Here is a 72,089-nt window from a genome sequence, read left to right on the forward strand (position 1 = left end):
TAGGGTTTATCGGATTTTAACTTGTAAAATCCGATTTGGGGGTTTTAATCATGTAGGAACATGATTTAGGGTTTATCGGATTATTAGAATCCGATTTGGGATTTTAAGGTTTTAGGGTGTAGATGTTTACCTTATCCTCCAAACGGGTTGAACGGACCACTGAGAATATAGAAGAACTTTGCGAGCTGGTACGTGCTGGATCGGATCGTCGGGTCGCGAAGAGCAGTCAGATCGTCTATCGGATGCGCTATCGGGATCTCCTGGTCGTCGGTACGTCAGGATGCGAACATATCATCTAGTCGGGTACTTATCGGATCGTCGGATCAACTGAGCTTCTATCGGGTCGTCAGATTGACTGGTCGTATCGGATGGCTTTATCGGATGAGAGGGTAACCACCGAGAGAGAAAGAAAAATTAGGGTTTATGATGATAAAGGTTTCTAAACGAGAAAGAAAAGGAAAATAGGGTTTCTGGTCGATTTTAGAACTCATGGATTTAGGGAGTTTCGTGCTGATAACGTGTTGTAAATTAATGGGAGAAAGAGATTGTCAATTTCTCATAATTATGGAGCCCTTTATATATATAGGGAATTACAATAGACCGTCATAGAAAACTGAAAAGTATACAAATCCTAAAGTGATTAGGAAAAGGAAATCCTAAGCATACAAGGAAAAGAAAACTGTCTAAGTAGAAAGGAAATATGTCTATTTGGTTATGGCATTCACAAATCGGTTCATAACAAAAAATAGTTTTTTGTTAAATGCTAAAATTCTAAAATAATACATAATTAAATATTTATATATATTTTTAATATATATATATGATTTTTAAAATTAAATATAAATATTATAAAACTAATTTTATGTATAAATAGTAATATATAAACTATAATTATCAATAAAATTTTAAATTCAATATTTTTACAAAATCTGGATCCGGTTCGAGATATCTAAACTTAAAATAAGTTATATGGATCTAGAATCAACAGATCGAACATTTTACTGTTCGGCTCCTGAGATTTATTTTTGGAGTGGATATGAACTGTATCTCGAATTTGTTCCGAATATCGGATAAGAAATCCCAACCTTTCTTTTGTCAACTTTATTATACAACAATAATAAAATTGAAGAGTTTTTTTTTACTTTTTATAAGAAATAAAAACAGACGTAAAAACAAGATATCCGGATCTGGATTCGACGGATCCAACAGTTTACTATCTAGATTTGTATCCGCCTGATAATCTATTTTTGGAACGGTTCAGAAGTGTATCTCGAATTGCTACTGAATTCCGGATAATAAGTCCCAACCTTTTTTTGTCAACTTTATATTATACAAAAGGGTGAATTGGTAGAATGTCCATATTGAGAAAAAATATTAAGTGAATAATCATGTGATAAATTCGAGTTTTCGATGTGACAATTTGACACAAATATGGACCACTTTATCATTTTCCGTGCGTGAACGATCGAAAAATGCATTATATTAAATATACTATACTATATTTATTAGACATGTAGTATGGAACAAAATATTCGTGCATTTTCAGTATTATTTTGTCTCTTTCGTTTCGTCGTTTTAAAAAATTTTCCCTAATCACTAGAACCAATTTTACACGCCGTGAGAAAAAAAAACAGTTACAAAGAGTTTTAGAGTTAGCACTGAGAAACACATGCACGAGAAGCGGTAGAGTTGGGTCCGAAGAAAGAAAAGAAAGAGAAAGAAGAGGAACATGAAGAGGCAGAAGAAGATGAAGAGAAAGAGGGAATGGATGAGTTAGTGAAGTTGTTACCAAAATCTTACAATACTAAAAGGGGGATATGAGCTCCTCTTAGACTATCCACGTCGGCTACTTAATTCCAACCAATTAAAGAGTGACATGTCAGCTTCATGTAACCCTCATATCACCTAGATTAATCGTTGATCAATTCTGAGGCTTCCTTCGCTTCACATTTAACCCATTTGCTATTTTTTTATAATTATGCTTTCAAATGGCCCGTGAATAGACCCAAATTATTTGACAAGCAGAGCGAAACCCACACAGACTCATCCACTTTGTCTTCCTCCTCCTCCTCCTCCTCTGAAAATCCCTTTCGTTATCTCAACCTCCAAAATTCCTTTGAAACGTTCTCACGCTATCTACTGTTTCAATTCTCCGCCTCCACACAATATATATGTCTCCACGCTTTGGCTTTTCACCTTCACAAAAGTCATCGGACCCTACTAGTCGAAGGAACCAATGGCGCTATCAAAATGGTGAAATCTAATGGCAAGGAACCCACAACTCTGATCTTCAACGACTTCATTCTTGGTTTGGGAGAGGCGGAGCTCTGTTTCCGGTTAGTACACTTCTGGGAAGCACGAAACTCATCCAGAGGGGGTATGCTTATTAGTGTTGAACTGCTTATGACCAATGAACAGGTATGAAATCATTGTCCTCTTCCGATTATGTTCCGTCTGAGTTTCCAAATCCAGTGACTAACTTCTTTCATTTACCAAAGGGTGTTATTGTACCATTTGTTTGACGGTCACAGTCTCCCCATTAGTTTCACACAAAATTCCGCTTCAAGACAACCAGGTGGTGATTGACTCAGATAGATTCAGTTTCAATTCATTAAAAGATTTTGAGGCGCCTAAGAGGTGACTCTACAGTAAGATTTATTTTTTGTCACCTCCTATAATTATTTACTTAAATTTTGTACATTTTCTAAGGCTCCCCTCGAGGACTAATTTCTTCAATGATTGTGGCTGACGTAGTTGGCCACATGAAGCTCGTCAATGAGCAGCCTCTCGACCAACGGCCGGTTCTTGACAGAATGGACAGAGAAAGTTGGCGAGTCTTGGTGCATCTACAGTCTAAAGAGTAGCAGATGCAGTTTCATAGTAAAATTTGTCCTATGATGTTAACTCAGAGCTTGATTTTAGATCAACATGCAAGATTATTATGTTAATGTTTTACTTTAACTGATTTTGTGTCTCATTTTATTGAAGCACCTGAAAGAAGAGATGGGGTTGGGCTATCTGGCTCAGAAGATTATTTCAGTTGACCCCCTATCTCCAGCATCCCGGAATAGTTCTTAGAATGTTCATTAACTCTTCAATCTTAATCGCAAGAAACCAACATGATTAACCGCATACGTCTGAGTACAGACTTTGACACCCACAGCTTTTAACCACCAAGCAAGCTTTTAGCACTAACTTATTCCTAAACCTGAAACTGCAGAGATTTTCTTTTGCCTTGGACTTCTTTTTGCTGTAATGACTGTCTTAGTTCCTTCAGTTCAACCTCTTTTCTCCCACGGATTTTACAGTTTTGAGTATCGTGCGGTAATGAATTAGACTCTCTTCTTCTTTTCCGTTGGATTCTCTTTCATTTTTTCGTATGGCTCATTGCTGTTCTTAGGTTACAGTGTTCCAATGACCCCACTTTCTGAACATAGATTCATGAAAATCTGGGGAACCGGGTTTCTTTTTCAGCTCATAAAGATGAATTCATGACATTGTCAGCTGTTCTACAGATATTTAGCTATCGTCTGCAGCTGTGTAAACCAACCTTTAGTCTTTTGTAGTTCCTGCATTTGATCGTAGTTACGTCAGCGTTGACCTTTTTTTTTGTTGTGCAGGTAGGATGAGAGGCTTCATAGATTGGGTTTTCCATCTACCCAACTTGATGGCATCATCATCTATACTGCTTTTGGGGAGTGACCCTTTCTCCCGAGACAATGAAGAGCAGAATAACCAGTGTATGATATTCTCTCTTTCTTTCCTCATACCCTTTGTTCGTCTACTGAACGATTGATGCAGGACTTTTCAAGGGTCCAGGATCAAATCAATGTAGTATAAAATATTGTCGAACCCACAGAGAACTAGAGACTTATACACCAAGAATACACAAGCTTTCTTAATCTAAGCAAACAAGAAGATGGATGATTTGTAACAAGCTAAGATCCTACAAATATAAACAAGGTGATCTCAAATTCAATCAAGAAACAAGTACAAGAACTCAATCAAATGCTAAGGATGGATTCATGGGTAAGGATAATTGATATAAGGTGATCAAGGTTCAATCTAAAGGTGGCAACTTTCAATCAATCTATCAACCTTATGCCTAGACACAACACTAAGCAAACTCTTTCTCAAGATGGAAGCTCATTTGCTAAAATAACTCAAGCATCAAATCTCTTTGGTTGAATATTACTAGATCAATCATGGAGAACAAGTCTAATAGCAATCCTAGCACCTTTGACATCAAATCTCTTTGGCAAAGAAAGCTAAAAGCCTTGAAGAGTTGGTTCAGCCATTTCATCGAACACATCTCGGGCGTGAAATGCCTAGAGATCTATCTTAGAGAGGTCAACTCTAAAATAGCATTGAGATCACTCAACAAGTGATATACCTTGGATTTGACCCGTTTTCATCCATGGTATATAAGTGTTTTACTATATATATATATATATATATATATCTATGTTTTCTACTCTTCTAGGTATGTTTTTAGGTTCAGGTGCATTTCGGAGTAAAGCTATGTCTTTGGAGCATTTTGCAGCTTAAAGGACATTTCACCCGAGCTGACCATGTAGAGGTCGACGACAGAAAGAACAATCGATCGATGCGCATCAGTGCTGTCGATCGACACCAAGAGATACCTCGACTGATGAAGATTAATATCGATCGATGTACACAAGCACCATCGATCGATGTCGAGACATTAGACACACGACATTTTGGATCCAGTGGACTTTAAAACTCAAGGCCAAGCCAAATTACGAAAATGCCCTGACGAGTTTTTAACCCAGTAGATTATATACTGCCTAAGTGTTTTGACGGCAAGAGGAGAGCTTTTTGTTACAGTTTCACTTTGAGAGAGAAGAAAGAGTTTGGGAGAGAAGATCACTTGTGATTGGAACTCCTTGTTTTCATTTCTTTTCATCTATACTATGAATTTCTATTTGTTCTTTGTTATGAATTGCTTTGCTATGTCTGAGTAGTTCACTTATTAGATCCAGGGTTCAGATAGGTTTGTGGGATTAGTCCCAAACTATAGATCTGCCTTGTTGTGATATTCATGATAGATTTGTATTCATTGCTTGTTTTAGCCTTGCTAACTAGAACTTGATCATAGGATTGCATACTCAAGCACCATTGTTATCCCATTCTGACATCTATCTATCATATTAGGACTGCTAGAGAGGGCTAACCGCCAATTTAGTATCTTAATAGGGCATATCATACTCGCGCATAGGCCTGGCTAGAACCCGTCGATCGATGTTCTCAACTGACTATCGGTCGACGTAGGCAAAGGTGTATCGGTCGACGTCCCAATAGGACCATCGATCGACACTCTCTCATTGTCAACATACTTACCGTTGAGACACGAGATCTAGCTTGTTAATCAGTGAAACATGCGACAGCTGATCACTGAGTTAAGCGATTGAGTCCTAACATATCATGCATGCAACAATTAGGCATCTATAGATATTATAATCTCCAACACCTGAATAGTGGCCCTGCATCTAATATCATTTCCAACCAAGTTACATTTATTATTTACTTCGCTTGTTACTATTGCTATTCCATTTAAACATTTACAACTCTTAGAATTAATAAACACTAGATTTAATTATTCCCTAGCTCCTTGTGGATTCGATCCCTAAGTACTATATCTAAACCTCTTTTGATGAGAGTAACACTCCTTAGGGTAATTTGAGTGGTATCAACAAGCAAGGAATAAGAAGGATCTACAATAAAACACCATAGATCTACACTTAATCACCCTAATCTACCTTAACCTATGAATCCAAAATGTGTCTACTCACTAATCTTCATGGAAAATTTTAAATCTATGGGAGATTCAACGCTAATCATGTTTATGAGAAGGAGAAACAAGATATAAGATGAAGAATTTCCTTAGATTAATGAAAAGTTTCAAGCTTTATAAATTAAGGCAAAGTGTGTTCTGGAGAGAAAATGAGATAAGGTCCTAATTTTAGGATTACAAGAGTATTTATATGTCTTTGGTAAACCTTATGGTTTCCATTAAAAAATCTAAAAAACCCTTAAAAATGTTTAAATTCTACTAAGGATAAGTCTTGACTCGGGTAGAAATAATCGGGAACTACCCGCGTCACTCAACCCGCATCGGATCGTCGTCGAGGCTTCTCCGTCATGCGAGCGGGTAGGCGATCCCGCGTTGCTCCACCCCGTATGACCCCATCGTTTGCTTCTCTTCGTGTGCGGGTAAGGGAACACGCGTGATCCAACCCGCATCAAGACTTCGAGAAGCTCCATTCTCATGCGTGCGGGTGCGGCTTCCCGCGTGATCCAAGCCGCGTTGGAGCTCTCCGTTGCTTCATCTTGATGAGTCGACGCGGGTAGGTTAGTGAACCCGCGTGGTTCAACCCGCGTTGCACTCATCCAAACTTGACCAAACTTCATTCTTCATCTCTTTTTGAACCATAATGCTTCTAAATACTTCCAATCACTCTATGGGACACTCCATTACCTGATGCAGACATATGAATGCATTATGGATCCTAAAAGTGCTTAATTCCTAATCTATATGATCAATGTGTACAATATGGATGGTTAAAAGAATGCAAATATGCAAGATATCAACGATGATTTATGGGTTTGTATTTTACAATACGTTGACGTTATTGGATGCGTTTGGATTTATTACCTCTTAACCTCTTCTTCTGCTAGATGACCATATCCTCTGTGTGTCGCTCACTGTTTTTCTTCTAATGTAAGAAAAGGCAATTCATGTGCTATGCTTTAATTGGGTTTGAATTGCTTCACAAGAATTCACTGCTTTTTAGAATTTTAATGTTGCTGATACTTTGGGCAATTGCCTCGACTATCCATGATGCTGAATTATTTCCTCACCAGAGGTTTCTCTTATTGGTTCTTTTTATATTTTCTTCAACTAATAGTTTCTTTTTTTTTTTAATTGAAAAGCAGGTGTGCTGTTGGGAATTGCTACAGTTTGTGTTAAGATCACGAAGCTGCTCTTAAGATGTTTCAGATAGCTATCCAACTGAATTAAAGATTCACATATGCACATACCCTTTGTGGTCATGCGTACAATTTTTTCGGTTTGTCCGCTTTGTTCATACTCTTATTACATTAAAAAATCAAAAGCAAGGCTGCCCTTCTCATGTATTTCTAAGTTCATGTGAACCGTTTTGTAGAGGCCAGTGTATCCATCTTCTAAGCCGGTAAAAAGACTGGGACAAGCTTGAAGCTAAAGTGAAGACCAGGTTCCTCTTTTAGCTCCACAGAGGCGCTCAAGTGGATACGCAGGAATGGTGACAGAGAGATAAAATTGTAGCAGAGAGAAGCTCCAGAGAAAGCAGAGACAGAGCCATTGGCTGGCCGAGTTATCTTGAGAGGAAAAGAAGAAAGGCTCAATGATACGAGTTAATTATCAACAAAATCTAGAGGAGCAGAGCTGAATTCTGGGGAGATTCTCTTGCGTCTTGCAAGGATAACATAAGGAAATTGAATAGGACCTGACTTTGGCTATGTGCTTAGTTTTGGTTTACTGATTTTAATCGCTTATGATCCTAAGTTGCGGAACTAGAAGCTACTCACGACTATACTCTATAGAATTGCAGCGGTGGTGCCATTATAATCTACATGAACATGCATGTAACAAAAATAAAGTGGCTCAAATAAGAGAGTCAAAGCAAGAACCGTGGATTGAAAGAGAGAGTGATGGAATTTATGAGGAAACAAAGTAACACGTCACATCACTCAAATGATTGTTTTGACCCAAGAAACTGATGTGTTGTGAATATTTAGTTAATGAAGATCAATTATTTATAAGTTCCAAAAGAAGATCAATTATCACTTTTTTTACAATCATATATTCATGTTTTAAGTATTTTTTAGAACTCATACCCTAACCCTAAATGGAAGAAGTTAAAAGCGTATAAAACAATCTCTTTTAGTTGAAATTCAATGATTTTAAAGCAAAAACAAAGTTTAAATCAATTGAAAACTTATACAGTTATTTTGTATAAAAGCATAAATAACCTAAACAAAAGAGTAAATAGATTATAACTAAAGTTTAAGTAACTTTTATTCATCATTCCATATAAAATTTCATTTACAATTATAAAAAATTGTGAGTTCTTCTTATGACATCTATTTTATTTAGATAAAACATAAAATTACAACAGAAGTTTATAAAATAATAAAGATACAACCAGTTGTGCTAGAAAAAACATTAATAAAAAATTTGTTTACCAATTTAGATTTCAAAAATCGTTCTGATATATATATATATATATATATATATATGTATATATCATGTATATTCAAATATAAATATAGAAAGTCTAAATTTAATTAAAATCTAAATATAACATATATATTCAAATATATTTATCTTCGAACTATTTTCTTACTCACTAGATGATGAAAGTTAAGAGTTACATGTACATGTTTAGAGCATCTTCAGCTCCATCTTTTTACTCTAAAATAGAGTTTGAAGTAAAAAATATTCAATCCTACTCTATTTTATACTCCATTATAGAGTAAAAATAAAAAACATTACATTTTTTGTTCATTTTTTCACTTTAAAATGAAGTGGGATTGTAGGAAACTCAACTCCACTCCATTTTGAAGTAATGTAGGGTATTAATTCATTTTTCATTTTTCTTCATGTTCAAACTATATATTTTAGACATGTATTCTCGAAATTTGAAATTGTAATGTTTGCTTACTTCCCAGGCTCAGATCCCTTAACCTCTTATTAAAGGAGAAGCTGTCAAATGTGTTTCCAATACCTAATATTAAAAACACACCAGGTTTATTTTTTCTTTTTGATCAAACACCATGTTTACCCTTATTGAGTTATTGTCCAGTTCATGTACTCTAATAGTAACTGAAGGTATTGCTGTATATATATGGTCATTCTTTCAAAGGTGATAGAGATGGTGTCACAAAACTATGAACGAATCTTTCACAATACACTCTTATAAATTTATGAATATGATTTGAGTAAGAAAAAAATTATTCACGTGGGATGAAAACGGTCAAGAATTAATGAAAAAAAAACAAAATTTATGGGGAAAATTTATTGTCTATATACAAAAAAAAAGTTACAAGAGAATGAAGAACTAAGACGGACAGAAATAACTAAAATTATTTTATGTTTTTAATAAATAAATTATTTTTAAATATATGAAGATGAAAATATGTTGAAATAGAATGGTAATTGTTTTGAGGGGAAATTGCCAAAAATATAATTTTCAAATTACCACTTTTCATGTTTACACTAACCACTTTTACCTTCATCTTTAATGAAGGGTAAAAGACATTTATAACTTTTTGATTAACTTTGACAAAAAAACATATGGTTAGCTAATCTAAACTTAAAACATCAACTCTAAACCCTAAACCAACAAACATTAACTCTAAACCCTAAATCCCAAGACATCAACTTTAAACCCTAAACTTTTAAATCTAAACACTAAACCATCAAGTCTAAACCCTAAACCCTAAATCTAAACTTAAAACATCAACTCTAAACCCTAAATCATCACTCTAAACCCTAAACCATGAAACATCAACTCTTAACCCCGAAACATCAACTATAAAGCCTAAACCCTAAACTTTCAAATCTAAACCCTAAAACATCAACTCTAAACCCTAAACGTAAGCCCTGCACCCTAAATCCTATATTTTCTGAAATTCGAACCCTAAACCCTAAAACCCTAAACCTTCAAATCTAAACCCTAAAACATCAACTCTAAACCTTAAACGTAAACCCTAAACCCTAAAACCAACCCCAAACCTTCAAATCTAAACCCTAAAACATCAACTCTAGGGTTTTAGGGTTTAGGTGGAATTAGGATTTCGGGGTAGGGTTTAGAGTTGAAAGTTTAGGGGTTAGGGTTTAGAGTTGATGTTTTAGGGTTTAGGGTTAATTTTTTAGGGTTTAGAGTTTACTTTTTAGGGTGTAGGATTTAGTGTTGATAGTTTAGGGTTTAGTGTTTAGGGTTTAGAGTTGAAATTTAGGGTTTAGGGTTTAGAGTTGAAGGTTTTGGGTTTTGGGTTTTAGGGTTTAGAGTTGATGTTTTGGATTTAGGGTTTAGAGTTGATGTTTCGGGATTTAGGGTTCGTATTTCAAAAACAAATAGCGTTTAGGATTGATGGTTTAAGGTTTATGGTTCGTATTTAAAAAAAATGGGTTTAGCATTGATGGTTTAGGGTTTAGAGTTGTGTTTTAGGGTTAGGGTTTGAATTTCGAAATAGTATAAGTCAAAAAAAAATTTAAAAAATTAATTTTTATTTTTTTATATTTTTATTTATTTAAATATTTATTTATTATATATATAAAGAGCAACGGCATAAGAGTTTTTTGCCACTTAATGAAGAAGATATTTTTGAAAATGTCCTTTTAGTGGTGGTAAAAATGAAAAGTGGTAGCATGAAAGTGCTAAACATATAATTTTCCTTTGTTTTGATTTATTTGATAGTGGTTAGCAACAGTAGTGTATTATTTTCTTTTGAACTTTCTTTGGTCCAAGAAGAATAACATAACTGGTTTTAATTTTTTGTATTTTGTTTTATATTATTAAATTTCATTATATTAAAATATCGCTATTTAATTTTGGTTAGATTTAAAATGTATTATATATATTATTTAAATATATTTAATCAGATATTATGAAAACAAAAATTTAGAAATTTCTATAATATTTTAAAATGTGCTGCTTGGTGCTCTCTCTTTATTCAGGTGCTGAAGTGGTGCATTGTGAAGAAATTATTAGATTTGATTAGTATAAACATTTATCCTCTCTCTAAATAAAATCAATTAGTATTTTAAATTAACCAACCTCTATTTATATAATGAAAGAATATTTTCTCATTAATTATATTTTAATTAAATAGGCAACCAAAATTTATAAACTTTAAAACGAAATTTTAATAAATGTTAATTGTTAAATACAAATGAAAATAAAGTTTTGTTGTTTTAAATAAGTTATGGTTGAACATTCCAATTTCCAAAATAGTTGTATATTTGTTTTTTTTTCTTGTGACACTGATGGTTGTATATTGGTTACATAAATATTTTTGCAACAGTCACTGGGACAACCATTCAAGTTTGTTACTCCCTCTGTTCTCGAAAGTGAGATTTTTTAGATTTTTTTCTTGTTCCACAAAAAAAGATTTTCTATATTGTTAAGGTATTTTTTTTTATACTTTTGAAGGAAAAGAAAGAGAAGAAATATTTCTATTCTATGTTTTTCAAATTAAATATAATACATCAAATATTTCATTTTAATGTGAATTTTTCATCTTTTTAAGAAGTGAATGATAAGAATTATGAGGAGGAGAAAGGGGATATGATTGGTTAGAAGAGTTGGTGGAATTGTCAGCGAAATTAATAAAGAAGAAACAAGAGGAGAAACATTTATATTTAATATTTCCAAATAGAAAAAAATACAACAAAATAATGTAGTTTAACGTGAACTGTTCATATTTTCCAAAACTGCAAAATAAAAATAAGAAACAAAGAAAAAATATATGACTTGCGGACGAATTGAAATAATTGTAATTAAAATTGATGGACAAGAAAGAAAAAGAGGAGCTGAGATGTAATAAGGAAGAGGAGGATTGAGAAGTGAAGGATGAGACGTGAGGAGTGAAAAGGAAAGTGGAGAGTGAAGAGTAAAGGAGAGGAAGAGTGAAGAGGGAGAGGAGAGTGAGAACCGAGCATGTGTTAAGCACAATTTACATATTATAATATGTTATATTTATTAAAACTATATAGTATAAAACAATAGATTTATAGTGAACCTGAAAAGTGAAAATAAGAAATGAAAAATTAGAACTGATGAGTGAGGAAGAGAACAAGGAGATGGAAGAAAGTGAGGAGTGAAGAAGGGAATGACAATGACATATTATAATATGACAATAACATAGAGTAGTATGTTAGTGTATTTTAATTTATACATGGTTGCAGACTGATTGTTTTGGTGTAGAATAAAAAGAAACTATGAAAACTAACTGTGGTTGTACAAGAAGTCAGATTTTATGTTTAAATAACTCTAAACAAGGTGATTCATATCAAAAATATTTAATTGTTTATAACTTTATATTACACAAAAAACTGATTTCTATTTTATTTGTTTAAGTAAAAAAAAATAGAATAGACTATTTAATATATGTAGAACTGTTCATCATCTTCTATAGTTTGATGTCTGATTTTTCTATTTTTCTCTTTCCAACTTTTGCTAATTAAGAACAGTTAACAACAATTTGAATCTACTAAATTTGTGTCATAATTTTTGTTTTTGTCAAATATTGATCATTAACACCTTTTTTAGTTAATGTTATTTCATGGTTGGTCAAAATAAGTTTGGAATAGAAAACAGATACTTAATTATGGATTAGAAGAAAATCATATAAGCTGCAAAAGAAAAAAACATGAATATGTGCGTGTGAGTTTTTAGGAGGATTAATGGAATAAATACATATTATATATGGTATATTTTAACCATTAGGCTCGTCGTGTGATTAGACCATGATTAACGCGGTTGCTTAGTTGGGTTTTTTTTAATGTAATTAGAATTAGAAAAAATAAATAAAATTAGCTTTTAATAGAAGAAACGTTTCTTAGTAAAGTGCTACAAAACACGGCTCTTATGAGACATGTGTCCCCCATTGAAAGAGTTGCGTTCATCTCTATCTCTCTCTCGACGGAATCATTCCGTGTCTCTCTCGCTCTCCTCGACGATGAATCACTATGCGTCTCTCTCGGTGTCTCTCTCTTGATGGAAACCCTCCGCGTCTCTCTCCCTCTCCTCGACGACTGCCTCTCTTTCTTAATCTCTCCTAGACGATGAATTTCATCACTCCGCATATCTCTCGGTGTCTCTCTCTCGACGGAATCACTTTGCGTCTCTCTCGCTCTCCTCGACAACATCAAATCGGCGACTATTGATGTTGATGCTCAGTCGAATCGATAAGTAAAGCTATTTTTTTTTCTTTTTATGTCTGAATCCTGTCTTAGATTGTACTTCTTCTATGTTATTTTGATTTGTTTGTTGTGTTGGTTTATGTCTCTTGATTTGTTTGTTGTGTTGGTTTATGTCTCTTGATTCTGTCTATTGTGTTTGTTTATGTCTCGTGATTAATGTATCGCTCACCTCTGATTCGTTTTGATTTGTTTATGTCTTTGTGTGTTAAGATGGATGGATCAAGAGACATGAAGGTCATCAAAGAAGAGGACTACAATTGCAATACAGGTAAAATAATTTTCTTTGATCTGTTAAATTGAATAAAAGTCTAAGAAAAAGCATTGTTTATATTCTTAGGTCGTTAATAAATGTTTTGGTTAGTGTTAGATTATGGTTATGTTACGTAATAATTAGATGTAATGGTTAGATAGAAATCAATGTTAAAGTTTGATGAATGTGTTAGATATATGTGCAATCGATTTGGTTGGGTGTGATGAATGTGTTCATCTATTAAACCAAATGTTATTTTCTTTCTTTCTTCTATAAAACACAATCCTTCTTCTCTTCCATCTATCAAAAATATTGTTCTTTTCTTTCTCTTTTTTTTGACATATTCAGATATGGATTCCAATCCATATACGCAGAAGTCAAAAGTTTGTTGAACTTCGTAACAGGCAACAAGAAACTGTCTTTTTTTTAGTTTAAGATAGTGTTGAACTATCTTCATCACAAGTCCATGTTTTTGGCACTCAAGGTACTGAAGCTTCAAACTTTGGTGAAGACACTCATGCAGAGCGTAGAGAACGGAGGAAATGGACGCCAATAGATGATGTTGTGCTCATCAGCTCGTGGTTATACACACGCAAAGATCATGTTGTAGGGAATGAACAAAGATCTGGTACTTTTTGGAAAAGGATTGCAGCCTACTTTGCGGCAAGTCTGAAGGTTGCAGGCTGTGAACACAGAGAGCCAAGTCACTGTAAGCAACGTTGGCACAAGATAAATGAACTAGTCAGCCAGTTTTGTGGGTCGTATGAAGCTGAAACTAGAGAAAAAAAATAGCGGTAAAAAATGGGAATGATATTCTCAAACTATCTCATGAAATCTTCTTCAACAACCATAAAAAGAAATTCAGTCTTGAACATGCTTGGAAGGAGCTGCGCAATGACCCGAAATGGTGTGACCTTTCTACTTCTAAAACTGATGGAAACGCTAAAAGGAGGAAGTGTGATGACGGTGCACAATCATCAAGCTCTCACGCAAATGAAACCAACACTGCTGAAGATGACCAAGGAACCAATCTTCCACCAGGTGTTAAGGCAGCAAAAGGGCATGGTAAGAAGACGATGGCAGAGGGGAAGGCATTTTCTGAGTTTCAGAGTATGTGGTCCATTAAACAGAAGAATTTGGCAATGAAAGAAAGACTGTCAAAGATGAATCTGCCTGACAGTATAATTGCAAAAAAAAAAAAAAAACCGCTAGCTGAGTATGAAGAAGCTCTAAAGAAAAAGCTCATTAGTGACTTGTTGTCTATTTAGTTTAAGTTGAAGTTTAAGTCTAAGAAGAAGTTTGTTTGTCGTAGGTGTTGAGGTCGCGTAATTTAACTTTCTGTTTGTTGTTTGTTGAAGTTTAAGTCTAATGACTTGTTTGTTATTTGTTGTATTTTAACTATCTGTCTTTTTTTTCTTGTAATGTCATGAAGTTATTGTATTTTAACTATGGCTACTCTTTATTTTATGTAAACGCTTTCTTGTTCTGATGCCTTGTCGTGTGTCATTACTTTCAGGTCTTGAAAGAGTGAAAGAGTGGAGCATTGGGAGTGGAAGAATCACGGACTGAATTGAAGTCTTGTATTCTTGTGTAAACTATGTATTTATTCCAACGACGATTTAGAATGAACAAGCCATTGTTCATGCATATTGTTGATCGACTCTCCAATGAAGTTCAATTCTTTCGACAAAAGAAAGATGGTCTTGGGGCTTGGTCTCTATACACTTCAAAAGTATACAATAGCTATTCGTGTCTTGGCATATGGTATTGCGGCTGATACGGTTGACGAATACCTCCGGCTCGATACAACTACTACTCGGTCATGTTTGGAAAAGTTTGTAGAAGGAATAATATAGTTATTCGGTGATGAGTACCTAAGAAGATCAACACCGGCTGATCTTCAACGTCTACTTGATATTGGAGAGCATCGTGGATTTCCCGGGATGATAGGAAGCATCGATTGTATGCATTGGGAGTGGAAGAATTGTCCCACCGCTTGGAAATGTCAATATTCACGTGTTTCAGGAAAACTCACAATCATTTTAGAGGCGGTTGCTTCATCTGATCTATGGATATGTCATGTGTTTTTGAACCTCCAGGTACCTTAAATGATATCAATATTCTTGATCGCTCCTCTATTTTTGATGACATAATAAAAGGTCAAGCTCAGCAAGTGACTTTCTCTGTCAATGGAAGAGATTATCATTTCGCTTACTATCTCACCCGATGGTCTTTATCCGAAATAGGAAACTTTTATCCAATCTATTTCAATTCCCCAAGGGCTGAAAGCAGTTTTATTTGTTCAACATCAAGAAGCTGCCCAAAAAGATGTCGAGCGTGCTTTTGGAGTCTTGCAACCTCGATTTGCCATTGTTAAAAATCCAACAATTTTTTAGGATAATGTCAAAATTGGAAGACGAACAGATGGATACACTCAATTTGATGTTTCAGAGTTCCAACAAAGAGAAGAAAACAGAAGTTCACATGTGGATCTCACGTATTCTACAAATATCCCTACAAATATCGCCAATATGATGGGTGTTCGAACTAGAATTCGTGATAGACAAGTTCATCAACAACTGAAAACTGATTTGGTTGAACATATATGGCGTAAATTTGGACGTGATCAACATAACAACTGAGCTTGGATGTTTCTTTGAAATTATTATATTTTATTTTACTAATCTATGTTTTAATGTTTTTATTTTAAAATCTATATTTTAAATATTATCTTTGACTATGTTTTATTTAATAAATAAATTTTATCTTTAATAAAACAATATTTTATAATTTTTTTAAGAACCCTAAATTATGTTCTAGTTCTACCATTGGAGCACTCAGACTAATTGTTTTTTTAACAAAACTTCTTAACTTAAGTTTATTAGTTAAATATTTATTAAGAATCCCATTAGGGTTTCCCGTATTAATCATGTTTTTACTTTCTAAATTAATTTTATGGTTATTGCTTCTAATTTTCCTATACAAAAATAACAAAAGTGAAGAGCCTTTTAACTTTTATAAGAAAGAAGAATAAGTAGGGACATGAATCGACCACAGTGCCTTTTATATTATACAAGAATAATAAAAGTGAAAATATTTTATTATAAGAAATAAGAATAAGTGGGGACAGGAATCGACCACAATATGCCTTTTATATTGTCTATCTATTATTATAAAGAGGAGTGTCTCTCTCCTCCTAGGCGGCCATATCACTAAATAGAGAGAAAAAATGCCGACACCTGTCCCCTGAAACAAAACTCACCATTTCATTAATGTCTTATTGTGTATTGGTCACTTTGTTTTGATTCTTTATGGTTTTGATTATTTATGGGCTTATTGGAATCATCTTTTCTTATTTAGTTTTGTAACCCAAACTGATTGGGAGAGACGATCTTCTTTGCGATCTCACCAATCGTCTTCTTCAATCTGTGTTTTGTGATGATCTAAACCAAAGCCGGAGTCTTTGAATGTCGATTGAGACGAAACGTTTATCGTTTTTCGTTCTTACCCTCGAAGACGTTATGATGTCTTGATTCATCGGCTTTAAGAAACCTCTTAACTCCATCAACGCAAATCAAGCAGATGTCTCTGTAATGACCCAAATTCGGGCCCAAAAAATACAGGTCGAGGCCCAAATCCATTTCCAGAAGCCCATGGTATTTTTCTATAAAAAATCACCTCTATCCACTTTGTTTTTTCCAAAACATCAAAAATTTGGAAAAGAGAAGAGAGAGTTAAGAGAAATGGGAATATTGAATTGTAGAGAGTTCTGAGATCTTCGCCGGAGCCACCACACACCATGACGGCGCTGAACTCGTCCCCACCGTTCGCAACCCTAGGTAACCACCACAAACCGCCATGCATTTAGTTCAGTTTCGGCTGTTTTAGTAAATCAACCATAACTTCCTAACCGTTGAAAATTTCGTGCATTCAAGACAACCATCGTGTTCCTATCGTCGAGACGAAGCCATAGACACCAATCGCGCTGCAATCGGAGTCCGGACGAGCCCTCACGCGCATTACCACCGCCGCCACATCGCCGTCACCGGTGACTCTTCCGGTAAGCCACCGCCCTTTGATAGACTATGGATTTGACCCGTTTTTATTCATAGTTTATAGGTGTTTTACTAATATTTATATTATTATAGAGTCTATTTATTATATTTATAAGATCAAGAATGTTTTGTAAATAAGTGATGATTTTGGAGCATTTTGGAGATATTTGGAGGAAGCACCCGAGATGACCATCAAGATCGACAATCAGTCGATATTGGAGAGCTAGAATCGATTGATACACAAGTAATGGTGTCGATCGATAGCAAAGCGCGCAGAAGCCTGTTTGGTCACAGCCGACTTGAAGCCCAAGATTTCACTATTTTACAAGATTGCCCCTGACATGTTTTACCCTAATTATATAAGATTTGCCGCCATGTTAGAGGCAAAGTGTGCTTTCTTTGTGTTTCATTGTTTTATTGATAGATAGGAGAGATGATCCAAAATTATAATTTGTGATTGGAACTCCATTGATATTTATCTTAATTATTCTATGAAATTTTTATACTTAACTTTTGTTATGAATTGATTAGCCATATCTGAGTAGTTCTCTTGCTAGATTTTAAGGTTTAAATAGGTTAGGAGGGATTAGCCCCAACTATAGAATGATGAGTTGTGATAATCATCTTTAGAATTGTTCATTAATGCCTGTGTCTAAATTAGCTACCTAGTACTTGCCCTAGAATTGATTGATAAAAGCCATAGCTAATTCTCATCCTGAAAACATTCTAATTGAACTGTTTTTCTTGCTATGAGCAAGGCGGGAGCTGATCTAGTGAGTTTAGTAAGCATTCATTCAACCTGCGCAGAAAGCTTGACTAAAGTGCGTCGATCGATATCATACTTGAATAATCGATCGACGGTGCAATAGGTGTATCGATAGATACGCCCATTGGAATATCGATCGACCCTTTCTATAGATCAATATAACGAGAGTTGAGATTATAGATCTAGTTAATAGTCAACAAGTCAATGCTCGCAAAGGCCGAAAAACTTGTTGATCAAATAGTTGAGCTTTACATTATCATGCATGCAACTCATTAGGCATCTACATGATTATAATTCCAACTTTCCTGAATAAAAACCCTAAGTCTAGCTATTTCATTTTTAAACACCAAACCCCCAAAACTTGCTATTGAACAAATACTTGTTCAATATAAAACTGCAATTTACTTTCAAAACTCTTAAAAACATCTTTCTTAACAAATCATATTAGAATCTCTAGGTTCCCTACCTCCCTGTGAATTCGATCCCTAAGTAGTACAACTCGACCTCTTATTTGAGAGAGTATAAATCACTCCTTAGGGTAATTTGAGTGGTATCACCCTTCGCAGTCGCCGCCGATGACCAGCGCCGGTGACTCGCAGGCGACTCGCCAACCCGGCCGAGTCGACCCGGTGAGTCAACTCGGTCAACCGGTTGGTTTGACCGGTTTAAATTGATTTTGGTTTGGTTATGGTAAACAGGTCGGTTAGGACAAATTGATTTCTGGTCAAGGGTTGACCGAATTGATCTTGACCAGCGACCCTTGACCAGCGAGTTGAATTTTCCATAAACCTTGACCAGCCCCGTTTTAAACCGTTCGAAAGGCGTTCTGACTCGAGTTTTTGCCCTTATTTCAGATTTGGAGTCTATTTGAGCATCAGGGGTTCATAGATACCACTTCTTCTCCGTTTAAATCCTGAACAATTTAGTACTACCGTTATGGAAAGTTTAGTTTCGAAACATGACCCGTCTCTGTGAATCGAGTCTGTTTGAGAGTCTTGTTTCTTATTATTATTATTGACTGTTAAACCGAAAATAAGATAATAGAGGATTCAACAATTGTGTGAAATGATTGATGTTAAGAACAGTTACATATATGTATATATATGCGAGTCCATGTGTGGTGGATTGCGGGGTACAGAGACGTCTGTACTGGCTGCCTATGCTTGTGGATTTCGGGGGCACATGACGTCTATGCTAGCTATGCCTTGTTTGTGGAGATTGCGGGGTACAAAGATGTTTGTACTAACGACGCCTTTTGGATTGTAGGGGTACAGAGTGGACTACTAAGTTATATACGTATATCCTTATGAGGAAAATGCGGAGTGCAAAGAATAGCTATGTACTATCATTGCATTGTTTGTCGTTGTATGGTGCAATACGCATATGATTGTTCTGTGTGGTGTGTTAGACACCGTGTTTGTTTCATGCTAGAGCTAGACCTACATAGTTGTAGTGCTATTAACTGAGTCAGTGGTTTGCGGGGCAACCCATACCTCGTTGGGCAACTCCCTTGTTGCTCACCCCTCCTTTCGTTTCTCCTTTCAGGTGAGACCGACGAGCAGGAGTGATTATCGGACCGGTGCTATTGGAATTTTGGGCTACTATCGCTTCTATCTCTTTTATCGTTATTGGGCTTTTAGGCCTTTAGACTTTATCGTTATGTTATTTCCTATTTCAGACTTTCGGATTTATGTTGTCTTTATATTTCGGACTTATGTCGTTATTTATATTTTGGATGTTATTTTATATTATGGATTTCCAGCATGGATGTTGACTTTTAAGTATTTATAAATAGAAATTTCAGATATTATTATTTATCGTATTATTATTATTATTATTATGCAAATCGGGGTGTCACAGTGTCATTCAATGCTCTACTTATCCCTCTTTTATCAGTGTTTCTCCACCTATAAAAAAGTAAGCTTTCATCTCTTGAACATCATCCCCACAGTGTGATAATAAAAACGTTTTTGCAGTATAATGGCTGGCTAACTCATCTGTTCTTCAGATGGCGGATGTTCTTCCACCATTGAGGTGCGACTAAACTTCTCCTTGATGCAAAGGTTTTCCAGTTCTTAAATCTCATGGTTATTGTATTTTTTTAAATATTGGGGCATTCACATTCATAAGTATAGAACTTTTATATTTAGATCTTTATTGAACCTCTTTTGAATGAGTTTTTTTGAAACGGTTTGTTGATTATGCTTTTTTCACATTTGTGTCAGTCGACTCTCATGCCAGCCACTGTGAATGGTCAACGTCTCACCACTTTCCGACACCGTCTCAAGGCTGGTTCAGTGTTCACACACAGCTGATTCGATGTGACTCGGTGCAATTAGAACTACACGCTCTGTCTGACTCTTCTTATTTTCTATTTTTCCTTATTAATAAACTTATTAGTACGATTAATTTATAATATAAGCAAATATAACAAAAAAATATAACACAAAAGAAACAAATAAATGCCAAAAAAACAATAACAATTGTTAATATTATCAATTACTAACATTCTACAAAACAATTATAATAACTTTGAAAAATAGTTCCTCTAAATGAGAACTTCATTCTTCAATAATTTATAAACACTCACAAAAGGATACAATGGTATTAGAAATCTCGATCTCATTCTCTTTTGATCGAATCCGATTGATTTATGTATTTTATAGTGTTTTAAAACTTAAAACACTATAAAAACTTACAATTCAGGATTAAAACATCAAAAACACTAAAAATTCGATCATTTTAGTTATATAATTGAAATTTGGTGTATAAAACACCATATCATACTCATACTCAAATTAACATAAAAGAAAACTTATACAAAATTATATTTTATGTAAAAACAGACTCATCAAATTCCGTGCATATCGCGGCCCTCCTCCAGTAGAATAATAATAAAAGTGAAGAGATTTTTAATTTTTATAAGAAAGAAGAATAAGTGGGGATAGGAGACGACCACATGGTAGGTCTGAGACTTATTATCCGAGATCCGGATTCGATCATAGATCCTCTTTGAATCCGCTCTGAAAATAAGATATATGGGATGCATGGACCCGAATCAAGATAGTAAAATCTTGTATCCGTACAAACCGAATCCGAATATCTTAATTTTTAGATCTGGATATCCAAATCCGGATCCGTATTTTTAAAACACATTAAATTTTTAAATTTTATTAATATTTATATTTGATATATTAATATTTATACATGAATTAATCTTATAATATTATAGATATATATAAATATATTTATAAATATTTAATTTATGTATTATATTAAAAAAATTAGTATTGTTTTTTACATATTATTTTTAATTATTTTTACGGATTCATATCTGAATATCTGCGGTTAATAGAATATCAAAACCGATATCGAAATCTGGATATCCGAAAACCACGAATCCCGATTCGGACATCAATTTCACGGTTCTGGGTACGCTGAATTTTATCCGGATTTGTCCCAGGCCTATAGCTCTACCATTTGCGCAACATCCCCATCTTTGCCTGAACGACAAACCAATATGAGCTTCACCTCTCATCTCCAAGCGACCAACCTCATGGTGGTCGGAGCAAAATCGCCGGTGGATCGTCGCCGGAAAGCACTTGAGAGAGTGAATAAAGAGCTCTCAAGAGGCAAGTACGAAACTGCACTCTCTCTCGTCAAGCAACTCAAGGGAAAACATGGCTGCCTCTCTGCCTTCGCCTCTGCCAAATTGGTCTCTCTTCTCTCCTATCTCCTCTCTTTCATTCTTGCTTCTTCTTTTAATAACTCCCTTCTTCGATTTTTTTTTTAGCTTCCCAAGAAATCACCAGTACTGGATACATTGGGTGGGTTGATCGATTCAGTCTCCAGAAGCTTTGAATCTGTTTCTGCTGAAGCGGTAATCTTACTATTAGCTATCCAATTTTCAGTGTTTCTTGATTGCCTTGTCTTAAGCAAAACTGGTTTTTAATTTGCAGAATTCAGTAAAAAAATTTCAAGAGCACAAAGCTATAACTTCTCCTTCTGAAGAAGATTGGTTCGCTGTTGTTCAGGTGAAAATCTTGTAGCAAAATAAGTTTTTTTTTTCTTTTGTGATTTAACTGTCTATGTCCAGTTTCTTTCTACTTAACATGTTCATATTTCGTCATAGGATCCTTGTGTAATGTATCTATCTTATGGATGTGTATGTAGCATGAATCAGGCCATTTTCTGGTTGGTTATTTGCTTGGAGTTCTTCCAAGACGCTATGAAATACCAAATTTGGAAGCTATGAGGGATAATGTAACTGGGAGAGTAGAATTTGTGGGCTTCGAGTTCCTCAAACAAGTGAGTTGTTTTGGTGCATAGGGAAAATGTTAAATGAATGCTCAAGCCTGTTATTACTGCAGGTTGGTGCTGCAAACCAATTTATGAAAGATGATGTGGATCTTTCGGTATGTAACTAAACACTCAAGCTGCAATAGACAGTTTCGGTTACTGGTTATTGGTCATTAATGTGTCTTTCCGTTGTTTATTTGGGATGAGTTTTTTTAAGAAGACTGGATTTGTGACCATGTTGCGGGTTTACCGATCTTTTATGTATCTTCTTGACTAACATGTTTTGACTTATACCATGAAGGTCTCTCAAGGCTATATATCGTCCAAGGTAATATTTATCTCAAACTTACCTGTGATTGATATATAGATTTACATAGCTAGAGCTGTTTCTGTAGTGAGTGGTTGGAACTGTAAGTGCAGACACTGAACAACTTCTCTTGTGTGATACTTGGAGGAATGGTAACAGAACATATGCTTTTCGGATACTCGGAAGGTTTCTACTCCGATGTTGTCAAGGTTATGTCGTCTCAAATGTCTTACTCATATGCAGAGAGATTAATTTCTTATGTTTTATAAAAAAATTCTGGTTTTGCAGTTGAACAATGTTCTCCAATGGCGAGGGTTCACAGAAATGGAAAAGGCGGCTCATATCAGATGGGCTGCTTCCAACACTGTATCTTTGTTACATTCATACAATGAAGCAAGAGTTTCACTAGCAAAAGCAATGGCCAAAGCCAAACCGATTGGTGCTTGTATTGAAGCCATTGAATCTGCAATTTCTAGACATTATATGTAAACTAATTTTGTATTCTTCCTAATAACTTCAGCTTCCTTTTAAGAGACACTGTATACATTACCGGATATGCAAACACCCAATTTAAACCACATAAGATCTCAAAAATCTTATGAAAGAGAGACCAGACTATTTTACAGGCTTAGACTCAACGAGGGCATGGAAATGAAGTAGAAAAAATCAAAACGTTATATTTTTTAAAAAATTACTTGAAATATAAGTTGGCTATCACTTTTGAAAATATAATCAATTAAAAATATCTAAATATATAAATTATTATTGAAATTTTTATAAATTATTTTTTATTATAAATGATTTTAGAGATTTAATTTAGGTTTTTTTTTTGAAATATGACTCAAAACAAAAAGTCAAACACAAAACTAACCCATGATTTTGGAACTTTCATTTGCCATATTCACTTCAGAAGTTCGGATTATTTACGAAAATGTCATTAACTACATCTCTTTCATTTTCTCTCTATGTTCATAAAAAAAAAATCCAAGATTTTGATTTTCAACTTTGTAAGGTTCAAACTCATGATTCTTGGTCATTAACAAGTGGGTCGGTTTCGAGGTGAAGTTCTGTGTGATAGGAGAAGCTAATCAACTTATCTCACTGGTTAAAAATATGAAAATAATTTTTTTTCCAGATCTATTCGTCAAAAGACTTATACGGAAGCCTTTTTGTCAATGTAGAGGTTAGTTTTGCAATTTACTTAATGTGTGATTTTAGAGAATATTTCTCTCGAAGTCTTTTAACTTTTCTTTGTTACAAAAAAATCTTAAAAATATCAGAGAAGACTTCTTGGTAAGTCATCTAAGATAAACAAGTTAGTTTTGCAATTGACCGGATTGTGTCAGAAATTTGACTTTTTCTAGATGACTTATACGGAATTCTTCCGCCCTGTAAGTCTTCCGAATTCTCATTGTAAGTCTTCTCATTGTCGGTGTAAGTCGTCTCGGGTTACTTTTGCAATTAAAAAATAAAACTTAAATATTTAATTTTAGTTTGATGACTTCATGTAAGTCTTCCGAAAGATAACTTACAAGGAAGTCTTCCAGAATTTTATTCTGAGATTCTGGTCAAACTTTGGTTATCACATAAGACTTTCGTGTAAGTTTTATGTCGGAAAACTTACATGGAAATCGTCTAATTAAATGAAATATTTAATTTTTATTTTTCTGGTGGAAGATTTACATGTAAGTCTTGTAGAGAAAGTCAAATTTCTGACACAATTCGTTCAATTGTAAAAGTAACATGTTTATCATAGAAAACTTCCCGGTAAGTCTTCTCTGGTATTTTTGAGATTTTTCCAAAGACAAAGTAAGCCGATAATTACAAAGGAAGACTTCCAAAAAAGTCTCCAACTAACATGTTTATCATAGAAGACTTCCCGATAAGTTTTCTCTGGTATTTTTGAAATTTCGCTGCTTAAGTGCGGCCCATTGTTGTCTGTTACGAGCTCCGAGTTCTCGCTGGTATCTTTGCTCACTACAGGTGATAGGGCTTTGTTGTGAGATCATTTTTTGGAGGCAAGTGTCTAGACAAGCCAATACTATCGACTCGTGACTCATGTTATAACTGATGCCTTACTATGGAGTTTCGGATCTTGCATGATGCATACTCTTGGCGACTTTCTCAAGTTTCTCTCGAGTGCTCTCTCCTACGTCTTCCTGTCCTTCAATCGTGTTTTTCATTACTGTCTTCTTTTTTTTTTTCTCTTTTTTCCAATGAATGTATAAAGGTACACGTGAATTACAAAGAAACCAAGAAAACAGTCCATGCAAATAGAGAGACCGTTGATAATGAATAATCCATTTACAAGCATTTACAGAAGCAGATGATAAAAGGGAATTGATTTTGAACGTTTTCATTAGGGTATTAAGATCCATCTGTGAGTAATTTGCAGCGAAAGGGATTAGTAAGCGAACTTCCGATCTCCATAAAAGATTGGCCATAGTTGAACTAAAAACTCAACCTGCAAATAGAATATCCATCAAAAACTGATGATTCAATTCACTAGAAAATAGAACAGATCAGATAAATAAGCCCTTCTCACCTTCTTCGGAGAAAGCAAAAACACCACCAAGCATGTCGTCATCGTCGTCATCATCATCATCTAGTTTTCTTTGATCAGATGGAGCATTCTTGTTCTCTGCTTCTTTAGCAGTTTCCTTAAAAAACTGCTCAAAGTTTGGGTAGCCATCATCAACAGGTCCCTCCTCACTTTCGTCCGCAGCATTCATGCTGAGATCAGAAGGGTTAGAACTTACATTTGAAGCTCCGCTTGTCCCGCTGTTGTTTACAATTGTTGTTTCAGCGGGCAGGGAGGCGTTCTTTAGCAACATATGAGCGTCGTCTACAGTATAATCAGTGTCTTTCACAGCAGAAGAAATGGAAACCACTGGTTGTTTGAATGTTACAATTCCGCTATGAGGGTCTTGGTTCGGAGTTAGTGCAAAATGGGAGGAACTACTTCCTCTACCTGCAAAGTTCAGTTATAGGGTTTGAGAAACGTCGACATGCATCTATTATAGGAAAGTTAATATGATTACCTACCTTTAACTAGCCGAGGATCAGAATAAGAAGAAGAAGAATCTGAATCTCTTTCAACAGGAAATCCTCTGCATGCAAAACAAGGATAAGGGTTATTGACAAACGCAATTCAAAAACATGTGATGCAGTAAGTTTTACCTGTTACGCATACTGGAATACACACTGTGAAAATTATCGAACACAGGCAGCAGATCCTTGCGCCTGATATCAACCTCATTTGCAGATACTTTCTCGATTTCCATCTCCCCGTGGTTCAATCCAGCGGAGTCCGGTCGAAACATGGGATAGAAAGATATCTGGATTTTTAAGGGTAATGTTAGCGACATGATGTTTTTTTTTATTGTAAGGAAATAGCAGACAAGTAAACAGAACCTCTGAGTTCTGCCAGATTGGTTTTCTTCCCGAGTTTATTAGAACCTCCGCATTGGCAACATAAACGTGGTGTTTCTCGAGAGGCTTCGCTAGATCAGAAGCATCAACGCTGTCCTCTGCAACTCTTCCGCATACATTCTCTTCTCTCTCTGGCCAATCTGTTCTCCGGCAGACATCCCAACACTGAACGGGTTCGACTTTCACTCTTAATTCCTCTTCAGCTGCTCCTATTCGCGAACTGCTCTCAGCCTGGTCTCCTCCTCCAAGAGATGGAATGAGTTTGTATTGAACTACATGACCCGATGGAGTGTAAACCAGTAGATAGTCTAACGCAGGAGCTGACACCTGCGGGACTGCCTGATGGAAAACAGCAGCAAGACAGCCAGAAGGGAAGGACGGTTTTCCTACAACGGAACTGGCAGCATGGAAGAAATTGCTGCATTTGATTCGGCTAACCACCGAAAGAGTTACGGATGCTGGTGGTGGAAACGTAAAATGGGTGGTGCTAAGCGATGGGCTCGACCACCACGGCAGGGACAATGTCGGAGCAAGCGTTGGTCCATCGACATGAGAACTCCGTATCTCAATAACATTATCTCCTCCAAACGGGGACAGAACATAAATATGGCAAGTACCCTTAGATGACACGATTGCAATCCACTGGCTGTAGCTACTAAAGCAAATATCTTGTATTACCTGTGGGAATACAACAGCAACGTTCACAGAACAAAAATAATAATACAAGAGAATAAGGAATAAGGAACATACAGCTGATGTCATGCCACGATGCAGTTTGTAAAGAGGCACATGGGAAGAGCTCCAATCATAGCTTTGGGGACCTGGTCCATTCTTTGAAGGCGATGGCATAATCCGGAAAACGTTAATATTGTTACCGTGGATCGAGGCCGTCACTAATAGAGTGCCACTTTGGTCGAAGCAGAGCGCCGATATTGGACTGGTGTGAGCCCTGAATTGTGCTATAATAGCTCGGGATTCAAAATCCTTGACAATAACCTGATATCGACATGATAAGAGAGACATTAACGTTATAACATAATTCACTAGCGATAGAAGACATGATACTAATGATGCTTTCTCTAGGAGACTAACCGTTCCAGCAACATCTGAATCTGCAGCAGAAGTTGCGCCGCCCCGACCAACTTTCTGGCCAGGACTGGAGGAAAGAGAGGAACCAGGAACGTCATGTTTTAGATCTTGACAGTATTTAGATATAGTCTTGTAACCTTTGTCACCTAAATTAAGTAAACCCGCCGCCAGATGCTTACTAGATTCCATGGCGTATCTCGCCACTAGATTACCACCGCTAGGGGAGGTAGATGGACTGACTCCAGGGGGGGTAACATTCTGAGGGCTAAGGCGACCTATGCTAGAGGACAAGGGATTATTGGAAGCATAAGCTAACCATCTAGATCCGACAGCCATTGGTCCATATCCGACATCGACCCCTTGGTTTCCAAGCTGAGGAACAGGATATGAGAGGACACTGAACTTGTTTTCAAGAGTTAGCGCATCAAAACAGTATATCTGCATCAAAATGCAAAATGAGGTAAGCTAAGCTCTCTACCATATAACAAGAGATAGAACGTAGAAGCTAACCTGTGAACCGAGGCCAACAGCTACAATCCGGGGACTGCATCTGACCATATAGACAGTAGATCGGAATCTCAAAACATGAACGTAGTTGTGAGATCTAAGTGAATAGAATCGTACAGCCGTGGGAGATAGGGAAAGAGCATCATCATCATAACCATTTCTAATAGGAGGAACTGAGCCCTTGGCTTCATCAGCAACTGCTACAAGCATGGGATGCGAAGCTCTAAATCCTTCGGTTCCTTCACATTTAGCAGGTAAAGGCTGCATCTGTAGAAACGTAACTGGATCATCCCGCCTCGACACAAGTTCGCTGACATCACTTGCATCGTCGATATCAAGGACTTGAAACCCGTTGGCATAACCTAGTAACAGAAGGTTCTTGAAACAAGATTCACTTGTATGTAACCTATCGAAGGAAGACCACAGCACCTGCTTCATCAAACACATGAAAGTTAGGCAATCATTGATCCCATCAAACCGAACTTAACTTGTAGAATCTATAACAAAAAAATAAAAAAAATGTAGTATTCCTAAATCTAATCATAAGATGAATTAATCAGACTTCAAATTAAAAGACCCAAAATCGAAATCAAATTGAGACTAAACCTGATCCTTGAGCTCGTGGGATTCGGGGGAGAGAGAAGCAGCGACGGAAGCGCTAGCTGAGCGCACGCCGGAGGAAGCGGTTCTGATACAGGTTGATATGAATTTTAGGGAATTAGGCAAAAATCCATTTGTACCGTTTCTCGTCTGATGATTATCTCCGTTGCTGCTGCTGCTGCTCTTCATAATACTGATAAATAAAATCCTTTTGAAAGCATAAACCGTCGGCAAGGAAGGGATAATAACAAATATTAGATCTTTCAATTCTTGAAACAGTGAAGCCACCACACCTTTGTTGTTAGTCGGATTAGCGGTGGAATTTGTATTATAATTTTTTTTTTGTTGCTTTTGATGACCTTATTCACGGGGAAGAACACGAAGAAGACGAGACCAAGAAGATGAAGTAGTAGAAGAAACGGTTCTTTTCTTTTTCGATTTCGTCTTTTTTTTTTCCTTTCTCTCTTTTTTTGTTTTGTTCTTTTCTGTTCTGAGGCTTTAGTTTTTGGTTATTATTTTTTTTTATTTTCACTTCGATTTTGTAATATTTCAGAGCGTCGCTGTCAGACGGAAATAAAAAAGAGAGTTACTGTCGTGCCGTGTGAAGGGTGTTAGATTGCTAGAGAAGCAACAGTTGAGCAATTTTCGTTGATACTTGTTTTTTACGCGAAAGGTTTTGGGCCCAAGCGCATCGAAGACGAGCAATTTACCCAAACTCGTCTTATAGTCCAACTACATGTATATATCAAATGAGGCAAACAACATTGAATCTTCTGACTTTCTATTTCCAGTTTATTTAAACATAAACTAATAACTAAACATGCAGGCACCAAATAGATTCAAAACAGACTTAATTCACGAAGATTTATTAGAATTAAAATAGGAAAATTCTCTCAAATAACCATTTTTAAGTTTTTGTCATAAAAATAGCATTCGAAGAAGAAAATGACTAAAATAACCATAATATTTATTTTTTATTTATTTAAATCTGAAACCATATCCCCAAAAACTCATCCATTAACTCTAAACCCTAAGTATAGATTAGTTAATAAAAATGTATTTTTATCTTTTAATAAAATTTATTTTGGTCATTTTCTTCATTGAATGATATTTTTGTGAACATAAACTAAAAATGGTTATCATAAAAAAATTCTCATTAAAATATGTATCTTTCAAATTCTATGACGCGTACGGAAATTACGAGAGTAGCTCTTATCGTAAAAATAGAAAAAATGGTGTGTACAAACCTTGGTTGCTCAAATGGACTCTAAATTGGAACGGTTGAAATAGATACATGGTGATCTCGTTAAAATGACCAGAAAATCTATGGTCAACCCTATCAACTCAAACCCAGACTGGTTAACTCAAAACAAATTTAACTAAATTGAACTAACCGGTTAACTTTAATCCAAAATCAATTAAAAAAAATAATTTAATTAAACCATGAAGTAAACCGGTTAAGCAAGTCACAAGTAGGGATAGCAGTTGAAATCGAAAAGCTCTTTTGGTGGTCCTCGTCTTCCCAACTGTCGATCGATGCATCAAGATTCCTGTCGATTGTGGCCTTAAATCGATTGTCGAACGATGGCTCAGGCTGGGTGTCGATCGATTCTTCATTGTCTGACTCGTGTTTTGCTCTAGAATCGCAGCGACATACTGCTATGAAACTCGGGTCATCTCAAATCTCCACGTAGGACGTTTGTGGCTTCACAAATCTCACTGGATCATAGTCGATATTAGGGCCTATGAGTGTCAGGCACAACTGGTTAGTCTGCATGTAACAGACTGCTCCTACAGTAGCCATGAAGGCTCTCACAAGTAATAGAGAAGAATTCCAGTTAAGCTTAATATCCAGTGTTGAACAAAGTGATCAAATAGAGAAGGCTGCATGATAATAGACTGAAGGTTTAAAGAAGCATAGAAGAATGGAGAGGAGTTGAAGTCGGGTCGTCCATACAAAGGATGGTCGTACAAGTGGCCGTACGAGGCCGAACCATCCGGGTCGGCGAAAGCATATTGAGTCGACCACAAGTTACCCGATTGAAGTTAACTTGGAGTTTCACCATTCTTACATCCGTTCCTGCATCAGACCATTGAGAGGATAAGACCACCTCCATCGGTAAAACCGATCAAGGTTTCTAAAAGAAAAACAAAAATTAATATTATAATGTATTTATCTTTTTGAAGCAGCTGAAAGGTTTTGAGAGTGACATCTGTTACTTTATGGTAGAACCCAGTTCTGAAAATGTCCAAACAAGAACCTTTGATGCTTCTCTTTCATAATTTTCTTATTTTTTTTTTACTTTTAATTGTTAGAACCCCTTACTATCTATACCGATGGAGCTGCTCTAAGGCAGGCTGTCAAGAGCTGTAAAGTAAAAGCAACTTTAGCCCTTGGCCAAAGCGTGTGAAGCTCCATAGCCGTTTATTTCAAAACGGGATACTCCTTCCCTTTGACCTCACGTGCTTTTCATTTAACCTAGCTAGCCTATGTCATGTCTAAGCCTCCTATATATTGTAAACTTGTTCATTAATTAAAGCAACACGATTCTGAGAATCTTTCTCTAATGTTCATCACGAATCTCACATATCTTTACACATAGTTCTCATACTCTCTTTTTGTCTCTTTTTAATTTTTCAATACCTTTCTTATTCTCTAAAATCATATGGTATTAGACCGAAGTTAGCTTTGGTATTTAGTTTCTGAATGTTTTTCAGCTTCAGTTCAAGATACAATCTTTATTCTTCATTTTGTTCTAGCAAGACAAGATGGAGGGAAACCACAAGGTTATCACGGTTCCGGAAGGGTAGTTAGAACTACCTGTTGTGGTAAAGGCTGGTGAAGACATCTATTGGGAGACTAGGGTTCTGGAGTCATATCACAGATGTGGCGCCAAACTAGTGGCCAAGGAAGGAGAATGAAGTGTAGTTGGTGGAGATCTAGCTGCGGCCACCGAGAAGAAATGGATTCAAGATGATCTAATGGTGCTTTCATAAAGGTCCCTTGAAGTCCATCTCTTGGAAGCCTACAACTACTGTGAGAATCCTAAGCACCTATGGGAAACACTTCTGAAGACGTTTGGTAACACTACCAATCTGAGCCGAGTGTTTGAGCTCAAGAGAGCCATCAACAACCTTGCACAAGAAGAGGAGGAGTTCACCAAGCACTTGGGAAAGTATAGATCACTATGGTCTGAGCTTGAAACCTTGAGGCCAAACACAACAGATCAAGAGACACTCATGGAGAGGCATGAGCAAGATCAAGTGTTTGGATTGATGTTGACATTGAATCCGACGTTCAATGACGTGATCAAGCACATACTACGGTCTCCAAACCTTCCATCTATGGAGGAGGTATGTGCATAGCTACAGAAGGAAGATGGATCACTCGGCCTCTTTGGTGGGAAAGGAGACATGGCGTTATCCAACAAGGCCGAGACCATCAAAGCTAACAAAGCTGCTTACCGTGGAGAGGAAAGGAAGTTCAGTGGTAACTGTGATCATTGCAAGAAGCCAGGGCACAAGAGGAGTCAATGTTGGATCCTACATCTCCATCTCAAGCCGGCTAAATTCAACAAAAAGAGGGAGGGAAGAGCTCAGCTTTCTGCTGAGGCAAGTGAGGCCGGTTCATCAGTCATCTGTTCAGGCGGGTGAAATTGAAGGTAGAGCCTTGGCCTCTCATCATCAAGGAGCCGATAAGAACATGGAGCATGAGGTGATTACGAAGTCTGACATTGATGCCCTGATCAAAGCCCTTAAGGAGTCTGGTAACAAACTCGGAAACACTCTTGGTTACTCATATACTGCTCATAGAATGTCTAGAACTTGTGATAACTTGCTAGATAAGATGACATGAAAATGAGACTTGAAACACCTAGGACTCACATTGCGCAAAACATGATTAAGCCATTGATTATAGATTCAGGTGCATCTCATCTTATGATTAGTGATATGATTAGTGATCATTCTCTGATTAAAGACATAGAACCTACTCATGGACATGTAATGATAGCTAATGGTGATAGAATTCTTATTAAAGGAATAGGAAACCTGAAACTATTTGATAAAGAATCTAGAGCTTTTTACATGCCTGAGTTTACTTCAAACCTTTTATCTGTCAAGAAATGCACTATTGATCTACATTGCAATGTTATTTTTAGTCCTAATGATGTTAATTTTCAGGATATTGAGAGCATTAAGTTGATTGGGCAAGGAGTAACCAAAGAAGATCTTTATCTACTTGAAGACATTGCCCTTATTTCTGTTTCTAGTTGTTTGTTGAGTTTTGTTTTAAGTAAGGGTGCATTATGGCATTCTATGCTAGGACATCCACATGTTCAGCCTTGAATTTAATGTTACCAGGTGTCATATTTAAGAATAATGATTGTGAAACTTGTATTTTGGGAAAACATTGTAAGACTGTGTTAAAGAGATCTACTACTATTTATGATAATTGCTTTGATATGATTCACTCTGATGTATGGACTGCTCCCTGTTTATCTAGAGATAATTACGAGTACTTTGTCACATTCATAGATAAAAAATCTAAATACACCTAGATAACACTCATTAAAACAAAGGATAAGGTCCTTGATGCATTTAAAAACTTTCAATCTTATGTATCTAACCAGTATAATGCCAAGATTAAGATTTCCAGGTCTGATAATGGTGGAGAGTATATTGGCCATGCATTCAAGAATCAGCTACCTCAACATGGAATCCTTCATCAGACAAGCTTTCCCTACACTCCTCAACAAAATGGAGTGGCCGAGAGGAAGAACAAACATCGTATGGAGGTGGCAAGGTCGATGATGTTCCAAATGAGTGTGCCAAAGAGATTTTGGAGTGATGTCATGATCACTGCTTGCTATCTTATCAATAGGATACCAACCAGGATCTCGGAGGATCAGTCACCTTATGAAGTTCTCAACAAAAGCAAACCAGTTTTAGATCATTTTGAGGGTATTTGGGTGTGTGAGCTTTGTTCTGGTTCCGGGAGAGACAAGGAACAAGCTTGAGGCTAAGAGTGAAAAGCTATGTTGATTGGGTACTCAACTACACAAAAGAGATACAAATGCTTTAATCCAGAGACCAAGAGATTGTGTCTAGATATGTCAAGTTCTTTGAAGAGAAGAGCTATTATGAAGAAAAAGAACGGAAAGACTTGGAAGATCTTTCTCGGCCATCATATAGAGCCACAAGCTTGAGACAGATATTGGAAGGACTTGGGATTGGTGTATCCCAAGATCAGCAAGAGGAACACTCATCAGTAGTACATGAAGCTGAAGAACCATCCCACATTGATCATGAGGGAGGGAACGAAAATGAGGCTGATAATCATGAAGATCAAGACTTGAATTATCCTGATCAAAGTGGACACAAAATGTACATGAACCTGGTAATGAAGAACACCATTAAAACCAGGAACCAGGAGAAGTAGAAGCAACTGAGCCAGCGGCTGTTACTTTGAGAAGAAGCACACATCTCAAGAGGGATGCTTCCAACTGGGTAAACACGAGAATGTACTACAATGCCTAGGCTGTGGAGCATCCTTCTCAGGCTGTGTGTACCTTTGCTAAGTTCCCTGAAGATAATTGTGCATTCATGATATGTTTGGACGCAAGTTATGTACCAAGATCATATGAAGAGCAATTATGCATGAGGAATGGAACAAATCAGTAGAAGATGAGGAAAATGCTATGATTAAGAATGATATCTGGTATGAGAGTGAGTTACCAAAGGGGAAGAAGGCTGTGAAAAGTAGATGGATCTTCACGATCAAATACCTACCTAATGGAGAGATTGATAGGCACAAGACAAGATTAGTTGCAAGAGGATATACTCAGACCTATGGAGAGGATTATATTGACACCTTTGCACCTGTTTCCAAGCTTCACACAATTAGGATTGTCTTATTGTTGGCTGTGAACCTTGAGTGGGGACTTTGGCAAATGGATGTGAAGAATGCCTTTCTTCAAGGGAGTTGGAAGATGAAGTCTATATGCATCCTCCACCAGGTCTTGAAGGTCTTGTGACGTGATATCACTCAAATTACCCTAAGGACTGAATTTACTCTCTCAAATAAGAGGTCCAATTGTAGTACTTAGGGATCGGATCCACAAGGAGCTAGAGAACCTAATAAATCTAATTGGATTTGTTAAGTAAGGTGCTTTAATGATTTAAATTTAAAATTGCAGTTTGTTGAGCAAGTAATTACTCGATTGATTGGTTGAGGTTTTAGTGTTTAAAAAGGAAATAGCTAGACTTAGGGTTTTTATTCAGGAAACTTGGAATTATAATCCTACAGATGCCTAATAAGTTGCATGCATGATAATATAGAGCTCAACACTTATAAACGAACCACTAGGCTTTCAGTAAGGCCCCAATCCGGCTGCCTAAGCCGCGGTTAATACCTCACGTCGCTCGGTCCATACACTGACCGAACCTCTCAAAATTTTGCCCTTTATCTATATTATCGCCCATAGGCGAGGGCTAACTTAGACCTTAGCTTAAGACTACCTTAGTCATTCCCTAGCTTAGATCATTTCAACTCATACGCAGCGGATATTCTCTACTTCACTATTGGTCTACAGCCAATATAATACTTGTCTGGTCGAATCACCTCAGCTAATGGTTAGTATACTCAACTACCAGCTAGCTCCAAGGTCAATCCCGAATCCAAATCAAGGCATACAAATCTGAGGTTCCGTTCCCCTAACCATTCTATGTAGATCTATGAAACATTGCTAGATCATACCTTTGCCACATCCACGGAGTTTGTTAGCTCATTGTCCCAGCTGACTTAGCTGTTTAGCTAGCTCATCCAGCTAGCTGAGCTAAACCACTTCACTTGAGGTTCCATCACTCTCGACCAGCTGATAGAGCTGTGAGGTAGCTTTGACCAGCTCCCCGTCTACTCGTACAGCTCTCTTATACCTGCATAAACTCTTCCCTTTGGTACTTAGTCATTCAGCCAACCATCCCCACAGACTAAGTACCTTTGGGAAGTCTCCAGCTACATTTCTGGCCACTTCCAATAGTGCTCTAAAAATTAATTAAAATTCATGAAAACTCATGATAAATTCCAACTAAGGGATTCCCATAATTGAAATCCAATGAATCGGCCCAGATCATATGGATCCCGATCATGATCAGTCCGGCCAAGGCCATGGACATCATCCTTGAACCGGCCAAGGCCATGGTTCTGTGCTATCAAGTCTTAAGCGTATTCTCCCCTGGAGCCAAGTCCTCTCATGGACTAATAATGCCCATCAGATCCTAAGTCAATCAACCAACCACACCACATGACTCAGAACTGATGAGTCTTCACACTTACCTAACCAGCCATGGAACCATGTCCCAATCAACCCGATAAATCTTACCCTTACAACCGGTGCATCCTTTGATCAGTCAGATCAGACACTTTGATCCATCACCTATGGATCAGGTCGTCCATCTTTGCCCAAGACCAGATGACACACGTCCTTCTCCTCATGCGGCCACTACTGCTGTCCCATAACAGTTTCCGTTTACTCGGTTAACTGTCATGGATAACTACCTTGCTGAAACATCACGACTCTTCACCCCTGGACTATGATCATGGCCAATCATACCCATCAATAGATCACACTCTGATGGATCAGGCCGTGATCAACACAAACCCAGTTTCCATGTCCCGCCCCATATAGTATGGCCGATGCATTGCATCCATCCATCACACCGTATGGACGAGTTGTACCAACTATGATCCGGCCCCTTCCTCAACTACTGGATCCTTATATAACTTCACAATATATGTAGTCTTCAAGGGCGTGCCATGCTTGGCCAGGACCAGTTTCACAAGAGACATAAACATAAACCGGAAAGTAATCATAAACTGGTTACCTTATATATGATCTGATTAGATCATGTGCCTTCCCTTATCATGGACGTCCATGCTCCTCCAAAGCACGCATCCATCATGTATTATCAAACCCTTATCATATAATTACAGTAATGATAATATCTAGGCAAGGGTCGCTCATCTCTTCCCTTAAACTCCCATGAAACTGATTTCTGCACTACATCCGCCTTCAAGGCTGTCTATGCCATTAGGAGTGGAGTCCGGCCTTCTTCCTTCTCTCATGGTTATTTGCGTGTGTTTCCAAGATATAGAGGAAGCCTAAGATGTGATCATCCATGAACAAACTCCATCACAGGGTCGTTCCCAACTCCATGAAACTGCCTTCCCACACACCTCTCTCCTTAAGGCTCTCTTGGCCATAGGAAGTGGAATCCGGCCATCCCTCTTCTCCCCTGACTATTTTCGTGTTTTCTCAGGCCCTGGAGGATTCTTTGGGTGATGTAAACATGAATCAAAACCAATCAAAGGGTCGTTCATAACTTCCCCTCTGATCTCTCCTAAAACTGCCTCTTTGTGGCCTTCACACCACTCTTGGGGTTGGATGTTGGATCTGACCAACTCTCTGTCTTTTCTCTGTTTTTCTTTGTGTTTCAGGGTGTAGGAAGAAGTCCTGGCGTGCCTGCCTTTTATAAAATAAGGGGTGATTACATCTTAACCATTGCATCCCTTCGCTATCAATTCTGGCCATTAATTTAATAAATGGTACAGATTGCACCCTTTCGCTTATGGCAGTTACCAGACGTCCTGGAACTGCCAAACCACTCCTGGACATGTCCAAAACAATCCAACACGGACTGCCCATTGATATGATTCTGGACCAGCTTACCAATGAAGAAAATGTGATCATGGACCAGCTTGTAGATGAAGATGCCCTAGCCATTCCTGAAGGTCCCAACACTTGTTCCAGATCAAAGAAACTCAATGAAGCTGATGGAGGAATACTCAAGATGTCAAGGAAGCAAGAAGATTGTCTTGGTTGCAGCTTGATCAACCAAGACACACTCACCACAATTCAAGCTACTCCACCTTCAAGCTGATCATCATCTAGGCAAGTAGCTTGTGTGTGCTCTTTTCCTAACCTTTGGTTTTGTCCCACTGGGTTTTCCAAAGGAAGGTTTTTAACGAGGCCACAAGTTTACTTTCACACCTCCTAGATGATGATCCCGGACCAACCACATTATCTATCTTATGTTATTTTTATCCTATGTTTTATGTTTTGAATAATTTCGAAAACTTGGTCTTTGTTTAGTTTCCAAGGGAGCCTGTTCCCTTTATTTTTATTTCTATTTTCGAGACCTTGTGCATGTACAAGGGCCTCTCTTTATATTGTGGTCGTGACCCCCCTTTATCATTAAGAAATCTTTTATCAAAAACCCTTTTCTCTCTTCTCTCTTGTCTTGGACGAGGGGAAGTGTGTCTGGTGTGTAATATCCAGTCTGTTGGTGTGTAATATCCAACGCCCAAGGGCTTTAGAGAGGTGTGTCATATCCGATCTAAGCCTAGGAGTATCAAGAAGCCTTTCCGCAGCCTCTTGTGTCACCATTCGATTCACATACCTTGAGAAGCTTGAGTCTTTTGATTCGTTTCTGCAAGGATTATCCCATCTGTTCCAGAGCATCATCCTAGGATCTCATTAAGTGGTATCAGAGCAACTCTGGAAGGGAAGTGTTTTGATTTCTATCTGTTTTCGATTTGATCTCTTCATATTCTGTTGAGATTTTGATCGATTTGTGTTTCTATTGTTGAAATCTGATAAATCTGAGAATTTTGATCATAGATCTGTTGAAGTCTTTTTATATACCCTTTGATTTCGTGTTGATCTGTTCTATTTGTGCCGAAATCTGATAAAATAAGGTTCTTTGATCTTGTTTCTGGGTATTAGACTCTTTGGTTCCTTGTTGAAAAAGTTACAGATTTGTTTTGTTGTTTTTGAATCTGATAAAACATTGAGAAAATCGATCTGTTTCTGTATTTTGGTGTTGATCAATTCTGTTAATTAGTTTTGATCTGATCTTGTCATAATTTAAGTTTGAAATTGATCAGGGAATTTTAGAGTTTGATTTTCGTTTTGGATATGTTTTTCTGATAAAATTAACTTTGATCCAAACTGTTCTGTTTTAAAAAAAAAAAATTAAAAACCTGCAATGAATCTGTGTGTTGTTTATTTCTGATTGTTTGTTTCCATTAGAACTTCTTACTGGCTGTGTTCTTTCTTGTGCTTCAGGAACCATGGCAAGAGATCGAGAAGGAGGTATCAACACTCCTAAGACTGCTTCTTTGCAGAAGATAATGAAATTCAGAATGGAACAACAGCAGATACATGATGAGCATATGCAGAAAAGGAGAATGCATAATCAAGAGCTTCAGCCCACACCACCAGATTCTGTTCAATACAGATCACGCAAGCATAAGTGCTATAAGGAAGAGGAACCAGGATGTGGCCAGCAATCTCTCAAGCAGCCAGCCAACACTTTGAGCCAATATCATCAAACTTCTCTCACTCCTAAATCAATAGATCATTTTTCTGAATACAAATCTGCTAATGATATTCAACTGTATTCTTTTTCAGGAAAAGGTGACTATTTTGAGTGGGAAAGAACCATGGACAGGTGGCTTTGGTACAACAGAATCCTTAAGAAAGAAAGATTAGCTTTTGCAATATCCCAGCTCAAAGGAAATGCTTATAAGTGGTGGTTGCAAGAAGAAGATGATCGCAGGTTCTACAAGGAACCAGCTATCACCACTTGGGAAAGTCTGAAGTTGTTACTAAGGGATAAGTATGCATCCAAAGGCCACACATCTCTGAAATCTCCAAAGAAGAAAGTCATATCCGCAACAGACATCAAAAGTGAAAAATCAGAAACCAAGATGGCTGATTATGAGAAAGAAATCATCAGCCTTGTTAAGGAGATTCTTAAGACCAGCAAGCACTTAGACAAGCAGAAGAAGCGCCCAAAGAATCAAGAACCAGTTGCTACTGTCTCAGAACTCAATGATGCAGAACCAGACTTAGCTGCCCCAATTCAAGAAGCTCAAACCAAAACATCTACGGGAAAATGAAAGTTTGAGAAAGAACAAGAGTTTTCTCTGTTCTTACCTCACCCTGAATCTAATTTTAATAATTCCTTTGATGAACTAACTTGTCTTGAACCGGTGCAACCGAGTAGAATTGTTTCAGTGTCACAGGTTGCAAAAGAAGACTCAGCAGAAAAAGAACCAGAGAGTACAACAACACAAGAAGAACAACAGAAAAACTTGCAGACAGAATCAGCTCATGAATCTTTGTCTTATGATCTGCAAGAGCACTGTAAGGAGTTTAATATGGTTGCTTCTGTGCCTAGAATGTTTGTTAAAGTGAGTACTGAAGACATAAAACGTTTTGGTCTTGATAAAGTAAAAGATTTTTGTGTTTCAAAATCTGTTTTTGATAACATGTTTAAATCTTTTAAAGAACTTAAACCAGAAATTATCTTTGATCAAAAACGTTTTCAAAATCAAAATAATAACATTTCTGGTCATATTCTGAGTTTTGATCATTTTCTGAAACATGGCAAAAGTTTTGATCATTTTGAAAAGGTTTTAGAGCTTGAATTGAAACAATCTGATTTCTGTTTGAAACCTTGTGATTCATTTGCTAGAACTGAAGAAAGGAGTTTTGTTACGAACTTCCATGTGCATAAACTGATCCTTGATAATTCTTGTGTTTCTGCTTATGTATTGAATGAACCTAAGAAGTTGCAGGAACCGAAATTGCATCAATTTGATTTTAGATTTAAATTTGTGAAATCTGCAAAGTTCTCTGAGTTTGAGCTTGATTGTTTGTGTGCTGAAAATGATTCTAAACATGTAGGTTGGTTCTTTGATGATATTCTAGTGTATAACACTTTCTTTGATAAATCTGCTGCACAATTGAAACTAGATATCACTGATTCTGAATGTGTGAACTTGAACCTAATGATATTTGGATCTACAATACTTTCTTTGATATGATAACACACTTGACTTGTCCAAAAAGATCTGAGAAGTGTACAGGTAAAAAGAGGGGCTATACTGATGAGTCCTTGGCTAAGCTGGAGATGCAACAATCAAATCTTGGAAGCTGTCTAGCCGCCAGCTTTGACATAGGAGTAGTCCGAGGATCATATCTCAGCACCCAGAACGAATTAAGCAACAAACTCAACTGCAATGGAAACTACACTCATCAGGGTCTCACGTAGAATTGGAATCATGTCCAAAGCTTCTCATATGAAAGAGTTATGGATTCTACAAGTCAGGTGATCCTCTGTGTGCTTTGTTTGAATTTTTCTGAGTTCAGAAAATCTCAATCCTATCTATGGCGACCAGGTGAGCATGCTAAGGTAATTGATCATGTTTTCAAGAATTATTTTAGTATTGATTACACAGATATAATGCACTTGTTTTTGTCAAAAGAGCCATGTGCAGATTATAAGGAAGCTTGGAAACATACAAGGAGAAAGAACAAGCATGAGGAAGATAAGAGATTCAAACCACCTGATCTGGATCAGCATAACCATGAAAATATCCCTTGTTTTATCCTCATCAAAGAAGCTCCCCCAGATGCAGCCTACAATCCAAGACCGAGCAAAAACCGATTTGGGATAAGACTCTTACTCTTTGATAAATTTTCATTTGCTAACTTGTTGTGTCTCAATGAGTTTGAATCAGGTTTTAGGTATGCATCAGGAGTATGGAGAACCCAACAGATCAGTTCCTTCTACATTACAGAACCAATCAGCAACAATGCCTATCAAAGAGTCTTGCAAGGTGAGTATAATCTGATTTTAAACTTTAAGGTTACTGACTTGGTCCCTCTTACTGCAGGTAAAACAGATTTGAGGACAAATCTTTTTCAAGAGAGAGGGAATCATATGATTCTGGACCAGCTTACCAATGAAGAAAATGTGATCATGGACCAGCTTGTAGATGAAGATGCCCTAGCCATTCCTGAAGGTCCCAACACTTGTTCCAGATCAAAGAAACTCAATGAAGCTGATGGAGGAATACTCAAGATGTCAAGGAAGCAAGAAGATTGTCTTGGTTGCAGCTTGATCAACCAAGACACACTCACCACAATTCAAGCTACTCCACCTTCAAGCTGATCATCATCTAGGCAAGTAGCTTGTGTGTGCTCTTTTCCTAACCTTTGGTTTTGTCCCACTGGGTTTTCCAAAGGAAGGTTTTTAACGAGGCCACAAGTTTACTTTCACACCTCCTAGATGATGATCCCGGACCAACCACATTATCTATCTTATGTTATTTTTATCCTATGTTTTATGTTTTGAATAATTTCGAAAACTTGGTCTTTGTTTAGTTTCCAAGGGAGCCTGTTCCCTTTATTTTTATTTCTATTTTCGAGACTTTGTGCATGTACAAGGGCCTCTCTTTATATTGTGGTCGTGACCCCCCTTTATCATTAAGCAATCTTTTATCAAAAACCCTTTTCTCTCTTCTCTCTTGTCTTGGACGAGTTGAAGTGTGTCTGGTGTGTAATATCCAGTCTGTTGGTGTGTAATATCCAACGCCCAAGGGCTTTAGAGAGGTGTGTCATATCCGATCTAAGCCTAGGAGTATCAAGAAGCCTTTCCGCAGCCTCTTCTGTCACCATTCGATTCACATACCTTGAGAAGCTTGAGTCTTTTGATTCGTTTCTGCAAGGATTATCCCATCTGTTCCAGAGCATCATCCTAGGATCTCATTACCCATGCCCCTGACTCAATCCCAAGAGCCCACCAACCCATCGGCACACACGGGTCGCCCACATGGCCCGGCCACTGTCCAGACCCGGCACAATTGCCCGAGACGTGAACACTCAGTCCAGATGAGTTGAGCTGATCCCCAGCTGATCCAGCTGAGTGAGCTAGACCATACAGCTCAGGGAGCTGACCTACACTTCAGTGAGCTACACCGAGCTGCACTACACTTCACCTAGCTGGTCGAGCTTGCTTACTGCATCGCCCAGCTGTTATACACTGTGTCCAGTTTGCTTCCTTTATCTTCTTCAATCCTTCTAAGTCCCTTAGTCTATTTCCAGACCTAGACTTAGTTCTCCCATGATCCATTTCGATCACTCACTTCATCGAGGTTCACCCGGATCTCGTCCAGCTACCAGCTCGCTTGTCCAGCTCCTTTGAGCTTGCCTCTGCCTTATTTTTGGTTAAGTTCCAGCTACCTGATTCCCTTAACCACGTTTTGTACCATGACACCCTTATCTTTAGGTCATGTGACCTGACTGGTGCGTCTCCTCGCACTAAGGTCTGTCCGGACGATCCTATCCAGGATCGGGGATGCTGCAAGTCTCCCCCACTTAGAATGGATTCGTCCTCGAATCTGGTGGTGCTGACGTCCTGCCTCAAGACCTTAGGTTCCAACCTAACTCTTTGCATCCAGAACATGGAGCATGCTCGTTTGGTTCTTCCAAACCAATTCATTGCATCTCCCTCTAAGCTCCTTCTCATTGATTACACCTTGATCATCATATATACAAGTCTCCCCCACTTGATAGAGATTAACCCACAATCTTATCAAGTGGTCCATCAAGCACCCATACAAGGACATGACTGGTGTCACTGACCCAACTCTCCAGGTTGCGACCCTTGTAGACACCAAGTCCATATCTCTCTTTAGAATGTTGTCTACTCTAGACTTCACTCTTTTTCAGATCTTTATCCATGACTAGAACATATTCAATCTCTAGGAACATAGTGCGTACTCAAGTCTTAGAAGATTCAACCAATCTCCAAGCCACTCGATGCACTAGCCAAGTCCTAGAGAACATGTTCCAATCTTTAGGCTGCTCACTCTACCATGAGTCCTAACAGATTTTTCTGTTTCCTGAAGTCCTTCCCGGACACTAAGGCTTATGATTCCAGCCACCAATTACTGGATCATTCCTTAACCGGCCACAGCCTCTCCCAGCTTGGCCATATTGCGATCTTAGTCCCTACAAGACTAAACCGCCTCAACTTGACTTCTGTCCAAACTGGACTTTGTCATATTTTGATCCTGGTCCATTTAGGACGTGATCATATTCCAGTCCATCACACCCCGACCATAGGTCCATCTCTGAGTAGGCCGTGTCCTGATCCTCATCTTTTGCCGGACTTGATCATATTGCGGTTCTGGTCCACTCCAGGACTCAACCATCTCACCCCAACCATAGGTCAATCTCCGACTTGGTTGTGTTGCGATCCTCATCCCTTACTGGACTTGATCGACTTCAGCTCAGCTATCTCGGCAGTGGCCATACAATAGGGACTTTTGGACATTGGGGCCGTCCGTGGTTCCAGTTCTGCTATGTTCGGATCAGCCCTATCAGGGGGAATGCCCTGTAGCGTCTGAAACACGTCCTCGAACTCACTGACCAGCGGAATCCCGTCCGGGTCACCAGCCCCTTCAACCTCCTTAGTGGCGATTGTGGCCAGTAAGCCTCACAACCCTTCTCAAGCATCCTTTCCACTTGGATTGCTGATATCACTAAGCATCCAGAGGTCGGACAAATACTTTGGAATCTGATCGGGGGTCCACGCCCACTCTCAAACTGCACCCAACTCCAGTGACAGTCCAAGGTGGCCTGATTCTTTCCAAGCCAGTGCATGCCTATCACCTCATGATTCTCAAGGCGGACAACAATCAGATCCGCAGGCATTACCCTGAGTGTGATCAATACCAGGATGTCTCTTTCCAGCCCTAGTGAATCCATCACCTGCTCACCGGCTTCATTCACTATGACAAGACAATCCTCTGTTCCCATCTGGAACAAACCCTTTCCGATCATTAAGTTCCTAGATGAGTAAGATTTTGGTTTGATCACACATCTGGAAAACGTCCCATACCATTCTCCAATGTGCCTCACTTCTGTGAAGAAGTGTTTATAATATCCTCAATCCCCATCATACAAAAATACTTAACATCGTGTTTCCAATTCCTCTTAAAATTGATCCATTCCATTCACTCAATCTTAAGGAATCTTATCTTGACTTACACTGAGTCCGAGCTGATCCATCTGATCACAAGCCCACTCATGTACTAGCCATGTAGTGTCTTCCTTAGACCAATATGAACATCGCATATGTTCACTTGTTTCAAACGGCCACCAAGGGATAACACGAACCTCCAGGAGAGTGCTGCACGTTTCTTTCAACCTAAGCCACTCTTTGGTCCATGTTACTTCCCTTGTCCAGGTCGTCCATACAAATATCTTGCATTGTCCAATCCGTCTATTACTTCCAAATAACTAGATAACTAACCTCTCTGTTTTCAGGGTCTTGCCCTTGGAGAGTGCATCTTGGCTAAGCCGACTCATCTTGGAACTCCCCGGTTCACAAGCATGTAACCCATTTTTACCTCAACTCTCTCTTGGCTCACCACAGCTAAGGTTCCAAGTCATCTCAGTTTTCAGAAATAATTTCGGTTTGGGAACTCAACATCTTTGAGCACTGTCCTTAACAGCATCAAGCATGCTCGGATACCAACTTGTAAGGCCCTGACCCGGCTGCCTAAGCCGCGGTCAATACCTCACATCGCTCGGTCCATACACTGACCAAACCTCTCAAAATTTTGCCCGTTATCTATATTATCGCCCATAGGCGAGGGCTAACTTAGACCTTAGCTTAAGACTACCTTAGTCATTCCCTAGCTTAGATCATTTCAACTCATACGCAGCGGATATTCTCTACTTAACCATTGGTGTACAGCAAATATAATACTTGTCTGGTCGAATCACCTCAGCTAATGGTTAGTATACTCAACTACCAGCTAGCTCCAAGGTCAATCCCGAATCCAAATCAAGGCATACAAATCTGAGGTTCCATTCCCCTAACCATTCTATCTAGATCTATGCAACATCGCTAGATCATACCTTTGCCACATCGACGGAGCTTGTTAGCTCATTGTCCCAGCTGACTTAGCTAGCTCATCCAACTAGCTGAGCTGAACCACTTCACTTGAGGTTCCATCACTCTCGACCAGATGATAGAGCTGTGAGGTAGCTTTGACCAGCTCCCCGTCTACTCGTACAGCTCTCTTATACGTTCATAAACTCTTCCCTTTGGTACTTAGTCATTCAGCCAACCATCCCCATAGACCAAGTACCTTTGGGAAGTCTCCAGCTATATTTCTGGCCACTTCCAAAAGTGCTCCAAAAATTAATTAAAATTCATGAAAACTCATGATAAATCCCAACTAAGGGATTCCCATAATTGGAATCCAATGAATCGGCCCAGATCATATGGATCCCGATCATGATCAGTCCGGCCAAGGCCATAGACATCATCCTTGAACCCGCCAAGGCCATGGTTCTGTGCTATCAAGTCTTAAGCGTATTCTTCCCTGGAGCCAAGTCCTCTCATGGACTAATAATGCCCATCAGATCCTAAGTCAATCAACCAACCATTCCACATGACTCAGAACTGATGAGTCTTCACACTTACCTAACCAGCCATGGAACCATTTCCCAATCAACCCGATCAATCTTACCCTTACAACCGGTGCATCCTTTGATCAATCAGATCAGACACCTTGATCCATCACATATGGATCAGGTCGTCCATCCTTGCCCAAGACCAGATTACACATGGCCTTCTCCTCATGCGGCCACTACTGCTGTCCCATAACAGTTTCCGTTTACTCGATTAACTGTCATGGATAACTACCTTGCTGAAAGGTCACGACTCTTCACCCCTGGACTATGATCATGGACAATCATACCCATCAATAGATCACACTCTGATGGATCAGGCCGTGATCAACACAAACCCAGTTTCCATGTCCCGTCCCATATGGTATGGCCGATGCATTGCATCCATCCATCACACCATATGGACGAGTTGTACCAACTATGATCCGGCCCCTTCCTCAACTACTGGATCCTTAGATCACTTCACAATATATGTAGTCTTCAAGGGCGTGCCATGCTTGGCCAGGACCAGTTCCACAAGAGACACAAACATAAACCGGAGAGTAATCATAAACCGGTTACCTTATACATGATCTGATTAGATCATGTGCCTTCCCTTATCATGGACGTCCATGAGAGTTTTAGAAGATTATAGAGAGTTTAAGAGAGAAGAGTGCAAGATTGAGAGAGTTTCCTTGAGAGTGTGACAAAGAGAATAGAAGTAGAATTAGTTTTCCTTACTTGATTTGTTACATATGACAGGATATTTAAAGACATACAAGAGTGAATAAACAATTAGAAGATAGTACAAAAGAAAGAATAAACAAAGGGGAAGCAGATCCGCGGATGGCTCGTCCAGCAAGAGGGATAGTGACAGCTCCCAAAGGTCAGATCCCTCTCTCCTCTTAAGCAAACCCGTGACTCCTCCACTCACTTCTCTTCAACGGATCCTTCCCTTCATATGTCGACATTCCCACTCACTTGGAACTCTTTTAAACACTTGACCGAGTTGATTAACTCATGACTTGCTTTCTTTCCTTGCAAGTCACTCTTAGATTGTACGGACAACCTTGTTCTCCAAGTTACCTATCTTCTTGCTTTGTTCTTCATGTCAACACTCCCCCTCAAGCTTGACAGTAGTGAGTGTCAAGCTAAGAAATCCATGAAGCATTCCCTCATTAAAACCTTTACTTGGAAAAACTACTTGGGATAAAAACTAAGCAAAGGAAAAAGAGTAGAGTACTCCATGGTGAGGGGATCATTGAAATGGAAGGTTTATGAGTCCAAGTCTTGGAAGAATGGACTCACAAACTTTGCTGCTGGCTGCCTTGGTGAAGATGTCAGCCAGCTGATCCTCACTTCTTGTATAGCATGGGAAAATCACTTGCTGCTCTACTGCTTGTCTCACCTTGTGGCAGTCCACTTCTATGTGTTTTGTCCTCTCATGGAAGACTGAGTTGGATGCAATGTGTATTGCGGCTTGATTGTCACAATGCATGGTCATGGGAGTGGTGATCTCAATTCCCAAGTCGCCTAGAAGCCCCTTTATCCAGATAAGCTCACTGGTTAGCTTCCTCATTGATCTGTACTCTGCTTCTGCACTTGAGCAAGACACTACCTTCTGTTTCTTGCTCTTCCAAGTGACCAGATTCCCTCCAATGAATGTACAATAGCCGGTGGTTGACCTTCTGTCTACTCTGTCTCCAGCCAAATCTGCATCACAGTATCCTATCACCTTAGTGTTCTAGTTGCAAGCCATCCATACACCCTGACCTGGCGCCTCTCTCAAGTATCTTAGGATCCTCCCCACTATGTTCCAGTGATGAACCTTGGGAGTTTGCATGTGCTGGCTTACTTGATTAACTGCAAAGCACACATCTTGTAACCTTCTTCAAGTGGTGTCTTGGCTTGCATTCCTCCAAGATCTTCTGCCTCCTTTAAGATGTCCAGGGTATACTTTCTTTGGGACATGAACAATCCTTCCTTTGATCTGAACATCTCAATTCCGAGGAAGTACTTCAGTTCTCCTAGGTCTTTGATATCAAATGCGGCTTTAAGAAAGGTCTTGGTTGAACTGATACCCTCCTTGTCACAACCAGTTATGATGATATCATCCACATAGACTAGAATCACAACAATCCCTTGCTTGCTGGTGAGAGTGAAGAGTGTGTGATCCACTTGAGACTTCACAAAGCCTCTCCCATTCAGTGTAGTGCTCAGCTTGTGATACCAAGCTCTTGGTGATTGCTTCAAACCATAGATGGCCTTTCTGAGTCTGAGAACATTCCCTGGTTTCACCATCTCTTCCATTCCCGGCGGTGGTCTCATATATACCTCATCTTCTAGTTCACCTTGCAAGAAAGCATTCTTCACATCCATTTGCCAAAGATCCCACTCTTGATTTACTGCCAATGAGAGAATGATCCGGATTGTGTGAAGCTTGGCCACTGGTGCAAAGGTGTCTAGATAGTCTTCTCCATACACTAGTGTGTATCCTCTTGCTACCAATCTGGTCTTCTTTCTTTCTGGCTTCCCATTTGCAAGGTACTTGATGGTGTGTATGAGTCTGCTGGTCACGGCTTTCTTCCCTTTTGGAAGCTCTGTCTCATACGAGGTGTTGTTCCTCTCCATGGCTCCCATTTCATCATTCACTGATTCCCTTCATTCGTCATCTTCCAAAGATTCTGCATATGTTCTTGATATCCGTTCCTGATCCAATGAACCCACAAAGGCTTGATGTTCTTCTGGATAGTGAGCTAGGGAGCACACGCCACTGGGTGGGTGAGCTACTGCCTCTACATCGAAGTAGACTCTGGTGTTGTTCCAGTTTGAAGCCGGCTTCTTGATCCTAGTACTTCTCCTAAGTACTGGCTGAGCATCTTCATTTCCTTCTCCACCTTCCAAGTTCTGATTCTGATCCTCCACTTCCTCCTCTTGGTCATGGTGCTCTTCTTGATCATGAACTTCCTCAGATACTGGTGGTTTACTCTGATTTCCCCCCTCAGGATCAAGGGGAGCAGCTTCTTGGATCTCAACTTCATCTGTAGTTGTCTCGGTTTTCTCTTCAGACCGGCTTGATTCTCCCACATTATCTGATCCTGCTTGTCCCGGCTCTTCCATAGGTAAGTTGACCCCAAGTCTCCTCATGACTTGTCTAAGATTGGCTGCTCTATCTGATGCGGATTGAGACAGGTTCTCCAGCTCATTCCAATCATTGTTGTTGTAGTACCCTCTGGTTTCTACAAACTTCACATCTCTAGACACCAGGATTCTCCTAGTCTCTGGTTCATAGCACTTATAGCCCTTCTGGTTTAGTGAATACCCAATGAACATAGCTCTTGTGCTCTTAGCCTCCAATTTGTATCTTAGTTCTCCTAGTTTCAAAACAAAACAAAGGCACCCAAACACACGCATATGATCAATGGATGGTTTAGCTTTGTTCAATACCTCAAATGGAGAATGATCTTGGAGAACTCAGGTAGCATGCAGTAAGGACCGCATCTCCTCAAAAACTCTTTGGGGAACTTGTATGGAACATCATGCTCCGAGTGACCTCCATGAGGTGCCTGTTCTTCCTCTCGGCTACACCATTTTGTTGTGGAGTGTATGGACAACTGGTTTGATGGATCACACCCCGTTTGGCTAGATGGGTTTTGAATGCATTGCTGGTGTACTCTCCTCCATTATCTGATCTCAAAATCTTAACTTTGGCATTATAATGGTTAGAGACATGTTTCAAAGTTTATGAATGCATCTAAGACCCTATCCTTTGATTGTAAGAGAGTGATACATGTGTACTTGGATTTCTCATCAATAAAGGTCACAAAATACTTGTGATGTTCTCTAGAAAGACTTGGAGCAGTCCATACATCCGAGTGGATTAAATCAAAGCAGTGTTCATAGATTGTACTAGACTTGGGAAATACAGTTTTGCAATGTTTTCCTAAGATACAAGCTTCACAATCTTGTTGAAATGAAATACTAGGCAACATGATGTTCAAGGCATGAGAGTGAGGATGTCCTAATCTAGCATGCCACAATACATCTTTAGGAAACTTAAAACTTGAATTGAAAGCAACAGATAGATCGGATGCAAGCTTAGTGTCTTCTAGAAAGTACATGTTTCCCTTGCTCACACCTTTGCCAAGCAACCTACATGAGTCAATATCCTGAAAGTAGACATCATCAGGCGTAAATATAACATTGCAATTCAAGTCATTGGTCACTCTTTTCACAGATAATAGATTAGAAGTGAAACTAGGCATGTAGAAGGCTTTGGATTCTTTCTCAAATAATTTAAGTTCACCTTTAATTGGAACCTTGCTACCATCAGCTAATATAACATTTCCTACTGCAGGGGTAATATTCTTAATCAAGTTTAAATCACTAATCATGTGATGAGAGGCTCCTGAGTCTATGACTAAGGGTTTAACTCTATCAGATTCATGAGCAACTTGAAAAGCAGTGACTAAACTCCTAGGAAATTGATAGGATACACTAAGAGAGGTACCAAGAGTTTTACCAGACTCCTTGAGAGCTTTGATGAGTGCCTCAATGTCGGATTTCTTGATGGACTCATCCTGGTTTCCCTTGCCCTCATGAGTGCGGTAGGCTGTGGAAGCTTCTCCTACATCACCTGAGTAGTTTGCTCGACCATCAGTCTTGAACTTAGCCGGTTTGAGGTGTGGGTGAAGTATCCAGCACTTGTCTTTGCCGTGACCCTTCCTCTTGCAATGATCACACACCCACACTTTCTTCTCCTCCGGCTTGTAGTACCCTTTGTTGGCTACTCCGGCAGGTTTGCTCTCGGCTCCTTCAGCTTGATTGGCCAACACCAGCTCTCCCTTTCTCTTAAAGAGACCCACTGATCCGTGCTCCTTCTGAATCTCAGCACACACTTCATCTAGATATGGGAGCTCTTTGTTTCTCAGTATGTGCCTAATAAGGTCATGTAGAACATCCGGATCAACTGTGGCAGGTCTAAGCATCTCTAGCTCAGCCCATAGGGACCGGAACTTCCCAAAATGAGCATCAAAGTCTGTGTCCTCTTGACTGAGAGAGTTGATTGCTCCTTTTACTTCATACACCTTGCTGATGTTGGATTTGTTGGCATACACCTTCTTGAGAGTGTCCCACAGGTCCTTAGAAGTTTCACAAAATGCATAAGCCTCTTGGAGAAGGGGCGAGGCTATTCTGGATGATAGACAACACCACGAGGTCCTCCTGACCTTTCTTTTTATCCCCAGCATCCGCAACCACCACTTCTTTGCCATCCTCTCCTAGGACAGTCTTCTTGGTTGGGCGGCCTTCTTCAACAATCTCCCAAAGACCTCTGCCTCCGAGAGCTGTTTTGGCAAGTCTTGCCCATGTCAGGTAGTTAGGACCCTTGAGTGTAACTGGTATCATTACCATCTTTGGGTTCTCAGAGGTATCCATCAAGAGAGAAAGAAAAATAAAAGTTTTGAATGAACTTTACTATTTTTGGCAAATTCTGGAAATGAGATTGAAGAACACCTCAAGAACAGGATGAACTTTGCCAAAAATAGAAATAAAACACAGAGAATTTGCAGAAGAAAAAGAGATTTAGGTCTCAAGAGCAAAGATGCTCTGATACCATGAAAGTTTTAGAAGATTAAAGAGAGTTTAAGAGAGAAGAGTGCAAGATTGAGAGAGTTTCCTTGAGAGTGTGACAAAGAGAATAGAAGGAGAATTAGTTTCCCTTACTTGATTTGTTACATATGACAGGATATTTAAAGGCATACAAGAGTGAATAAACAATTAGAAGATAGTACAAAGGAAAGAATAAAAAAAGGGGAAGCAGATCCGCGGATGGCTCGTTCAGCAAGAGGGATAGTGACAGCTCCCAAAGGTCAGCTCCCTCTCTCCTCTTAAGCAAACCCATGACTCCTCCACTCACTTTTCTTCAACGGATCCTTCCCTTCATATGTCAACATCCCACTCACTTGGAACTCTTTTAAACACTTGACCGAGTTGATTAACTCATGACTTGCTTCCTTTCCTTGCAAGTCACTCTTAGGTTGTACGGACAGCCTTGTTCTCCAAGTTATCTATCTTCTTGCTTTATTCTTCATGTCAACAGTCTATGCTCCTCTAAAGGACGCCTCCATCATGTATTATCAATCTCTTATCATATAATTACAGTAATGATAAGATCTAGGCAAGGGTCACTCATCTCTTCCCTTGAATTCCCACGAAACTGATTTCTGCACTGCATCCGCCTTCAAGGCTGTCTATGCCATTGGGAGTGGAGTCCGGCCTTCTCCCTTCTCTCCTGGTTATTTGCGTGTGTTCCCAAGACATAGAGGAAGCCTAAGACGTGATAATCCATGAACAAACTCCATTACAGGGTCGTTCCCAAGTCCCATGAAACTGCCTTTCCACACACCTCTCTCCTTAAGGCTCTCTTAGCCATAGGAAGTGGAATCCGGCCATCCCTCTTCTCCCATGACTATTTGCGTGTGTTCTCAGGCCCTTGAGGATTCTTTGGGTGATGTCAACATGAATCAAAACCAATCAAAGGGTCGTTCATAACTTTCCCTCTGATCTCTCCTAAAACTGTCTCTTTGTGGCCTTCACACCACTCTTGGGGTTGGATGTTGGATCCGACCAACTCTCTGTCTTTTTTCTGTTTTTCTTTGTGTTTCAGGGTGTAGGAGGAAGTCCTGGCGTGCCTGCCTTTTATAGAAGAAGGGGTGGTTACATCTTAACCATTGCATCCCTTCGGTATCAATTCTGGCCATTTATTTAATCAATGGTACAGATTACACCCTTTCGCTTATGGTAGTTACCAGACGTCCTGGAACTGCCAAACCACTCCTGGACATGTCCAAAACAATCCAACACGGACTGCCCATGCCCCTGAATTAATCCCAAGAGCCCACCAACCCATCGGCACACACGGGTCGCCCACATGGCCCGGCCACTGTCCAGACCCGACACAACTGCCCGAGACGTGAACACTCAGTCCAGATGAGTTGAGCTGATCCCCAGCTGATCCAGCTGAGTGAGCTAGACCATACAGCTCAGGGAGCTGACCTACATTTCAGTGAGCTACACCGAGCTGCACTACACTTCACCTAGCTGGTCGAGCTTGCTTACTGCATCGCGCAACTGTTATACACTGTGTCCAGTTTGCTTCCTTTATCTTCTTCAATCCTTCTAAGTCCCTTGGTCTATTTCCAGACCTAGACTTAGTTCTCCCATGATCCATTTGGATCACTCACTTCATCGAGGTTCACCCGGATCTTGTCCAGCTACCAGCTCGCTTGTCCAGCTCCTTTGACCATGACACGCTTGTTTTAAGGTCATGTGACCTGACTGGTGCGTCTCCTCGCACTAAGGTCTGTCCGGACGATCCTATCCAGGAACGGAGATGCTACACTTTCCCTTTTGATACAAGCCTAAGCTATCAAAGGCTGTACGTTCCCAAGCAAGAGAGAAGGAGCCGATCTAACACAAGGGTGATCCGGATGGACTGATCTAATCAACCAAGGGATCTGAACTGGAACTGTATGATGGGATGAAGTGCACCACACGAGAGATGGGAGGCTCGTGATACAACACAAGGTTCCTCTAGGCCGTGGAGGTACTGGTCTCACAAGGCAAAGAGAAGGAGGCGAGTTCTAACTTGAGAGCTCTAGGGTTTTCTTTAAAAGAAAAGTTTATGATTATTCAAAGTCTGCCCCAAAAGTAGGCTTGCGAAAACATATAAATAGGACTAAGGGAACAGGCTCCACTTAGGTCACGAAAGTACAAATAAGGAAACAAACTATAGTGTAAAACATGAAATAAGGTCATGAGTCTTCTTAGCCTTGGATCGAACTTAGCACTTGGGATAAGTGTGAAGCAAGTTGTGGCCTCGTTAAAAACCTCCCCTGGAAAACCCATTTGGGACAAAACCAAGAGTAAGGGAAAAAGAGCACACACAAAGAGCTTGGCCTAGTTGCTAGATTCGTCAAAGAGACTTGCTAGGCAAGTTGATCTTCCATGGTAATGATCATCAGGTTGGTGTGGCATTGCTCCGGGATGAATGGCCACATATCCTCACTTGATGCTTGTTTCTCCTTAACCGGTTCTGCACCCTTTAGTTCATCTTGCTTCAAGCTTGGTTCACCAGCCAGTTTAACCTGTCCAAGATCAGAAGCAAGTATCATGCTCTCATTAAATTTATGTTGAAGTACCTTAGCTCTTTGTCTAGTGATAGCTCCCTTGAATACGGTTGGTACTGGCACTTCTTGGACTGTCTCTGATTTGGTTATGTTGCTGATCATGTCCTGGATATCAGGTTCAGTTAAGTCTGGTTCCGGCTCTGGTTGAATGTCCTCATCATTCCCTCCCTCTTCAAAAGGTTTTGACCTCAAAACTCAAAACTGGTTCATCTGCAAAACAAGGAGATAGATCAGTAACATTGAAAGTAGAAGACACATTCTACTCACCTGGCAGATCAAGACGGTAGGCATTGTTGTTGATCCTCTCAACAACTTGAAATGGGGCGTCTCCTCTTGGCTTCAGCTTGGAACTTCTCTGGTTAGGAAACCTTTCTTGCCGCATGTGTAACCAAACCCACTCCCCTGGTTCAAATACAATGTCCTTGCGGCCCTTGTTGGCATGTTTAGTGTACTGCTCAGTCCTCTTCTCTAAATTCTCTTGAACCTTCTGATGGAGTTCCTTGACATAAGCAGCTTTAGCTTCCCCGGTAAGACTGACAACTTCAGCTGGAGGTAATGGTTTAAGATCCAAAGGGGTTTTCGGGTTGAACCCATAGGCTGCCTCAAAGGGGGACATCTTAGTGGCTGAATGCTGAGCTCGGTTGTATGCAAATTCGATGAATGGAATACAATCAACCCAATTCTTCATGTTCTTCCCAATGGTTGCCCTAAGCAGCGTAGAGAGCGTCCTGTTGACAACTTCAGTCTGCCCATCAGTTTGGGGATGGCAAGTAGTAGAGAATAGCAACTTTGTACCCAACTTCTTCCATAGTGTTCTCCAAAAGTGGCTGAGGAACTTGGTGTCTCGGTCAGATACAATAGTCCTTGGCACCCCATGTAAGCGCACTACCTCCTTAAAGAACAGATCAGCAGTTTTGGACGCATCATTCACCTTGGCACAAGGTATGAAGTGTGCCATTTTGGAGAATCTGTCCACGACAACAAAGATTGAATCCTTGTGATGAATTTTTGGTAATCCTAGAACAAAATCCATGGAGATGTCTACCCAAGGAGATGTAGGAATCGGCAGTGGCATGTAAAGGCCATGAGGCTGGACTCTAGACTTAGCTTTCTTGCAAGTCACACATCTGGCGCAATGAGATTCTACTGATTTCTTAAGATGCGGCCAATAGAAATGTTCCCTGACCACAGCAAGTGTCTTATCTACTCCAAAGTGACCCATGAGCCCTCCTCCGTGAGCCTCTCTAGTGATTAGATCTCTCAAGGAGCATTGAGGAATGCACAATCTCCTGCCCTTGAAAAGAAATCCCTCATGCAAGTAGAACTTTCCTTGTGGTCCTTTGGTGCAACTTGAGTAGATAGCAGCAAGATCCGGATCTTCTCCGTACAAACTTTTGATGAACTCAAATCCCAACACCTTTGCTTCCATGGTTGCAATCAAAGCATATCTCCTGGAGAGTGCATCTGCTACAATGTTCTCCTTGCCCTTCTTATACTTGATAATGTAGGGAAATGTCTCAATAAACTCTAACCAGCGAGCATGTCTCCTCTTGAGATTGGTTTGCCCTCTTAGATGTTTAAGGGTTTCATGGTCAGTGTGTACCACGAATTCTTTAGACAGCAGGTAGTGCTGCCATGTCTCCAAAGCTCTCACCAAGGCATACAACTCTTTATCATAGGTCGGATAATTAAGAGCTGCTCCACCAAGCTTCTCACTGAAGTAAGCCACGGGTTTTCCTTCTTGAATAAGAACTGCCCCTATCCCAATCCCTGATGCATCACATTCTACTTCAAAGGTCTTATTGAAGTCGGGTAAGACCAGTACTGGTGCATGGGTCAGGCGATACTTCAAGGTCTGAAAGGCTTCCTGTTGAGCTTTTTACCAAATGAATCCAATACTCTTCTTCACCACAGCAGTAAGGGGTGCAGCTATACTACTGAAATCCTTGACAAACCGCCTGTAGAAGCTAGCTAGTCCATGGAAACTTCTGACTTGGCTGATGTTTGTTGGAGTCGGCCACTCTTGAATGGCCTTAACCTTCTCTTCATCAACCTGTAAGCCCTGTGAACTCACAACAAAACCTAGGAAGACAAGTTTATCAGTGCAGAATGTGCACTTCTTGAGGTTTGCATAAAGCCCTTCTTGTCGAAGTGTCTCTAGTACTTGCTCAAGATGTGTCACATGATCAAGTAAACTAGTACTGTAAATTAAAATGTCATCAAAATAAACCACAACAAACTTACTGATGTATGGCCTAAGAATGTGGTTCATGAGACGCATGAAAGTACTAGGAGCATTGCTAAGTCCAAATGGCATCACCATCCATTCATATAGACCTTGCTTTGTTTTAAAAGCTGTCTTCCACCCATCTCCCTCTTTCATTCTTACCTGATGGTACCCACTCTTAAGATCAATCTTGGAGAAGATGGTGGCTCCGCTTAGCTCATCTAACATGTCATCAAGCCGTGGGATGGGGTGTCTATACTTGATGGTGATGTTGTTGATGGCTCGGCAGTCTACACACATTCTCCATGTCCCGTCCTTCTTTGGTACAAGTAAGACAGGCACAGCGCAAGGACAGAGACTCTCCCTCACGTATCCTTTGTCTAATAGGTCCTGTACTTGTCTCTCCAACTCCTTAGTCTCTTCCGGGTTCACCCTATAAGCCGGTTTGTTTGGCAGGGCAGCTCCTGGCACAAAATCTATCTGGTGCTCAATGCCTCGGAGTGGGGGTAAACCGTGCGGAATCTCCTCTGGAAACACATCTTTGAACATGTCAAGAAGCTTAGTAATCTCTGGATGAAGAGTTAACTCATCAGAACCTGCACTCAAAAGCTCCTTAAAGATCATTAGTAGCATTGTGTGTTTGGTAGTAGCAGCCTTTCTTACACAGCTAGAGCGGATAAGAAAGTTTGATTTAACAGACTTTTCCTTTTCCTTAACCATTTGCAAATGAATTTCATGAACTTGTGTTGGGGTGAGAGGCGCTAAGCTTATCTTACGCTTATCATGCATGAATGTATACATATTAGTTCTACCATCATGCTTAGTTTCTCTATCCCACTGCCATGGTCTTCCTAGCAATACATGTCCAGCTTGCATAGGGACTACGTCACAAACTACTTCATCTTGATACTTACCAATGCTAAATGGAATGCTCACTTGTTCCTTAATTTTAAGCTCAACCTTATCATCTAACCACCTTAGCCTATATGGATGCGGATGCTTTGTTTTTTCTAAACCAAGTTTTTCTACCATAAGCACTAGCAGCATTGGTACAAGACCCACCATCTATAATAAGGTTACATACCTTGCCTTTTATGGTGCAACGGCTGTGGAATATGTTTTCTCTTTGGATTGTCTCAGCGGGTTGAACTAAGACGCTAAGCACACGTCGGATCATCAAGCTCTCTCCCACATCAGCATATTCAACTTCTCCATACTCTTCTTGAATCTCAGGTACTTCTCCTTCATCACGAGATTCATAGCCATCATCGGTGAGCAGCATAACCCTCTGGTTTGGGCACTCTCTTGCCATGTGCCCTCGGCCTCTACATTTGAAACAGGTGATGTCTCTGGCACGTTGGGGGTTGGTAGTTTTGGCTGGCTCGGTTTTGTTGTCCTTCGTGGGTTCGGTGGTGCGAGGCTTAGGCCGGCTGTCTCCTTCAACCCCTTTTCCTTTGTCCACCGACTTGTTGTAGTTGCTATTGCTTGAATTCCAAGAAACTTGAGACTTGCCCTTGGAGCTCTTCTTCTTGATGTGTTGTTCAGCTTGGATAGCTAGATGGAACAGGTCCTTCATGTCAGCATAAACATGTCTCTCCACCTTGCAGCTTAACCTCTCCTGTAAACCATCAAGGAACTGAGCCATGGTAGCTTCCTCATCTTCATTAAGGTCCAAACGGTTTCTTAGTTTCTCAAACTCTTCATAGTACTCTTCCACTGACTTGCTGCCTTGCTTGAGTGCCCGTAACTTCCTTTGCAAGTCTCTGTGAAAGTGTTGAGGCACAAACCGTTGCTTCATCGCATCTTTCATGTCTAGCCAAGAGTCTAGTTGCCTCAGGCCGTTCCTTCTCCTATCGGAGCACAATCTATCCCACCAGGAAAGTGCATTGTCCGTGAGCTGAGCTACTGCCAAAGCAACTCTTTTAGGACCAGGGTGGTTATAGTAGGCAAAAATGTGATCCATCCTTTTCTCCCAGTCTAGGTAAGCTTCTGGATCAACCTTTCCCGCATAGCCGGGAGCATTCATCTTGATGTGCTCTGGCCCTTGGTTATAGTTTTGTTGGCGTGGGGCTCTGTGTTGAGGTAGGAGTTCCTCTTCTTCAAACCCTTGGTGCCGGTTTTGCCTGCGTGGAGCTCTGGGTTGAGGTGCAAACCCTTCCTCCTCTTCTTCTTCACCATAGTCATCTGGTGGCAACCCTGCTCTCTGGTTTGGTATTGGACCGTGCTGCTGTCCCGTGTCTTCATCAGTCTGCTGGTTCCGGGTGCTAGTCTCCGGGTTGTCATGGACGGCCACTCCATATCTTCTGTTGTTTGGATTCAAGAACCTATCAACGTTCCGTACTGGTTGCAAAGGAGGAGGTCTTTGCTCAACTCTAGTCATTCTTTCCCCAAGGTCTTGCCGCATAACCCTCATCTCTTCTCTCAAAGCGTTGAGGACTTGCATCATGGTAGCTTGCTCACTCGCTTCTCCCATGTATGCGGCTGAGTTGTACCTTGCAAGACAAACAAGAGATGCCTTAGCTTTTCAATAGGTAAATAAGGAAAAAAACGAGAAAGAAAAGATACAAATTTCCTTTTTTTTTTTTTTTATAAATTCGAATAGGCAAAAGAAACTAATAAAAGCTGTAGTAGTAATAGAATTGGAAAGACTTGGAGAAGGTGATCGACCGGGAAGGAAATAATTTGAAAACTCTTCGCAAATATGGAAACCGAATAAACCTGTCGATCAAACAATTGGAAACCAAATTATGCAATCCTAGCAACACGTTTTATATTTTTTTTTTTGACTTTATGAAGATTAAAACTAAGCAGAACAGGATGTAACAATCGGATGCAAGCAAGATATGAAGAAAACAACTAAGTGCAACAATGAAAAGCGATCTCCTTATTTGGTTTATGATTTCATGAAAGCAGAAACAATGAATCACAAATCGGATGCAAATAAAAAAAGACAAGGATAGATATAACCTGATGCTGAAGGAACTTCAGCTCTGATACCAGAAATGATACAAGCCTAAGCTATCAAAGGCTGTACGTTCCCAAGCAAGAGAGAAGGAGCCGATCTAACACAAGGGTGATCCGGATGGACTGATCTAATCAACCAAGGGATCTGAACTGGAACTGTATGATGGGATGAAGTGCACCACACGAGAGATGGGAGGCTCGTGATACAACACAAGGTTCCTCTAGGCCGTGGAGGTACTGGTCTCACAAGGCAAAGAGAAGGAGGCGAGTTCTAACTTGAGAGCTCTAGGGTTTTCTTTAAAAGAAAAGTTTATGATTATTCAAAGTCTGCCCCAAAAGTGGGCTTGCGAAAACATATAAATAGGACTAAGGGAACAGGCTCCACTTAGGTCACGAAAGTACAAATAAGGAAACAAACTATAGTGTAAAACATGAAATAAGGTCATGAGTCTTCTTAGCCTTGGATCGAACTTAGCACTTGGGATAAGTGTGAAGCAAGTTGTGGCCTCGTTAAAAACCTCCCCTGGAAAACCCATTTGGGACAAAACCAAGAGTAAGGGAAAAAGAGCACACACAAAGAGCTTGGCCTAGTTGCTAGATTCGTCCAAGAGACTTGCTAGGCAAGTTGATCTTCCATGGTAATGATCATCAGGTTGGTGTGGCATTGCTCCGGGATGAATGGCCACATATCCTCACTTGATGCTTGTTTCTCCTTAACCGGTTCTGCACCCTTTAGTTCATCTTGCTTCAAGCTTGGTTCACCAGCCAGTTTAACCTGTCCAAGATCAGAAGCAAGTATCATGCTCTCATTAAATTTATGTTGAAGTACCTTAGCTCTTTGTCTAGTGATAGCTCCCTTGAATACGGTTGGTACTGGCACTTCTTGGACTGTCTCTGATTTGGTTATGTTGCTGATCATGTCCTGGATATCAGGTTCAGTTAAGTCTGGTTCCGGCTCTGGTTGAATGTTCTCATCACCTTTCTAGGTTCGTATAGTGACCAGTGTTGATCGATGATTTTATATGAATATCGGTCGATAAACTATTCGCAACGTCAATCCATTATTCTATTTGAATATCGATCGATGCTATTGGTCAAACGTTAATGCGCGGATTGAATGTGCTCACTAAGCTCACTAGATCAGCTCTCGCATTACTCTAGCGAGAATCTTAGCTCAATTAGAATGGTTTCAGGATGAGATTGAAGCTATCGCTTATATCTAACAATCCTAGGGCAAGTTCTAGGTAGATAATCTAGAATCAGGTATTAATGACAATCCTAATGATTATTATCACAACGGGCTAATCCCTTATAACCTATTTAAACCCTAAAATCTAACAATGGAACTACTCAAACATGGCAAGCAATTCATAACAGCAATAAGGTAAGAAAACTTCATTAGAATAGTAATTAGATATCAATGAAGTTCCAATCACAAATATAACTTGGATCTTCTCTCCAATCTATCAAAATCCTAGAAAACCTTTGCTTAAAATAATAAAACAAGAAAACACAATAAAATCACACTTTGCCTCTAACATGGTGGCAAAGCTTATATAATTAGGTTAAAACTCGTCAGGGGTATTCTTGTAAATTGGTGAAGATTTAGGCTTCAAGTCGGTTGTGACCAAACGGGCTTTCTGCGCGCTTTTCTCTCGATCGATGTTCTGATGTGAACATCGATCGATATTTCTCCCTCAGTATCGACCGATGGTCGAGCTCGATGGTCATCTCGGGTGCTTGCTCCAAATATCTCCAAAATGCTCCAAAATCATCACTTGTCTCCAAATCACTCATGATCTTATAAATATAATAAATAAACGATAATATAATAATTAGTTATAAAAATACCTATAATCCATGGATGAAAGTGGGTCAAATCCATGGCTTATCAACTCTCCTAGACTTACCATTTTGCTTGTCCTTAAGCAAAACAAACATGCAGTCTCTCTGAAAGAAGTTTGAAAACAGCAGGGACTCACACAACTTTAAACTTACTACTTCTACCTCTGCAATGTTGCAAACCACATCAGATCAGTACCAACTTTAGAGGCAGTTCATCTACTAGACCTTAGCTTAGGAACCAAACCTTTCAGCCCACAACTTAGCTGATTCCGCCTGACATACGCTCCACTGACTTCATTTATGCATATAAATGTGTAGGCTAAATCTTGGGAGTATCGATCAAGGAACACAGAGACTCTTACTCTAGCAGGTATCTGAGTAAACATGTAGTCTTATTCTAGTTTCCTTTATCCCTATATTTCTCTTCTCTGAATCCCATTAGTTTCAATTTCAATGAAGGTTGATGCTGATGTAGCCATCTTGTTCATCTCATTGATTTTTCTACTTTTGTAGCTCTTTTTGACAAAGTGTAGCGAATAATGGGGTTACAGGAGACTCCTACCCCTTGTTTCCACAATGTGTGATCATTCCTTTCAGATTTAGAATAATGGGGTCACATGAGACACTCCTACCCTTCTGCCTCTTTTAGGAAATCATTTCAATCTTTTTTTTTAATCTTTGAGATGCCAAAGAGAGAAGAGAAGGAAACCAAAAAATTACAGACTTGTACCTTTTAGACCTGAAAGAGGAATCCGATCCAATGTATACCAAGCCCCAAAACAAGCAAGTTGAATTGATTAAGGTTGGAATTCAGCTTCGGTTCCTTCAGACTTTCTCAGCTAGCATGGATGTTATTGGTAGGTGATCCACTTTGGTGTTTCCATTCAGCACACCCTACAATCAATAACCTCAAAGAATGGTGCTAGAGAGTGGTTATATAGTAAGTAAAAATTGAAAAAGTTCATCATCCCCTTCTTGACTTAATAAAAACTTATTTTTGAAAATATATAAGACTCATAAATAAACTAATATCAGTAAACCTCCCCCAGAATTAAGCTACACTGTCCCTAGTGTAAATTCAGTTGGAGTTATGGTGATAATTAAATCATAAGGACTCAATGTAACAACTTAGAACAATATACCAGACCGAAATGGATGTCAACCGATGTAAGGATGTTGATATCGGTCGCGGCAGGTGATGCTCTGTCGATCGATGTCGGCAGTGTCTCGTCGGTCGATACTCACGGCAATCGTCTACTCGGATTTTTTTTGATGATCTGCAATAATTAAAAACCAACATAAATACTAGATTAATAAAAACCAAATAAATATTACTTAATAGTGGGTTGCCTCCCACTCAGTGCTTTGTTATAGTCATTTAGCTTGACTTTGAAGGTGATTGGGCTAGTAATGTTGAAAGCTGGCACTTGTTGCAAAACAAGTCTCCATCTCTTCTTTGCGCTTGTCGAACCATGTATCAGTGAAGTCTCTCATTGCTTCATCTCCTCTGCGCCATTTGTCCTTCATTATTGTAGTTGCATCTTCTATCTTCTGCAATCTATCTCCAAGACTCTCAAGATTGAACTGATGTCTCATAAGTGTCGCGTATGTGTCAGCTAAGATCTCCGCTCCATGGTTGTGTATCAGACATATCTGATGTCACATTTTGTACTAGCCTCCCTCGGTTTGTAGCGTCGTTGACCGATGTACGTCTATGAATGTCGGTCGATTTGTTGTTGCGTCTGTCGGTCGATGACGACGCTTCTGGTCGACGGGCAATGTAACTCTGAATCTCCACTAATTCCTTTGAATAGCTTCTATCTTTGAAGTCAAAGCACTAATGCTAAGATCCATTGGGAAATAGATGTCATCACATCTCCTATCAAGTCTCTCTTCTGTAGTTTCCAGGGCTCTGCAGATCCCTTATACTAAATGATCTATCTCTGCCTAGTATGAAAATCTGGTTGAGACTTCATCGTGTGTGAGTGTTGTGGATTGTCGTCGACCGATGCTGGTAAGCGGTTGTCGATCGATTCTGGTAAGCGACTGTCGATCGATGCTTGTCGATGTTTGTCGATCGATGTAGTGCGAGAAACGTTGGTCGCACGCTGAATTCTGGCTATGTCTTGCCTCATCTCTTCCATGCAAGTAGTTATCCAACTGATACTATCGTTCAAAGGATAGTAGACTCCATCAAGCTTCATCTGTAAATCTCCTTTATTCTTCTCTTGTTCTCCGCAGACTCCAGAGAACATCTCATTGATCTTGTCCTTGGTGTAGATCTCTGGTACTAGCTTGGTTTGTGAGAATGATCTAGCATGTTCAAGAAGACAGATGTAGTTTGGCTCATCTCTTGAAGCTCTTTTCAAAAGTCTTCTGATATCATTGTTGTGATCACGAATGGTGTGTCCATCTATATCTCTGGCGTATCCCTGATCATCTTTGTTGATTCCATACTCATCCTTCTCCTCCCAGTAGAATCTCCTAGTCCCAAAGAAATCAAAGGCTCTTCTGCCAAATTTTGGACGTTTGTCAACCAATGTTGGGACGTCAACGTCGATCGACGGTCGGTTAGGATGTCGATACTTCTGCTTGAAGCGTTTATCTATGCCACCAGCTGTGTCATAGAACTCCTTTGTAACATTCTGTTGGTGGTCTAGAATATTTTGTTGTTGCACGAAGAGGTTGTCTGCTCCATTGGCTGTCTGAAGGATGTATGCAATATCCTCTCGAGATACGTGAAGTGTACGTCCATCTATTGCTTTTGTGTAGCCATCAGGGTCCCTGAAAATACCAAATTCGTCTGAAGTTAGATACTGGTTATAAAATTTAGGTTTTTTGCTTACAGTGGTTTTTGGTTTTGGACGGATGTCGATCGATGTTGTATGGTCGATTTCGATCGACGTTGAAGGATAGATGTCGATCGATGAATAGCTCTCTCTGTCGATCGGATGGCTGAAACATGTTCTTTCCCAAGCAGCTTCTGCTAGTTTCTGATCTGTTTCATCGCTTCTTTACATGTTGAGAAGTTCCTCATATGTGAAACCCTCATGAAGTTCATCAGCTCCTTGATCACGGTATGCTGTCTCTACTGCGTAGCTCTCGTGATAGTGATCATCTGCCCAACTCCCAATTGAGTAATTTCCGTCTCGGGCATAGTCGACGTTAGTGTCGATCAATGGGTAGTAGGGGATGTCGGTCGATGCTCGAAGGCGGCTTGGATGATGAAGCTGAATGTCGATCGATGTTGAAAAGTTTCTGTCGATCGATGGCGACTTCTTTTTCCAAGAGGAATGATGGAGAAGTGTATCTTCATCCTCAAGAATCGCTCTTTGCTCTATAGCTCGTTCTTCCTCATAATCTTCATCCTACTCCTCCGTATGAATGGTGTGTGCTACCATAGTGGGATTGTAGTAAACGTTCTCCCATTCTCCTTGACTATTGTCGACCGATTCTTCCCTTGCTGCGTCGGTCGACTTTTGCTGGGCATTGTCGATCGATATTGCAGTGTGAATTTCGATCGACGCCGAGTATTCTATCTCGTACTCGGCTTAACAGTGGGTTGCTCCAATGATTCTTGGATCATTTATTCTTCTAGAGGACGTATGTGGCTTCTTGACTGGAATAGGGTTGTAGTGGACATAATGATCTATGATTGTTAGGCACAACTGGTTGGTTTGCAAGTTGCACACTGCTCCTACTGTTGACAAGAAGGCTCTCCCAAGTAATAGAGAAGAGTTCCAGTTTAGCTTGAAGTCCAAGACATGGAAATCAACTAGAACTAGGGAATTACCAATCTGCACCTCTAGGTCTCCCACAATCCCTCCTGAGTTCCTCTGAGAACAATCCACAAAAGTGAATAGTTCCTTGGAAGGCTCCACCTGCAGACCCAGATCTGCCATAGCCCTAGGTAGGATGCTGACTGATGCTCATGTGTCGCACAAGGCATGTGGGAACTGAATACCCTTCACCGTGCATGGTATTGCAAATTGCCCAGGATCACTCTTCTTCTTCAATGTAATCCTCTTCTTCATTTGTTCTCTAGCTTCACATAACATTCTTCTAATGTCTTCATCTCTCTAGTTTCTTTGAAAAATATCCACAATCTGTGGGTAAAATTAGCCTCCTCGAATGGCTTATCTAGAGGAATCATGAAGACTCTTTTTCGGAAACTTTCATTTTCCTTCTCTTTAGCTTCCCTCTTCAGATATTTCACCACTTTTTCCTTTCTTTTCCTTAGGGTTCTTCCCATAGGAACCCTATTAACTTCCATAGGATCTGCTCCGTCATCTGACGGTGTCCTAACGGTCTCTGGTGGGTTTTCTGAAGGTTTGGGTTTGAGCCTAAGTGCATTAAGACGTTCAACATCTATCTTTGGCATCTGCACTCGATATGTAAGAGGTGCTCATCGATCGATGGGTGCTGGAGGTTGTCGATCGATGGAGGTCCCTTGATGTCGATCGATGATGGGGTCAGAATGTCGATCGATTTTTACGTAGACAGGGCTGGGCGGATGTGGGTGTTTTGCTGCGAACTCCTCGTGAGTCAAGATACTCACGTCATTACAAGATGTGGTTGACTCCGTAGGTGTTGTCGATCGATGTCCGGGTGAGGATGTCAATCGGTTTTGGTTGATGTCTGTCGACCGATGTTCATGGCTCGGCGTCGATTGTTGGGGTCAAAATCGGTCACGACGGAATCAATGTCTGAAAGTCCGTAAAAATCAGCATGAACGTTTTTACGAAAAAGTAATCTTCGTAAAGATATCTTTACGAAGAGCCTTGCGGTAAAATCTTGTTCAAATCTCAATCGAACCACTAAATACCGATTGTCCGAAGGAAACATACATGTATCCAATTCGGCCGCGGACAAGCTCGAGTACGGCAATCGGACCACGGACAAGCCAAGCTCGATTGATACGCGGCGACCAAGCATGCACACAGCTCGGTCGCTACGTAGCGACCGAGCGTCCGTCCCGCTTGGTCGCTACGTAGCGACCGAGATCGGCCAAGCTCGGTCGCTACGTAGCGACCGAGCTCTTCCGAAACGTCGATACGACACCAGTCCATGCATTCTCGTCTATCCTTCGATGCTATCTCCCGAAGGCCGTAGCGAACTCAGTTCATGTTTTCCGCCATTCTAAGTCATCGATCAAACTTTACGGTAAAAACCGCGGAAAGTTTGTTCTTTATCGAAAGAAGTCGTAATAAACGTCTTGAGTCGGAAGATGGCCCAAAGGGACCTAAGACACGACTCGAGGCCCATCATACGATTTCTTAACCAAAAGCCCGTAAACCATAGGACGGTTTACGCTTGATTCGCAAGGGAAGATAATTGTCAAGTTTCTGCGGATAAATACAGAATTTTGAAGATAATTACGAAGATCGGAAAAAATGGAATATATCCATTTTTATGCTGTGATGGCTTGAGGGCAGAAGAGTAAAAGCGTAAACCGACCTAGGAGCGAGTATATAAGGAGTCCTAGGCGAGAGGCATGGGGGAGAACTTTTTAGACTCGGAATTTTCTGCACTTAGAAACTTTAGGTTTCATTCTCGACAAGTTCGGTTTCTATGACTGCCACTCAATTACTAGACGAACTCGCCCAGGCAGTTCGATCTCTTGTCCAGCTCTATCAATTGAACTACGTTCGGCTTGATCCTTGAAAGGGGTACGTAGGCAGCCTTTAACAAGGTTCAGTCCGAAACCAATCAAAAACCTTTTCTGTATCTATTTCGTCTTTTGTTATCGAGCTGCGACTCAACTAGGTTTAAGCTATTAGGCCGCTAGAACTAAGTAACTCGCTTACAGCCTTTGCAGCCAAAGCTTTTATGATCTCTTGTAATGATCGCAACGCTCTTATGCGGACTCGAAATAAGATCCACTGTTTTCTCTAAACTCGTTTGTTATCTTTTCATGATTTCCGCATATATTTGGTCACTTGTCGTTGGCTCTCGCAGAGATCCGGGACCTCTGGGAAATTAGAGTTTTCCTAGTTTCCCAATTTAAACGAAAATTGACAGTGCGAATTTCGGTTTCCACATCGGTCGACACCAATGTGATCCGCCAAAACGCATCAGATTCTCTACTTTGAAATCTCCTTCTTCCATCTTCTCTTCCTTCACCACTTGCGAGAAATCATTTCCAATGATGGCATTCACGTGGTGCTTCATCAAATCATCTCTACTCCTCTTGTCAAGGCTCCCTACCCCTTAACAGCTTCTCCTGTCTGAACAACCTGCATCTCCAGCTTCTTCACATGAGTGCTCAAAGTCTCAAACTTTGTGTTCAGGTTGGTGTCGACAAAATCAATCTTCCCATTGAAGTCCACTGTCATGCGCTACTGTCCCTCAAGAACCATATCAAGCATCTCTTCAATCTTGCTCTCTTGAGTAGGCGGTGGTGGCTTCTGGTAGTAGAAGTTTCCATAACCCCTGTTGTTGCTGTAGTTGTTGCTGTAGGGTTTCTGGTGCGGCGAACTCTGGTTTCCAGAACCTTGGAATTGCCCCTATTTCCATAGGATTTTCTGTTTCCACTTTGGTTTCCAGAACCTTGGAATCCAGTTCCACTGATGAAGTTCACATCTTCTTCCTCTCCTCTATCCTCTGTGTCTACAGCCTCTGCATCGTCAACCAAACATACCTTCTTCCTGAGAAGCCTGTGAACTTGTCCAACTTTGCCTTCACTTCATCCATCTGATCATATCCAAGGATGGTGGCAGATCTCTTCCTCTCAAAGCTAGTGTTCTTGGTGCCACTGCTAGATGCTAGGTTTTCAATGACCTTTACTGTCTCCTCTAGATTCCTGGTGTTGAAGTTCCCATTGCTGGAAGCATCAAGAGCCATCTGGTACTGCACCGCGATACGTTTGTAGAAAGTACTGAGCAGTTGTACTTCATTGAATCCATGGTGTGGATAGTCTCTTTGATAAGACTTGAAACTGATCCAGGAGCTTCTGAATGATTCTACAGGCTCCTGCGTGAATGTAGCAATATTTCTCCTCAAGTCTTCAGCACACGCTTCATCAAAGAAGTTGCATAAGAGTGCATTCTTGATGTCGCTCCAAAATGTGAGAGATCCTGGTGGTAACTGCTGAAGCCAATGCGAAGCATCTCCAACAAGTGAGTACTTGAAGAGCTTGCGTAACCCATAGTAGGGTGTTTGTCCCACGAGTGTGTAGTACTGTGGCTTCAACTCATATGAATATTGATCGATACACTATTCGCAACGTCGATCGATTATTCAATTTTATAATATAGAGCTCAACACTTATAAACAAACCACTAGGCTTTCGCTTTCTAGGTTCGTCTATTGACAAGTATTGATCAGTGATTCTATATGAATATTGATCGATACACTATTCGCAACGTCGATCGATTATTCTATTTGAATTTCGATCAATGTTATTGGTCGAGCGTTAATGCGCGAGTTGAATGTGCTCACTAAGCTCACTTGATCAGCTCTCGCCTTACTCTAGCAAGAATCTTAGCTCAATTAGAATGGTTTCAGGATGAGATTTAAGCTATCGCTTATATCTAAGAATTTTAGGGCAAGTTTTAGATAACTAATCTAGAATCATGCATTAATGACAATCCTAATGATTGTTATTACAACTCAGCAATCTATAGTTGGGGCTTATCCCTCATAACCTATTTAATCCATAAAATCTAACAATGGAACTACTCAGACATGGCCAAGCAATTCATAACAAAAGTAAAGTAAGAAAACTTCACTAGAATAGTAAATATATATCAATGGTGTTCCAATCAGAAACATAACTTGGACCTTCTCTCCAATCTATCAAAATCGTAGAAAACCTTTGCTGAAAATAGGAAAACAAGAAAACACATGAAAATCACACTTTGCCTCTAACATGGTGGCAAAGCTTATATAATTATGTTAAAACTCATCATGGGTAATCTTGTAAATTGCTGGAGACTTGGGCTTCAAGTCGATTATGACCAAACAAGCTTTCTGCGCGCTTCGTTCTAGATCGATGTTCTGATGTGAACATCGATCGATATTTCTCCCTCAGTATCGACCGATGGTCGAGCTCTATGGTCATTTCAGGTGCTTGCTCCAAATATTTCCAAAATGCACAAAAATCATCACTTATTTCCAAATCACTTCTGATCTTATAAATATAATAACTAGACTCTATAATATAATAATTAGTTATAAAAACACCTATAAACCATAGGTAAAAATGGGTCAAATCCATGGCTTATCATGAAGCCAGGGAATGTTTTGAGGTTAACGAAAGCCATCTATGGTCTGAAAAAGTCACCTAAAGCCTGATACAACAACGTGAGCACCACCCGAATGGGTGTGGCTTTAGGAAATCTGAGCTTGATCACACCCTCTTGACTCTCACTACACCCGCATGTATCATCTGTCTACTTGTGTATGTTGATGATATCATCCTAACAGATAGTGATAAGGCTGGTATACAAGAGACTAAGGACTTTCTTAAATCTGTGTTTAAAATTAAAGACTTGGTAGAAAATACTTCTTTGGAATTGAGTTGTGTAGATCCAAGGAAGGCCTGTTCATTTCTCAAAGGAAGTATACACTTGATATTTTGAAAGATGCAGGTATGCTAGGAGAAAAGACAGCAAGGATGCCTCTTGAAGATGGGTATAAGCTTCCACGTGAGGGGGAGATTGAAGATAGCAAGCCCTTCTATGATCCGAAGCTGTATAGAAAGCTAGTGGGGAAGTTGATCTACCTTACCAATACACGACCAGATGTGTGCTTTGCTGTGAATCAAGTAAACCAACATATGCAAGTCCCAAAGGAGCATCACTGGCGCAAGGTGGAGAGGATACTCATGTATCTGAATGGCACAACTAGTCTTGGGGTTTGGATGGGTTGCAACATGAGTACTGAAGTCGTAGGCTACTGTGATGCTAATTGGGCTGGAGATAGAGCTGATAGAAGATCAACAACCGGCTATTGTACATTCATTGGAGACAACTTGGTTACTTGGAAGAGCAAGATACAGAAGGTGATGTCTTGTTCCAGTGTTGAGGCAGAGTATAGGGCAATGCTGAAGCTTACCAACGAGTTGGTGTGGATAAAGGGGATCTTGAAACACTTGGAGATTGAGCAAGCGACTCCAACGACTATGCATTGTGATAACCAAGAAGCTATCCACATTGCGACAAACTCAGTGTTCCATGAGAGAACCAAGCACAAGGAAGATGATAGTCTTGGGAGTGATCTTGCCATGTTATACAAGAAGTGAGGATCAGTTAGCGGATGTATTCACCAAGGCTGCAAAACATAAGACTATGGAGTCCATTCATATCAGATTGGGACTCATAGACCTGAAGGCAAGAGGCTGAGCCCGTAGTCATGAGGTCTTTACTCTTTTTCCCTCATCAATGTTTTATCCGAATGGGTTTTTCCTGGTGAGGTTTTTAATAAGAAAGATCTTATGTCTTTCCAAGCTTAACTAAGTTCACTAAGTTAAGCTTGAGGGGGAGTGTTGAACAGAGTGATCAAATAGAGAATGCTACATGATAATAGACTGAAGGTTTAGAGAAGCATAGAAGAATGGAGAGGAGTTGAAGTGGGGTCGTTTATACAAAGGATGGACGTATAAGTGGCCGTACGAGGCCATACCATCTGGGTCGACAAAAGCATATTGAGTCGACCACTAGTTAACCGACTGAAGTTAACTTGGAGTTTCACCATTCTTACATCCGTTCCTGCATCAGACCGTTGAGAGGATAAGGCAGGCTGATCCATGCTGTCAAGAGCTGCAAAGTAAAAGCAACCTTAGCCCTTGGCCAAAGCGTGTGAAGCTTCATAGCCGTTCATTTCAAACCGGGACGCTGGTCCCCTTTGACCTCACATGCTTTTCATTTAACCTAGCTAGCCTATGTCATGTTTAAGCCTCCTATATATTGTAAACTTTTTCATTAATGAAAGCAACACGATTCTGAGTCTCTTTCTCTAATTTTCATCATGAATCTTACATATCTTTACACATAGTTCGCATAATCTCTCATAATCTCTTTTAGTCTCCTCTCAATACCTTTCTTATTTTCTAAAATCATATCCAGCACATTGAAAGTCAACTGGAACAAGGGTATTCCCTATCTGCACCTCAAGGTTTTTGATGATTCCTCCTGAATTCCTCCTAGAACAGTCCACAAAAGTGAATGACTCCTTAGAAGGCTCTATCTGTAAGCTCAGATGAGCTACCATCACCTTAGGTATGATGCTGACTGAAGAACCTTTGTCACAGAGTGCACAGGGGTAGTCAATGTTTCCTATCATGCAGGGTACTGCAAACTTTCCTCGATTACTGTAGGAACCGAAACTCGCACTGTCGATTTCCGTTTAAATAAGGAAACTAGGAAAACCCTAATTTCCCAGAGGACCCGGATATCTGCTAATACCACACGTCAAGCAATCAGAACACGAGAATAACAACGATAAAGTATAAGAAATCGAAAAGAGAGCAAAGTAGATCTTATTCCGAATTTGCGTATGAGCGTTTACAACAAGGTATAAGCCTGGGCTCGAGAGCTGTCGGCGAGATTCTTAGTTCTAGCAACCCGAAGACGGCTAAACCTAATTGAGTCGCAGCTCGAAATAACAAAAACGGAAAATTGCCTAAATTGCTCTAAGTGCTAAGTTTGCTCTAAAAAAGTCTCTCCCCCATGCCTCTCGCCTAGGACTCCTTATATACTCGCTCCAAGGTCGGTTTACGCCTTTACTCTTCTGCCCTTAAGCCGTCATAGCATAAAATGGAGATATTCTATTTTTTCCGATCTTCGTAATTATCCTCAAAATTTCCTATTTATCCGCGGAAACTTGACATTTACCCTTCCTTGGGCGCCAAGCGTAAACCGTGCTACCGTTTACGGGCTTTTGGTTAAGAAATCGTAGAGTGGGCCTCGAGTCGTGTTTTAGGTAACTTTGGGCCATTTTCCGACTCGAAGCGTTTACTGCGATTTCTTTCAAAAAACAATGATCTTTCCGCGGTTTCAATCCACAAAGTTTGATCGATGATTTAGAATAGCAGAAAACATGAACCGAGTTCGCTACAGTCTTTGGGAGATAGTATCGAAGGTTCGTCGAGAATGCATGGACTGGTGTCGTATAGACGTTTCAGAAGAGCTCGATCGCTACGTAGAGACCAAGCTTTGGCTTGAGCCCGGTCGCTACGTAGCGACCAAGCAGGGCGGACGCTTGAGCTCGGTCGCTACGTAGCGATTGAGCGGGACGGATGCTAGCGAC

The 72,089-nt window shown here is 39.7% G+C and overlaps 4 protein-coding genes and 1 long non-coding RNA gene across 5 annotated transcripts; 4 read left to right on the plus strand and 1 right to left on the minus strand.

The window, feature by feature from the left end:
• The first annotated feature begins 10,420 nt into the window (after window positions 1-10,420).
• Window positions 10,421-17,664, plus strand: LOC111200756. The gene is made up of 3 exons (XR_002654318.2): window positions 10,421-12,980; window positions 13,202-13,259; window positions 14,758-17,664. It is a non-coding gene; the product is annotated as an uncharacterized LOC111200756 (long non-coding RNA).
• Window positions 17,665-21,495: 3,831 nt separating this feature from the next.
• LOC106397188 lies at window positions 21,496-23,246 on the plus strand. Its single transcript, XM_013837762.3, has 8 exons — window positions 21,496-21,777; window positions 21,856-21,942; window positions 22,022-22,096; window positions 22,236-22,370; window positions 22,433-22,477; window positions 22,663-22,689; window positions 22,782-22,877; window positions 22,957-23,246. The coding sequence occupies exons 1-8, from the start codon at window positions 21,583-21,585 to the stop codon at window positions 23,155-23,157; spliced, it is 861 nt and encodes a 286-aa protein (XP_013693216.2). The 5' UTR covers window positions 21,496-21,582; the 3' UTR covers window positions 23,158-23,246.
• A 1,771-nt stretch (window positions 23,247-25,017) lies between these two features.
• LOC106415974 (autophagy-related protein 18h) lies at window positions 25,018-28,800 on the minus strand. The gene is made up of 9 exons (XM_013856789.3): window positions 28,303-28,800; window positions 27,700-28,125; window positions 27,193-27,627; window positions 26,851-27,096; window positions 26,083-26,778; window positions 25,849-26,006; window positions 25,714-25,778; window positions 25,214-25,639; window positions 25,018-25,132 (listed from the first exon to the last, which is right to left on the minus strand). Exons 1-9 carry the CDS (start codon window positions 28,483-28,485, stop codon window positions 25,128-25,130), a joined length of 2,640 nt encoding a protein of 879 aa, XP_013712243.2. The 5' UTR covers window positions 28,486-28,800; the 3' UTR covers window positions 25,018-25,127.
• Window positions 28,801-29,218: 418 nt separating this feature from the next.
• LOC125580870 lies at window positions 29,219-32,722 on the plus strand. Its single transcript, XM_048746134.1, has 2 exons — window positions 29,219-32,063; window positions 32,479-32,722. The coding sequence occupies exons 1-2, from the start codon at window positions 31,676-31,678 to the stop codon at window positions 32,484-32,486; spliced, it is 396 nt and encodes a 131-aa protein (XP_048602091.1). The 5' UTR covers window positions 29,219-31,675; the 3' UTR covers window positions 32,487-32,722.
• Window positions 32,723-38,428: 5,706 nt separating this feature from the next.
• LOC111199258 lies at window positions 38,429-41,669 on the plus strand. The gene is made up of 2 exons (XM_022688878.2): window positions 38,429-40,984; window positions 41,042-41,669. Exon 1 carries the CDS (start codon window positions 38,429-38,431, stop codon window positions 39,257-39,259), a length of 831 nt encoding a protein of 276 aa, XP_022544599.2. The 3' UTR covers window positions 39,260-40,984; window positions 41,042-41,669.
• Window positions 41,670-72,089: the final 30,420 nt, after the last annotated feature.

The sequence above is a fragment of the Brassica napus genome, chromosome A1, assembly GCF_020379485.1.
Source record: "Brassica napus cultivar Da-Ae chromosome A1, Da-Ae, whole genome shotgun sequence".
NCBI classification, from domain to species: Eukaryota; Viridiplantae; Streptophyta; class Magnoliopsida; order Brassicales; family Brassicaceae; genus Brassica; species Brassica napus.

What these genes read in the sequence shown, in the direction of transcription:
- LOC106397188 (XM_013837762.3), top strand. Translation starts at nt 21,583, where the DNA reads ATGAGCTTCACCTCTCATCTCCAAGCGACCAACCTCATGGTGGTCGGA. An exon ending in CCTTCGCCTCTGCCAAATTG is followed by an intron (nt 21,778 to 21,855) that starts GTCTCTCTTCTC and finishes TTTTTTTTTTAG; the next exon opens with CTTCCCAAGAAATCACCAGT. An exon ending in AATCTGTTTCTGCTGAAGCG is followed by an intron (nt 21,943 to 22,021) that starts GTAATCTTACTA and finishes TTTAATTTGCAG; the next exon opens with AATTCAGTAAAAAAATTTCA.
- LOC106415974 (XM_013856789.3), bottom strand. Translation starts at nt 28,485, where the DNA reads ATGAAGAGCAGCAGCAGCAGCAACGGAGATAATCATCAGACGAGAAAC. An exon ending in CCCACGAGCTCAAGGATCAG is followed by an intron (nt 28,126 to 28,302) that starts GTTTAGTCTCAA and finishes TTGATGAAGCAG; the next exon opens with GTGCTGTGGTCTTCCTTCGA. An exon ending in ATCGTGGCATGACATCAGCT is followed by an intron (nt 26,779 to 26,850) that starts GTATGTTCCTTA and finishes GTATTCCCACAG; the next exon opens with GTAATACAAGATATTTGCTT.
- LOC125580870 (XM_048746134.1), top strand. Translation starts at nt 31,676, where the DNA reads ATGGATCACTCGGCCTCTTTGGTGGGAAAGGAGACATGGCGTTATCCA.
- LOC111199258 (XM_022688878.2), top strand. Translation starts at nt 38,429, where the DNA reads ATGGCAAGAGATCGAGAAGGAGGTATCAACACTCCTAAGACTGCTTCT.